Source organism: Leptopilina heterotoma, unplaced genomic scaffold (genome assembly GCF_015476425.1).
Source record: "Leptopilina heterotoma isolate Lh14 unplaced genomic scaffold, ASM1547642v1 Lhet_51, whole genome shotgun sequence".
NCBI classification, from domain to species: Eukaryota; Metazoa; Arthropoda; class Insecta; order Hymenoptera; family Figitidae; genus Leptopilina; species Leptopilina heterotoma.
In genome coordinates this window covers 1404730-1476818 of record NW_025111110.1, presented here as the reverse complement: position 1 = coordinate 1476818, position 72089 = coordinate 1404730, and the positions used below count along the sequence as shown (strand labels likewise).

The 72089-nt window shown below is 22.2% G+C and overlaps 1 protein-coding gene across 11 annotated transcripts; it reads right to left on the bottom strand.

Moving 5' to 3' along the window:
* Positions 1 to 24472: 24472 nt before the first annotated feature.
* LOC122507749 (echinoderm microtubule-associated protein-like 2) lies at positions 24473 to 69476 on the bottom strand. Of its 11 annotated transcripts, none has more exons than XM_043620617.1 (19): positions 69322 to 69465; positions 62292 to 62528; positions 57777 to 58007; positions 49158 to 49320; positions 48262 to 48375; positions 47240 to 47371; positions 42534 to 42602; positions 36487 to 36792; positions 36207 to 36276; positions 33874 to 34080; positions 33440 to 33677; positions 31898 to 32055; positions 30254 to 30511; positions 29661 to 29798; positions 28947 to 29063; positions 28777 to 28800; positions 27687 to 27774; positions 26893 to 27119; positions 24473 to 25685 (listed from the first exon to the last, which is right to left on the bottom strand). In XM_043620617.1, the coding sequence occupies exons 2-19, from the start codon at positions 62341 to 62343 to the stop codon at positions 25560 to 25562; spliced, it is 2718 nt and encodes a 905-aa protein (XP_043476552.1). In that variant the 5' UTR covers positions 62344 to 62528; positions 69322 to 69465; the 3' UTR covers positions 24473 to 25559. The 11 variants fall into 11 exon arrangements, with proteins under 11 accessions (XP_043476552.1, XP_043476554.1, XP_043476550.1 ...); XM_043620619.1 differs by having other exon boundaries at positions 48262 to 48372; positions 69288 to 69462; XM_043620615.1 differs by having other exon boundaries at positions 69288 to 69461.
* Between the last annotated feature and the right edge of the window lie 2613 nt (positions 69477 to 72089).

The window sequence follows — 72089 nt, the reverse complement described above, 5'->3', positions numbered from 1 at the left end:
CTCATAGAAATAATAATAATTGAAATATAAGAATTACTTTTTATAAAAGGGTTAAAAATCATTAAATCTTGGTCAAAAAAATGTGTTTTTATATATTCTATAAGATGATAATAATAGTTTAATAATTACACATAAATTAATAAACAAGAATGTTGAAAAAATGATATTTTCCACAATTCTTGATTTTTCAAATACCAATAATTTCATAATTTCGGCCCGAATCAGGTTAAAAAATAGGTCAAACGAAGCGTTTTTAATGCTCTTCAAGTTGGTAATAATTTTTTGAAGTTACTTTTACATAATTTAAAAAATTTTTTATAAAAGTCTTATTTTTCAAAATTTTAGATTTTTAAAAGTTTAATATCTCCGCTCAATATGGACGAAAAATGTTCAATTAGGGCTCAAAAGATGCGTCTGAAAAAACTCTACAAAACTAAATACAAAACAAAACTAAACTTCTACATTTTTCAACAAAATTTTCAAAAAAGTCTTATTTTCTAAAATTTTTGATTTTTTAAAGTTTAATATTTCCGGTTAATATGAACGAAAAATATTCAATTAGGGCTCAAAAGATGCGTGTGAAAAAACTCTACAAAACTAAAGAAAAACATTTATAAGTGTCCTAACATTTTTTTAAGTTACGTCCAAAAAACGTTTTTTTACAAAATGAAAAATGCAAAAAAAAAATAGTTAAACTTCATGAATCGGGCTGAAAATACTCTCATTTTATGTCCCCCGGGGAGACCTACAATTTAAAAAAAAATTGAGGCCTTTAGCTCTTTCTTATTCTGAGATATGGAGGCAAATGTAATGTTAGTACACACACACACACACACACATCGGGACAAATTTTTAAAATCCGTTTTTTGGACTTCAGTGTTCAAAATACGTCGAAATTTTTTTTTATTTATTTAGAACATTTATACGGCGAGTTCCTGTGCATATATAAAGTACTAAAGTATTAGGCATAATAAAAAAAAATTTATAAATATGTCAAAAAATGACAATCCAAAATTTTGCTAATACAAAGCTTCCTTTATGAGGAAGCAAAATAGAATTTTTTCAAAATGTGTTAAAATTTTGGATAAAAATTGAATTCTTTCAAGGAATTCAATTAAAATTGTTTTGAAAATCATTGAATTTTTGTAAAGAGTTTACTATTAAAAAAATAATTGAATTATTGAGAAGGATTTATTAAAATTTTAGAAAATAATTGAATTCTTTCATGAAATTTAAAAGAAAATTGTTGAAAATATGAATAGTAATAATTAATTTTGTACTTAATAAGTACATTTTTTTAAGTTTTGATTATGAAATTATTTAAAAAATTTATATTTGAAAACAAAAGTATAAACAAAAGACAACTTCAGAGTGTGAGGGACAGAAAAAGTGAATAAATGAATTAAAAAAAACATTCAAATTATTATAGTTAATTAATTTTCATGTTATTTTTTTTATTTCATTTATGACAAAAAATGGCAATTTTAGGTCTTATATTTTGAGTCCAAAAATATCAGTTATTTATGAACAGAAAGTGCTAAAAATAAAGTTAGGTTTAAGATTTTGTTTTTACGGTGATAAGTGTGAAGTACTTTTAATAAATTTTTGTAAACAATGTGATGTTTTTTAGCCCAGTTAAAACTGTACACAATGTTATCTTTGAGTAATTATTTTTTTATGAGTAATTCATTTATCTTTATCAATTTGAAAGCAAAAGTGAAAATAATTGCAAAGCATTCTGACACGATTTTTTATTGTACATTCGTTATTAATTTTTTCATTAATATCTTTCAATTCTCGTTGAGAAAATTTTTCAATTACTAAACTGTTAGGAATGTTTTTTATTTTTTTCTACTTTTCCCACGAATTATTAAAATACAATTTTTTACTATTTTCGAATCAAATTTTGTTCATGAGCTCTAAATATTTTTTTTCAATCGGAAGCAAAAGAACGTACAATCAGTTACATTTTTGATAAATTTTGATTAATGATTCAAAATGGAACAAGAATTATTTTTTTCTTCTAAAAAATGGTAGAATCGAAGTAGGAGAAACTAGATTTTTCTCAAATTCTCTATCTCAATAATACGATCTCTCTATACCTGTGTGTTCGTACAACTGGAAGCCTCGCAATAAATTGAACGTGACCTTCTCATAATCGAGAAATTTGACCTCTTATTAATGATGAAATGAAAAGGTCGATAAAATCGAATGCCAACGAATATATATAGTCTATTATTGCGTGGGTCTAATAGACTAGGCGCATTGCTCTCGTCCTTGATATATTACGGATTAAAGAAAACCGCAGGGGTCACTGAAGTCACCAAGGGTGGTTTAGGCAGCGCCCTCAGGTATCTCGGACACCTGAGAGGATCACACACTGGAAAGAGAAGGGTAAATCTTAAAACAGGAACAAAAAAAAGGAAAAAAGAAAAGAATAATAAAAAAAAGAAATGTCGAGGGAAAAAATTGGGCCCCAAACAAGGAGGAGAGAAGAAGACCGGTTCGTCTGGTCCTTGATTTGAAGTTCTTCCTTTTTTTAAAGTATTTTCTCTCTTTTTCTTTTTTCGCTCTTCTTCTCTCTCTCTCTCTCTCTTACTTTTTGTCTCTTTTTCTTTTTTCTCTGTCTCTCTTACTTTTTAACTCTTTTTCTATTTTCTCTATTTCTATTTTTTCCCTTCTTTTCTTTTTTCTCATCTATATTTTTATCTCTATCTCTTTTTTCCCTCTTTTTCTTTTTTCTTCTATCTTTCAATCTCTATATCGTTTTTTATTCAATTATTTAAAAAAAAAAATATTCGAAATTCAATTATTATCAAAAAAATATTCGAAATTCAATAATTTTCAAAAAAATATTCGAAAATCAATTATTTTCAAAAAAATATTTGAAATTCAATTTTTTTCAATATCTATACCTACTATTTTCATCAAATTTCGCAAAACAATTCAATTATTTTCATAAATAATACAATTTTTACAAAAAATTCATTTAATTTAGAACAGCATATTTAAAAAAATTTCTATACAATTCTTCACAATAATTCAATTATATACTTTCACTAATAATAACATTTTTCATAGAAATTCAATTTTTTGAAAAAAAATTTCTCATAAAATTCTAAGCAAGAATTAAATTATTTTCATAAATAATAAAACTAATCGAAGTATTTCAATTAATTTTTTATACTATTTTAAATTAATTAATAGAAAAATTCAGTTATTTTCACAAATAAAGTTTTCCACAAAAATTCAATTATTTAAAATAAAATTTTTATAAAATTTATTATATTTCAAAAAAATTAATAATTTTAACCTATGTTTATAAAATTCTTATGAAGAATTTAATTATTTTCAGTCAAAAATGAACAAAATTTTCACAAGAATTCTATTATTTTTAAACATTTTAAATTTTAATACAATTTTTCGCAATAATTCAATTATTTTCATAAAGAAAATCCTTCTTAGGAATTCAATTATTTTTGAAAATTTTAATAAAATTCATCGTAGGATTTGAATTATTCTTAATACAATTTTACAGGAATTGTTCAAAAAATGTAATTAATCTTAAGAATTTAGTTTCAATTCCTCAAAAAAATCAATTATTTAAAAAAATGTTTTTTTTTAATTCTTTGGAAGAATTCAAATATTTTAATAAAATTGTTCGAAAGAATTCAATTATTTACATAAATTATTCTTCGAAAGAATTCAATTATTAAAGATAAATAACAAAATTATACCCGAAAATTCAATTATTTGGAGGCATTTTAATAAAATTCTTTGCAAAATTCAATTATTTTTATAAATAACGATGTTCGTCACAAGAATTCATTTATTTTTAAAAAGTGATAAATTTTTTCTTGGAAATTCAATTATTTTAAAAAATTGTAATAAAATCGTTCGCAAGAATGTAATTATTGTTAAAAATTTTAATTGAGTTGTTTATAAAATTTAATTATCTTAAAAAAATTTTTCAAAATTCAATGATTATTAGGAAATTCTTCAATTATTTTCAAAATTCAATTATTTATAAAAATTCTCTCTTTAAGGCTTTTAATATTCAATTATTATCTAAAATTTTAACTGAAATTCATTTTTAAATAAATTTTTATTCAAAAATGCTATATGAGAATTCAATTATTTAAATAAGAATAGAAATAATTTATTGAGTAATTGAATGTTTCCCAAAGAATTGAATTTTATTAAAGAATTTTATTAAAAAATTTTAAAATATCAAATTCTTTTGACGAATTTTAATAAACTTTTTAAGAATAATTTCATTTTTCTAGAAATTCGATTAAAAAAAATATTGAATTTAAAATAACTGAATCCTGTACAAAATTGGAATGCCCCGTGTGGAAAATGAAAATTGGTCCTAGCCAGGTCCTACCTATTTTGCCCTGTTAATAGCTTGGTCCTAGGTTGGCAGTGTAGGTTGGACCAACAATGGCTGGTGATGCGATTCTAGCCTGGTCCTAACTTGGGAGCCTAGTTATGACCAGTTTATTTATATATTTTATTATAATTTTAATTAGTTTATAATATTTCCTAAAGAAATAACCTAAATTATTAATAATAAGTATTAGTTTTAATTAATTATTATTTTTTTCAATTAAATGATGACCAAAAGCGAATTCATAAATAATGTTAGTATATGTAGAGATTAATATATATTCCTCTAATATATATACATTAAAAATTATAAAAAAATTAGAAATTTGTTAATTAAATTATTTTACAGTATATATAATCATTAAATTGCATACTTATACGAATACAATGCAGAAAAATCGGAATAAACGCAAACCTAAGAAGTAAATAAAATCTAACGCACGCGGGAATCGAACCTACGACCTACGGACTACGAGACTGACGCCCTAACCACTATGCTAATGAAACTAGTTGAGATCAAAATTTTTATTGTCAGTGACTTGTGGACTTGCTTTTGAGGATTCAATATAGTAATTATTGACACTAATACACGATAATAAATAAAAAAATAGTTTAACAACAATAATAATAAAATAATATCCAAATAAAAATTCAAAAATTAATATTTTTATATTATATCAAGAAAAAAAATATCTATACATTTTCGTTAAAAACAGGTTTTTCATTGTTCTCAATCATTTTAAGCATTAATTTTTTGTTGCAAAAAATTTTTTAGACTTGGACTTAGAAATTTTTGCTAATGAAACTAGGAAGCCCAGGTAGGTCCTGGGTTGGACCTGGGTGGGTCAGCCCACATTCGAATTGCAATATCTCTTAGTGTTTAGCACCAACTTAAACGAAACTTAAAATCAGCGAACGAAATTAGAAATATATTTTACTAATGATAATTATATTGCAGTCTGTATCTGTTTAAATAAATAAATAAATTTTGCTGTTTTATTAACTTTTGTAACAAATTACTTAAAAATTTGCAGTTTTTTATCTAACTTCGCGATTATTACACTTGAGTAGTGAAATATGAAGAAAATTTATAATTTTAACAATTCAGCATTTGTTTAAACAAAAAATTGTTGTTATTTATTAACTCTTGAGACAATAAAGCACCTAGACACTTGTAGTCTTTTAAAATTTTGCAATTAACTAATCTGAGTATTTACTTATTGCAAAATTAGAAAAAACTGCTAGTTTCTAGGTTGTTTGTTTAAAAAGTTAGTAAATAACAATTATTTGTTTAAACAATTGCTGAATTAATAAATTAATAAATTAACTTTATTTTATAGTATTTGTATAATTTTCTGATTTATGTCAAACAATAAATTGTTTAAACAAATATGATTATCAATTAATTGTATAAATATTAATTGAGAATATTTATCAATTTTTACATGTTTTTCATGTATCAATTTTGACACTTTATTTTCCTAAAAATTTTTCTAAGTCATAACTGGATCTCCTAGCTAGTACCAAGTTAGGACCAACCCAGGATATATAAAAAGGGGTTGCCAAGTTAGGTCCAAGCTAGGGCCAATAATCATTTTAGGCATAGCATGGTGATTTCTACACGGGTGTTTATAATAATTGAATTATTGCGAAGAAATTTATTAAAAAAAATTTATAAATAATAGAATTCCTGTAAAATATTTATTATTTATGAAAAGAATTAAATTTTTTTTAAATATTTGAATTGTTTTGTAAGACTTTATTAAAATAGTAAATATTGAAAAAAAACCATTGAATTGAGGAAAATTTTTGAAAATTATTGAATTCTTACAAAGAATTTTATTAATATTTGGGAAAATAATTGATTGTTTCAAAGAATTTTTAAAAAAAATTGAATTCTTTCTACGAATTTTAATATTAAGTTTTTACGAATAATTGCATTATTTTTCGAGAAATTCAATTAAAATTGTAGTAAAAATTATTGAAATTCTGCAATGAATTTTACTATTTATGAAAATAATTAAAATTTTGACAGGAATGTTATTAAAATTTTTGAAAATAATTGAATATTAGAGAAAAATTTCATTATTTCTAAAGATAATTGAAATTTTGACGATAAATTTTTAAAAAATTTTGATCATAATTGAATTTCTGCGAAGAATTTTATTCCTTTTGAAAATAATGATTGAACTCCTGCAATAATTTGTAACTTCTCTAAAATTTAATTCTTTTAAGTGTTTTAACGAACATTCTTTTATAAATCCATTATTTTTAATAATTAATTCATTCATTCATATATTAAAAAATTTAACTAATTTCAAAATAATTTGAATTATTAAAATTTTTTTAAAATCTAACAATAAATTCTTTAAAATTTCCAATTAAATTCATTTAAAATTTAAATGTTATAAAATTTCAAATTAAAACCTTTTGACTTTTCCCTCAATTCCATTACTTGTAAAAACCCTGTTTTTCTTTCTCGCTCTACTTCTTTTTTCTGTATTTCTTTTTTTCTTTTTGTCTCTTTTTCTTTTTTCTCCATTTCTTTTTCCTTCTTTTTCTTTTTCCCCTCTTCTTCTTTTTATCCCTTCCATCTTTCTATCTCTCTTTTTTCCTTCTCTCTGTTTAATTTTCCCTTTTCTTCTTTTTCTTTATTCTTTTTCTCCCGTTTTTCTCTTTTTCTACTTTTCTTTTTCTCTTTTATTCTTTCTTTTCTATCTTTATTTATTTTTTCTTTCTCTCTTTTTCTTTTTTCTCTTCTTCTTCTCCCCTCTCTTTTTTTCTCCCTTAACTCTCTTTTCCTTCTTCTCTCTTTTTCTCTTATTCTATTTCTCTTGTTTTCTTTTTCCCCGTTCTTCCCTAACTTATTTTTTATCTTTTCCTCCTTTGCTCTTTCTCTCTTTATCTTTTGCCCTCTTTCTTTTTTCTTCTTTCTTTTTTTTCTTAGTTTCTTATTTTCTTATTTTTCTTATTTTTCTTTTTCTCCTTCTTCTTCTTCTTCTCCCTTTTTCGATGATGCCATTTTCTCCCTCAAACCTCAACGCTATCTATACCACTCCTCAACTTGTATTTCGACGGACATTAAGGGCGTTGGCCATATCGCCACTGAAATCACGCTTCTTTGTTTACTAACAAATCTCAAGGTTCCTCGAGGCCCTAAAATGAAAGGTGATCACCCACCCCCCTTCTCCCTTTGAATACCTTCAATAATATTTTAGTTCTTTGTCAATAGTTTTATTTTAAATTCTAAAGAAGAAAAATGCATCTCATTTTTATGCATTTATATATCGCAGAGCAAAAGTGCAAATAAAATCATTCGACACTAATTATAAGGGGGAAAATGCAAATGAGGATTTCGTGAATAAGGGATTTTTTTCTCTTTTCTTTTGCTTTAAACGACAAGCATTTATGTAAAACGTCTTTAAGCAACTTCTTCAACAAGAATTATCAACACTTTAATTAAAAATCCCGCTTTTGATCTGCAATAAAAATAAAAATAAATAGAGGTAATTTTATTCTTTCTTTTATGCATTTAGATAAGCAATTATTTCGGTTCTTGTCTTTCTTTTCTGCAACTGATTCTGTGTTTTGATCTTACATTATACAGTAAAACCTGCAAAATGGAACTTGATTTTTTTTTATTATTATAGTGAAGAAAGATTATTATTATTATTTAACATTAAAATAAATTAAATAATTTTTTTTAATTTTTATACATAACAATAATTATAAAATTAATATAAATATAATTGAATTTTCTTAATTTTTTAACAACACACAAAAAATTTTATTTACTTTTTGTTGCAGCTCAAAAATGAACCAGAACATGACGCCAGCTATACGAGCTTTTTTCAGTGAGTAAACAAATTTTAATAATTTATTTATTTTCACAATATTCTAAAACTGAGTGGTAATAATTTTTGATAAATTTCAAAGAGATGCATTTTAACAATTTCTACTGTACATTTGATCTGCAAAACTGAATTTAGAATAAAATTTTTAGACAACTTTTTTTAATACTTACCGGAGATAATTTTTTAAAAAAATTTTTTTTAACACAGATAATTTTTTTTCAAAAAAACATATATTTACCCGTTTGGATATATAAATACATATATATATATATTTGAAAAAATTATTCTTTTCACCTTCGAGTGAAATGAAAGGCTCCGAGTTGAAGATGGTATTTATCGCGCCTTTGATGAAAAGATTGTTAAATGCGTCAGCGATTAAGGCTATGCATGAATCTAGGGCGCAGTTTACAGTGTGCTTACGTTATTGATAAAAAAAAATTAAATTCGAAGGATATTCAACATGGTAATTTCTGATATCACTACACTCAAATTGCCTGTCGATTATTATTCTTTTAATTGACCTCAAAGCACAGTGTGCTTCGCAAAAACAATAATTATATCTACACCAATGATATTACATGCAATCACAGTGTAGGAAAAACACATTTTTTTCGTGTCAATTTTTTACAATTTCTTTTTTCACAATTTTATACAAATTAATATAACATTTTTGCTATTCAATTAGAGTAGTGAATTATAGTAATTTTCACTACAATTATATTTTTTAAAGTCAATTACAGGGAATTAGCATTTCAATTTTAAATAATATTAATTAAATAATTAATTACTCTAAATTTAATAAAATTTAATTTTGATAACTTTAACTAAAACTTATTATAATAGTACCTTAATTTGAATTTAATTAATTTTATTGTCATATACATTAATTAATTTAATTAAAAGTTGGAGTTAATTGACACTGAAAGTTTACTTTTGAATTGAAAAATTTATTTTGTAATATTAAAATTAAAATTTATAATATAATTTTGAATTATAAAATATTGGAATTAATAAAATAATTACAAAAGTTTTAATGCAATTATCTTGATAAATAACAAAGTTCTTTACAAAAATTCAATTATTTTAAGGAATTTTAATAAAATTCTTTTTCAAAATTCAATTATTTGCATAAATAACAATATTCATCGCAAGAATTCAATTATTTTCAAAAGTAATAAAATTCTTTGAAGAAATTCAATTATTTTTAAAAATTTGAACGAATACCTATCTCGTCAAGAATTCAATTATCTTTATAAATATCAAAATTTTTCGCCAAGAATTCAATTATTTTCAAAAATTTTAATAAAATTCTTTGCAAAATTTCAATTATTTTCAAAAGTTTTTCGCAATTCAGTGATTTTCAAAATTTACTATTTTCATAAAATTTATCAAATAATTTAATTATTGAAACAATTTTTTGATACAATTCTACGTAAACATTCAATTATTTTCATTTAGGAATTCAATTATATTCATCGCAGAATTTCCAATATTTTTAATACAATTTTAAATAAATTTAAAATTTAAATAAATTCAAATTTAAGAAACATTCCATTATTCAATAAAATAATTAAATTCTTTGCAATAATTCAATTATTTTCATAAATAACTTTATATTCGTCACAGGAAATTAATTATTTTCAAAAATTAAAATAAAGTTCTTTGCGAAATTTCAATTATTTTCAAAAGTTTTCCGAAATTCAATGATTTTCAATATTTACTATTTTCATAAAATTTATCAAATAATTTAATTATTGAAAAAAAAATTTTGATACAATTCTACGTAAACATTCAATTATTTTCATAAACGATAAAAATTTTTACAGGAATTCAATTATTTTCATCGCAGAATTTACAACATTTTAAATTTTAAACAAATTTAAGATTTAAATAAATTAAAATTCAAGAAACATTCCATTATTCAATAAAGTAATAAAATTCGTTGCAATAATTCAATTATTTTCGTAAATAACTTTTTATTCGTCACAGGAAATTAATTATTTTCAAAAACTTTTAAGTAATTCTGCAAAAGAATTCAATTATCTTGATAAACAAAAAAGTTTTCCACATATAATTAATTATTTTTAGGAATTTTAATAAAATTCTTTTCCAAAATTCAATTATTTCGATAAATATAAAAATTCATCATAGGAATTAAATTCTTTTAAAAACTAATAAAATACTTTCCGAAAATTGAATTATTTTCAAAATTTTAATTATTTAAACGAAATTTAATCAAAATTCTTCGCATGAAGAATTAATTAATTTTATTTTATTATTATATCACTGTGTTATCTTTAATTATTATAAAAACATGAAGAAATCGATTACTCCGAGTCGAAGACTCGGAGTGATCGACTTCTTCATGTTTTATAATAATATTCTTATAAGTTATTGAATTACAAAAGATTTGAATTTGAAATTTTTTAAAATCTTTACTCTTGTGGAAAATTAACAATGATTAAATATTTATTTAAAAAAGAAGTTTTTGATGTTTTTGAATAATTTGACAATTAAAGAAATTTGTAAATGTAATAGAACATTTTTTTCAGTATCTAATAATTTTTAGAGTGAATCAGAATATTCTTTAGGGTCAGGCAAAAAAAAATGTTGTCTGGGAATCAGGGAAAAGTCTGGGAGAAACGAAATTAAATTTTTGTGGCAACTCTGAATTAATAATTAACACTCAATGTGTTAAGAAATTAAGAAAATGAATAAAAAATTTCATACCAATTTAAATACTGAACTCTTTTATAAATAATAAATTAATCATCTAATTAAAAGTCATCATCATATATATTAATATAAGAACCGGAAAATTTATGCGTGAAATGATCAAATAAAAAGACAGGATGAAAAATAAGGTCAGAAAGAGAGGTGAAAAAGAAAGATGTAAATTGGATAGTTTCTAAACAGACTATTATAATATATATAGATTGTGAGAGTTACATAATTCAAAATATATAAATGCATTGCATAATTATTAAAATCAGGTAAATTTTCTCGTCTGACCCATATTTTTCAAAAAAAAAAAAAAAAAATTTATGCTTCGAGCGTAAAATATAGAATATTTATTTTTTTCTCAAATTCTTGACAATTAATTTTAGAAAAGCGACTGACTTCTCGGTCTAAAAACTCGCGCGGTGAGTTTTCGTTTTCACTCTTCAAGTCAAGCAGCGTGAGTGTGTGTTTGGAAAGCAAAAGTATATCCAATAACACACGCGCAGACAGGGATGGTTAAAAACCGAAAACAAAATGTTGTGATGAGGAAAAGGGAAATGAGTAGTAAGATTAAGTAATTCGTGTTTGAATTAAACTTTTAAGAGCCAGTTTCACCAACTTCCGATTAAAAGTTAATCAATGATTAAAGACAGTTTAAAGGCTTCTGATTGGTTAATTGAGGATTTAATCATTGATTAACTTTTAATCGGTGTTGGTGAAATATGTTTGATTGTAAAGCAAATATATTTTAAGTTCGATTTAAACAAAATTTGTTTGGATCAAATAAATCGTTTTCTCAGTGATATAAAACGAAGTCCAAAAGAAATTACAAACCCAAAGTAGGTATTTAAACTACAGCTACACGGAGAGACCGAGATTACTAATTTTTGTATAAAATCACACTAGAATTTACTATTTTCACATTGCAACCACCGGAAATAAGGGGACTTTTTGTATTTTTTACTATTTTCTACACTAAGTCACTAATCCCGACAAATGTTCACCAAATTAGCAATGTTTCTTACTATTTCGTCCAATAGTTCCAAACAACTGTAGTAAACTCAGAAGTATTGTGTACGTAAAATTACTATAGTCGTTGTAAATGCAGAAAGAAAGAGTGAAAAGAAAAAATACGGATTTTTGTCGCCGGTTTCCCCGTCAATTCTTGACTAATGGAGACAAACTGGAAGGATTTTTACATACACAGACACACACACACTTATATATTTGTTGGATAAATATTTGAAGACACACACATGTTTATTTCACTTATATGTATAGACGCGGTTAACTAATACACTAATACACAACTGCACGCACGACAACGAATTTCACTGAAAGCATACATCTTTGTTTCCTTATATATTGAATGATGAAAATTTACAGCACTTACGAGAAAGCAGTTCACTTTTAACAACTTATTATAAGACATAGTTCTTGGGACAGGAATAAATGCAAAATTTATTAATTTTCAATGGTCAGTTTCTGAGATAACGAACGACCTACGTTTCACTTTATATTTAATTATTGTAGATAATATCCAAATTTATTTTACGTACGCGAAACATAGTCACTGTCAATGATCGGATGGCATCGGCTCATTTACGGAGATTGACGAGGTTAGTAACCAATAGAAATGCAGGCGCCATATGACTGCACTCGCTAGCCACACTTGCTCACCAAAAATTACTACAGTGGATCGTAGGTTTTAGTGGAAAATGTTTTCATTTGTCAGATTTTGTGTAACGAAATTAGAGAAAACTATAATCAATTTTCGCTACATTTACAACTCTTACACAAAATATTAAAACTTGCTATTTCAATGTAGCAAATTTATCTATTTCTTTTGTAAATTTATCTAATTCTGTAGTACATTATGCTAAAAGTCCCCTTATTTCCGGTCATTGCAACCGTTTTTAGTAATTTTTACGAATGTGGGTCTCTCCGTGTACATAAAATAAAAAAAGGGATGAATGCCCTCAAACCTCAAAAATGCATTTTACAAACTGAGTAAATGTAATTTTTTTGTCTACCCTCCTCTCGCCTTCGAATCTACTCAGAAAACGAGATTGAATTTTCTGATGTCGAAAACCATACGTATAATAATAAATCTCAATGTTTTGCGGTTATTTCCTCATTGCAAGAAATAAGAAGGGGAATTGGTATAGTTCTCGGTCAGCACAAATCGATCGATCTCCTTTCCTCTATATATCAGATGAGGTGGAGGAGGAGGAGGAGAGCAATCACTCGATTTGTCTATCGAATCGTCATTGATCGATCCGTGTTGGCCGCACAAGTATATATATATATATATATATATATATATATATATATATATACACTGAGAGAAGCGATTCATTCATGAAATCTTGCAACACGCTCTCCGAGTTACACGCTCGATTACATAAAGGATTCTTTAAGTTTGTCGCCGTGTTGGTAACTGGCACACAAGTAGGACACCACTTTCCCTCAAGTCGCTTACTTGAATATATATACACAACATTATAACGTGTACACTATATAATATGTGCAACTACATGTATAAATAAATAAATAATATATACATGCGTGCGTGTGTATTATGAATATTTCTCGTATGGATCAAATGTTCACAATTCACGTGGGGCCTTTATATATGTTTGTATTTGTAGTATATAAACATATATGGAAACACATTGATCTTCTTGCAAGAGAGTCGATCTCGGATCATGAGCTTTCTATACATGAATATATGTATGGATTTTTATTTTTATTTTTATTTTCATTTATATATATATCTATACAATATATTGTGTGTGCTCATATATTTCTATTGTTTTTATATTGCATTTTATTATGGAGATATTTTACATATATATGTTTCTTTCGAAACATAATGGCAAGGAATGTTGATCATGATCGATGTTTCATTAACGATCTAATGTATTGGAAATTTCCGTCTTTATTCCATTTCTACACTGGAACAGTTATTTTTCTTTATAATTATTATTTTTAATAGTACTATTATTTTTTTCAATCTTTTTTTTATTTTTTAAAAACTTGATTTTAATTTTTAAAAAATTATTATTATTGTTACTTTTGTGAATATTGTTAATGTTAAAAATATAATTATTGTACTAGCAACTTCCTACTAACTTCTTCCTGCCTTTTTAAAATAAAAATTATCAATTTTGAAAATAATAGAATTTAAAAATTTTCTAATTTAAATTTTTGTTGAAAACACTTAAAAAATTCAATTTCGGAGAAATTACAAATAATTAATAGGAGTTAAGATTTTCAAAAACTTTAAATTCAAATCTTTTGAAATTCAATAACTTATAAAAACATTATTATAAAACATGAAGAAGTCGATCGCTCCGAGTCTTCGACTCGGAGTAATCGATTTCTTCATGTTTTTATAATAATTAAAGATAATCCAGTGAATTAATAATAAAATAAAATTAATTCTACGCAGAATTATTAGTTAAAAGTACGAAAAATTCTGATTTTCAATAATTTAAATTCGAAACCTTTTTAAAATTCAATTATTTCTAATTATTCCCTCCTAATGCTTTTAATATTTAATTATTATCTAAAATTTTAACTAAAATTATTCATTTTTAAATCAATTTTTATTAGAAAATTCTACGAGAATCCAATTAATTAAATACAAAAATAAATAATTTATTCAATAATTGAATGTTTCTTAAAATTTAATTTTTACAAAGAATTTTATTAACAACTTTTGAAAATAATTAATTTCTTTTGAGGAATTTAATTAAAATTTTACTAAAATATATAAAATTAAAGAATTTTATAACAATTTTTGAAAATAATTGAAAACTTTTTGAAGAAATTTATTAAATTTTTTAAAAATAATTGTATTCTTTAGAAAAATTTAAATAATAATTTATGAAAATAATTGAATTCATGCCAAGAATTTTGATTAAATTTCGTTTAAATAATTGAAATTTTGTCAAGAATATTATTAAAATTTCTGACAATAATTTAATTCTTGAGAAGATTTTCGCTATCTATTTATAAAAAGGTAATTTAAATCTTAACGGGAATTTATAAAAAATTTTGAAAATAATTTAATTTTCGGAAAGTATTTTATTAATTTATAAAAGAATTGAATTTTTATGATGAATTTTGATATTTATAGAAATAATTTAATTTTGGAAAAGAATTTTATTAAAATTCCTTAAAATAATTGATTTTATGTAGAAAACTTTGTTGTTTATCAAGATAATTGAATTCTTTTGCAAAATTACTTAAAAATTTTTGAAAATAATTAATTTCCTGTGACGAATGAAAAGTTATTTATGAAAATAATTGAATCATTGCAACGAATTTTATTATTTTATTCAGTAATGGAATGTTTCTTAAATTTGAATTTATTTAAATATAAAATTTATTTAAAATTGTATTAAAAATATTGAAAATTCTGCGATGAAAATAATTGAATTCTTTTGACAAATTTTAGTAAAATTTTTAAGAATAATTACATTTTTCGATGATTTCAATTAAAATTGTATTAAAAATAATTGAATTTCTACAAAGAATTTTATTAATTATGAACTAAATTGAATCCCTATAAAAAATTGTATTATTTATGAAAATAATTGAATTACTGCAAAGAAATTTTTTAAAAATTTGTAAATAATTGAATTCCTGTAAAATTTTATTATTCAAAAAAAAATTCATGAAAATAATTAAATTTTTACAAAGAATTTTATTAATATTTGTGAAAATAATTGAATTGTTTCAAAAAATTTTAGTGAGATTTTTAAAAATAATTGAATTTTTTTAAGAATTCTATTATGAAATTGTATTGAAAGTAATTGAATTTTCGGAAAGAATTTTTTCATTTATGAAAATTATTAAATTCTTTGGAGGAATTCAATTATTTAAATTGAATATTGGAAATAATTTAATTCTCGTAAAGAATTTTATCAACAAATTTTTAAATAATTGAATTCTTTAGACGAATATTAATAACATTTTTCGAGAAATTCCATTAAACTTGTATTAAAATTTACAAATAATTGAAATTCTACAATGAGTTTTGTTATTTATGAAAATAATTGAATGCCTGTTAAAAATTTTATTATTTATGAAAATAATTGAATTATTGCGAAGAAATTTATAAAACATTTGTTAATAATTGAATTCCTGTGAAATTTTATTATTCATGAAAATAATAGAATTCTTACAAAGAATTTTATTAATATTTGCGAAAATAATTGAATTGTTTCAAATAATTTTAGTGACATTTTTTAAAATAATTGAATTCTTTCTAGAAATTCTATTGAAAATAACTGAATTCCAGCAAAGAATTTTGTTATTTATGAAAATAATTAAATTCTTTCGAGGAATTCAATTATTTAAATTGAATATTGGGAATTTTAATTCTCGTAAAGAATTGAAAATAATTTAATTTTGGAGAAGAATTTTATTATTCATAAAAATAATTGAAATTTGGAAGAAATTTAAAAAAATTTTTTAAACATAATTGAATTTCTGCGAAGAATTTCATTAGTTTTGAAAATAATTGAATTTTGCAATTATTTGTAACTTCTCAAAAATAAAAATTTTTTTTATTGTTTTTAACTAAAATTCTTCTATAAATCCATTATTTTTAATAATTAATTAAATAAATATATTAAAACTTTTAACTAATTTCAAAAGAAATTATTTCATTATTTCCAAATTTTTTAGTATTAGAATTAGTAAAGATGTTAACTAATCTGAATTAGTGACTGACTTTTTACTTTTGAATTAGTAAATTTTCGTAATTTTTTTTTATTTTTCATTTACTACTCTTCCGATAATCGATTTAAAAACATTAACAAATTACAACAACGGAAGAAAATAAACGATTATTACTATATTAGTAAATTTTCCTAATAAATTAGTAGAAATTACTATTCATTTGTCAAATTTACCAATAAATTAGTAGAAATTACTATTTATTAGTTGATTTTACTAATAAATCAGTAGAAGTTACTATTCAGTAGTAAAATTTAATTCAAAAACAAAAAGTCTAATAGTTAATTAGTAATTATTAATTAATCAAATAGTAATTTCTACTAATTTATTAGTAAAATTTACTAATTTAAAAGCAAAAAATAAGTTACTAGTTAAAATGAATAAACATTTTTATTTTCACTAATTCAAATTTAGTGAGTTCGTTTACATTCCTAATTAGTGAAATATTTAACCTTTAGTGCAAATATTCTTAATTCTGAATTAAATAATAAATCAATTGTCTATTAAGAACTCTAAATATTTTCAATATTGAAAGTATTGTGAAATTTTGATGAACTTTCTTGAAGCTGTCAATTACAAAATCTTTTTTTTTATTATTAACTTTCACTTTTTAGAAAATAATTGTCAGTTTTTTTTCTCATCTTGAAGAATAAAGTTATTAGATTTACAAGTATATATATCGTATTTTTTTTTCTTTTTTTTTTGTTTACGTAATGAGAGATTTCGTGTAAAAATTTTATTATACACGATTCATTAAGAATTTACAAGTTGTAAAAGTGTTGTAGAATTGTTGCATAAGCTTATACGTGTGAGTAATTAATAAATTTAAGAAAATATTTTGCTTGCATTGGAAAACAAAAGTTGGTTGTGGTTGTTGGAAATATATTTGATTTGTCAATAATAAATAAATATCGAAAAAAAAGCAGTAAAACTGCAAGAAAGTGATTCCACTTTCTATTTCAGCTTTCAAGTGTTTTTCTTTTAAAAAGTAAAAGTATTACCTCTACTTGTGTATACTATTCAGATTACTCACGTATGTAATCTTTAACATTCAGTGAACAGGTCATTAACATTTAATCGAACATAATTTCTTTTTAATTTTTATTTATATTTTTTTATTCATATTTCATACTTATATTTCGATTTTTTGTTATTTTTTAATTTTTATTCATGAATCATTTTCTCAATTTTCTAATTATTCAGTTATTTTCAATAATTTCGGAAATTTTTTTGCTTTTTCTTAATAATTATACTCACTTTCAGTAATTCAGTAAGTCATTCATTATTTTAAAGACAACTTTCAGTGCTCAGTTATTAAGAAATATTTTTTTAATTCAGTATTAAACTACTTACAGTTTCTAATACGTGTTTGCCAACCTATTACTCAAGGTATTGATTTTCTTCATTAATGGAATCGTAAATAAAATCGAATAAAAATAAATACAGTTTAATAACCTACAAAAAAAACTGACTGATATTTAATTCTCAATTTATTGGAAATTTAAAAAAAAAGGAAAATTGAGTGTCGATAAAAATATTTTAATATTTGTTAGGGAGATTGTAATAATTAAAATTCTGTTAATTTAAATACTAAATAATTAAATACTCCCGAGTTATAATAAATAATCAGTCGTGGTATTAAAAGAAAACTATTTTTAAAATTTACCTATTTATTTCTTTAATAGAAGCAACGGAGAGAAAAAATATCGGTAGAAATAAAAAAGTAAATTTAATAATCAATTTAATATAATCGATTTGATAATCGCTATTTTAAATTTGATGATGTGAATTTTAATTTAATATTTATGTTATACATACGTCTAGAGAATTTATATATATATATTGTGGAAAACATTTATTAATTGGAAGTAATTAAATTTTTTCAACCTATACCTAAATATAAAATACAAAGTATTTTTAAATTCACTCATTACATAACGCGCAGTAAAATTGTTCTATATTTGAAACAAGATAATTACTTTATTATCCTTTTCAATCGATGTTCATCGTGTTTCAAAAGTGTCAGATAAAATCTGAGCGCGTACATTACGTAAATGTTTAATATTATTTTGATAAAGTAACATTTTCATAAAAGTGGATTTTAATCAATTAAAAGATATATCAAAATGTCAATAGATAAATTTAAGAAAATGTCTCCAACTGAACAAAAATTATTATCATACATGTAAGCAGTAATTCATCATAACTTGAATTAATAACCTACATATTTTGAATTAAATCATTTTTTTAGTGTCTAATCATTTTTCAAATTATAGTTTGAATTTTATTTCTTATTTCTTTTTTAAGAATTATTTTCCTTTTATTATTCTCAATCATCTCAAAATGACAAAAAAAATATAATTTAATTTATAATCTTATGAAAAGAAAATTTATAGTTTATTTGACAAAAATAAAATATTATTAATAATATTGGTATTAATATGATAAATAAAAATTAGTAATTTGTAATTATTATAATAATTATTATAATTCTCACTACAATAAGCAAATTATTATTCAGAGTTGTCACAAAAATTTAATTTCGTTTTTCCCTGACTTTTCCCTGATTTCCAGACAAAACTTTAACTTTTTCCCTGACCAGAAAATAATATTCTGATTCACTCTAAAAATAATTAGATGCTGAGAAAAATGTTCTAATACCTTTATTTACAAATTTTTTTAATGGTAAAATTATTCAAAAAATGAAAAACTTTTTTTTTAAATAAATATTTATTTTCAAAGATTTGAATCGAAACCTTTTCAAAATTCAATTATTTCTAAATATTCCCCTCTAATGCTTTTAATATTTAATTATTATTTAAAATTTTAACTGCAATTATTAATTTTTAAATCAATTTTTATTAGAAAATTCTTTGAGAATTCAATTATTTAAATACAAAAAAAAAAAAAAAAATAATATATTCAATAATTGAATGTTTCTTAGGATTTAATTTTTACAAAGAATTTTATTAACAACTTTTGAAAATAATTAATTTCTTTTGAGGAATTTAACTAAAATTTTACTAAAATATATAAAATTAAAGAATTTTATAACAATTTTTGAAAATAATTGAAAACTGTTTGAATTTTATTTAAATTTTTTTAAATAATTGAATTCCTGAGAAGAATTTAAATAATAGTTTATGAAAATAATTGAATTCATGCGAAGAATTTTAATTAAATTTCGTTTAAATAATTGAAATTTCGCCAAGAATATTCTTTAAATTTCTGAAAATAATTTAATTCTTGAGAAGATTTTCGCTATGTATTTATAAAAAAGATAATTTAATTTTTAATGGGAATTTTTAAAAATTTTGAAAATAATGTAATTTTTGAAAAGTATTTTATTAGTTTTCAAAAGAAGTAAATTCTTATGATGAATTTTGATATTTATCGAAATAATTGAATTTTGGAAAAGAATTTTATTAAAGTTCCTTAAAATAATTGATTTTATATGGAAAACTTTGTTGTTTATCAAGATAATTGAATTCTTTGGCAGAATTACTTAACAATTTTTTAAAATAATTAATTTCCTGTGACGAATGAAAAGTTATTTATGACAATAATTAAATTATTGCAACGATTTTTTTAATTTTATTGAATAATGGAATGCTTATTAAATTTGAATTTAGGATTTAAATCTTAAATTTATTTTAAAATTGTATTAAAAATATTGTAAATTCTGCAATGAAAATAATTGAATTCCTAAATGAAATTGAATGTTTACGTAGAATTGTATCAAAATTTTTTTTCAATTATTAAATTATTTGATAAATTTTATGAAAATAGTAAATATGGAAAATCATTGAATTGTCAAAAACTTTTGAAAATAATTGAAATTTTGCAAAGAATTTTATTAAAATTTTTGAAAATAATTGAATTCTTGGCGAAAAATTTTGCTATTTATAAAGATAATTGAATTCTTGACGAGATATTCGTTTAAATTTTTAAAAATAATTGAATTTCTTCGAAGAATTTAATTACTTTTGAAAATAATTGAATTCTTGCGATGAATATTGTTAGTTATGAAAATAATCGAATTTTGTAAAGAATTTTTTTATTATTATGATTATTATATTAATTAGTAATGGTAATTATTAATAATAATATTAATTGCAACGCTTATATTTTAATGTAAATAAATAATTAATAATAAAAATTATATCTCCAAGGCAAATGAAAGTCAATGAATTAAATTCGAAATCCACCTTGAAAACTGATCCGACGCGACATGTTTTTTTAAAAAAGGAATGCTACAAATTACGTGATGAATTATTGAATGGAAATCGGGAATTATTAATGAAAAGACGAGACCATTTAAAATTGATATTTTTGCAAGATTCAATGGACCAAGAAAAAATTATGAGAGAACATGGCTACGCCTTCATTCCAACACAACCGTGACGACAAATAATTATTATTTCAAAACTCATTTCTCAGGCTTCTCATTATCTTCTGCACGATCTTGACCGATTTACTATTTATTTTAGCATTTGCAAAAAAAAAAAATAAAAAAAAAAAAAATAAAATAAAAAAATAAATCGTTAGAATTTACTCTGTATAGGTAAACTATTTCCATGTTGATACAATATATTTCGCTGAGAAGAAAATTCCATTTCATTTTATAATAATGAAAAAAAAAATATTTTTTTCGATTTTGAAGAATAAATTTATTCTGAGATAACTGTGAATGATAAAAATTTTAAAAAATACAATAATAATAAAACAGGGTTGTCACAAAAATTTGATTTTTTCTGTTTTCCAGACAGAACTTAGACTTTTTCTCTAATTCCTTTTTTAAAAGTAAAAACAAAACTTAAAAAGAATTCGATTATAATTCTTTAAAAATACGTTTATTTTAAAATCTCTCATAAAATTCTTTAAAAAAATTGAAATATTTTCAATTTAATTTCACAAAATTTTAATTAATTTGATATTTCTGAAATAAATTTTTTTTTTAATTCCACTATCTTTAAGCAATTGAATTAAAATTTCTCAGGAACCTAATTACAAAATAATTATATAATTATTCAAAATAAATTGAGTTGTTTACAGGAAATAGAAAAAAACAAAGTACAAAGTACAAAGACTCCAAAAAACATAAATTTTATAAAGAAATGAAATAAAGATACAAAATTTTGAAAAATGAAATTATGGAAAAAAGATAATAATAATAAAAATAATATTAACACTAATAAATAATATATAATAGTACGTTTTCAGGAAAATTCATATTTATTATACTTCGTAGAGCTTACAATTTTATCATTGATAGACATAAATAAAATATATATTTAGGTAGATATCTTACACGATCACGGAGAGAAGAAAATATATAGAAAAATTCTCGCGCGCATTTTATTAAGTATGACTTTGGTTCATTCCAAAAAAAAAACAGAATAGAGAAATTTTCTTCTCTTTGATTATTATTTTCTTTTCTTATCTTTTCTTTTTTTTTACTGAGAAAAAGGCCTCAATTATATATTTGTCTCGCGTTTCTCTCCTTTGAAAAACTTAACACGCAAAAAGGAAGGAATAATTGTTTTTTTAACTTCCTACTTCCTATTCAGTTTTTACCTATACAAAAAAATGACAATTTTTTTTTGTTTGCAAATTTTGCAAAAGCTTTTGTTTTCTGTTTAATTCTATAAATTAAAAATGATCGTATACAATCTAAAAACGACTTTTTTTAAAATTAAAATTAGAAAAATTTGCGACGGTTTCTAGAAATTCGAATTTTTAATTCGAATTGACTTTTTTTTGTTCTACTTTTGCAAATAAAAAATTCTATTTTTAGTTTTTTATTAGTTTTTTAGAACAATCACTAGAATTAGTGGTTCTTTTTAAGTTAGAATATTTTTTTTCTCTTTTAATTCTATTTACACAAAGGAAATTTATTTAAAATAATTCCTAGAGAAATTTCCACTCTTCTGAAATCTGAGTTGTTTTCAAAGGCCTCTGACTGGTTCTGCAAAATTTTCTTAGTTTTTTTTTTTATCTTTTTCGTTTTTTTTCTCACAATTTTAACCGTCGAATCACCTTGAATTTCCTTTATAACTTTATGGACGGCAATTGTCGCACATGAAGTTTATTAGTTTGTCGAAGACAAGAGACTAATAAAAATTTCGAAGGTTGTATTTCATTCTCGATCGTAAGTTAAATAAGTACTTTTCGTAAATTATAATTATTTAATAACACAATTATTGTGCGTTTATGAACATCTAGTTTATTTATTTATTTTTAATAAATTTCCTACTTGATTAAAATTATCTCTATACGTCCATAGACAATTTTGATTTTTATCAAACCGGTGAAGGAATATTTTTTAACAATTTCATTGTTTCTTAGATCTAATTATAATAGATTGTAATATAACTGTCATAATTATAATAATAATTATCATAATAAAATAATAATTATCAGAATAAGAATAATAATTAACATAATGATAATCATACTGACAATTATTATGATAATTATAATAATAAACATAATGATAATGATAATAATTATAATGATAATAATGATAATAAAAACGATTATAATAATAGTAATAATAGTAGAATTAATAATAATTTTTACAATCATAATTTTTATAATAATAATAATATTGCAATATATTATAATATTTACTAATTTAATATTGCAATATTCGTAATGATTTAATATTGATAATATTGATTTACTAATTTACTAAAAATAATTAAACAATATTATTAATGTATACTATTAATAGATTTAATATCTAGCAATAATATTATGCGGACATTTTTAATATCAAATAATAGTATTTGGCATGGCAACATGAACAAAAAATTTTGTGCGCAGAGTTTTTTTTTCTAAATTGAAACAAGTTTTACGCCTTAATATTTAAACTTATATTAATTATTAACATCATGAATAAAAAATCTCGTTGAAATAGACAATTCAAATAAATAATGCAATTACATTAATGTACAGTTTTCATTTCATAAAAAAAATTGTTTAATACTTTCATCATATAATTTACGTACCTAACATACAATTAAATCATTAAATGACAATTTTTTATAATAAATATTATAAAATGTATGTTTTCCATTTTTAATTTAATTAACATATATATTTTTATTCTTAATAACTCAATTACTTTCATTACTAAAAAAAGTAAAAATAATTTTTGAAAAAGTTTCTAAATATAATAATTAAAATCATTTTCATTCTGCTTGATAATTAAATTGTTTTCATTCCTTTTAATAAGTAGATTATTTTCATTCTTTTTATTAATTAAAATTTTATTTATTTTTTTTAATAATTAGACTATTTTCATTCATTTCTAATAATTGAATTATTTTTATTCTTTTAATAATTAAACTATTTTTAATCCTTTTAAAGGAATTTTTTTTATTCTTTTTAATATTTAAATGACTGTAATTTCTTTTAATAATTGAATTATTTTTACTCCCTTTCATAATTAAACTAATCCCTTCAAAGTGATTTTTATTCTTTTTAATAATTAAATATTATTTATATATTCTTTTCAACAACTGAATTAACTTATTTTTTTTTAATAATTAATTTTCATTTCCTCTAATAATTTAATTATTATTTATTATTTTTAATAATAAATATTATAAAAAATTGTTTCCTCGAGTCTCTTGTCTTCAATATTTATAGAAATCGAAGCTTTATTTCCGAATTAATAAAAATTTATTAATGTTAAGAAACTAGAATTTGGAACCTAAAATTGCTTGTCCAAATTTTTTTTTACAATTGTGTCAAGGCATAAATTTTTCTTTTTAATTTTTACAATTGATTCACAATTTGACAATTTTAGATGTAAATTTTTACAGTTGCTGAATTTTAATTATAAAATATCGACCAGAAATTTCTTTTAATCCTGCTTACTGCTTCCTTTGTGCATAAAAATTTGTCTAAAAATAGTATTTTCGTTCCTTGAGAGGTAATTATTTTTATTTAGTTTAAGTCTGAGTTATTATTTTTTTTCTTTAGTAGCAATCTTGTAGAAGTTTTCGTTGAATGACTAAGTCAAACTTTTTTCACTTTTTTTTATTCGAAATAATAAAAATTGAGAAAGAAAAAATAAAAACTAAATAAAAATTAAAAGACTATTTTGATAAATTCATTTGGAAAAAAAATCTAAGTGAAAATAATTTTTTTAAGTTCATTTATGAAAAAATTTATTTTTTTAAAAATTAACTTAACGAAAAGTTATTTTTACTATAAGTTTTAACCTATAGTGAAAATACTAATAATTTACCATTTTGGTAAATTAGTTTAGAAGAAAATAGAATCTAGTAAAAATTTGACTATTTAATTTGACAAATTCGTTTTTGAAAAAAATTAAAACGAAGTGAAAATACTATTTTACTAAAAATTCATTTTGAAACCGTTTTTTGTAAAACATTTTGTAAATAATTTTTTTCGTAGAAATTTTTTCGTTCCTTCAAACTTTGTTTGAATTACAAAAAAAAATTGAATAGAGAAATAAACAACTCAATATGTCTTACAAATATCGAGTTCGTTACTAAGTTTTCTAAACGTTATTGAACTGAAGTAAAAATTCTTTTTTTTTCTATTTACAATCGAACGTATATTATGCTTATTTGTAAAAAGCGAAATTGCATTCTTCATGAGGACAAATGACGGTTGAGAAACACTGTTCAAAACCGAAAGTCGTCGTCCTGTTGATGTTGAAAGAAAGTGATTTCGCGTTTCGCTTTCTCCATTTTTCATCTATCGATTAGTTTGGAGAAAAAAAAGAAGTGTTATCGTAAAGTTCCGGTGATGTCATTTCCGTCATTCTTCTTCTTCTTCTTCTTCCTCTTCTTTTTTTTAACGAATCTAATTTACAACCCACTGTAAAACGCTGGTATCACCACCTCCAATTGATGCAAGCCGGGTATCATCCTGCAGAAAGGCGACATTTGTCACGTGACTCGAGTGACCTCCATAAGAATGGTGGAGTGACTGAAAAAAAGAGTCCAAAAAATTATGCAAGTGACCTTTCCAAATTCGATTTTTAAATCAGAATTTTTTTTACGCTAATAAATTTTGCAAAGTTGTTTTAAATCTTTTGTAATTTTTTAGGCAAGTAGAAATTACTTAAAAAAAAATCAACTAACATTTTTGAAAAATTAAAAAAAAGTAGAAAGTAAAAAATTAGAAATATTTTTGTAAAATATCTCTAGCGCTATTTTCAGTAATTTATCATAAAAATTCAAAAGTACAAAAAATAGGATAGAATTAATTAACATAAATAGTAATTGTTATTAATTTTAATTCTTTACTTTTACTTTTTACTTTTTTACTTTACTTTTTTATAATTTGAAATATTTATAAAAAATTATTTTTAAATAGCCCTATTCTACACTGAAAAAGAATTTATTTGATGCAAATAACCTATTACTTGACTATTATCAATTAAATATTTAATTTAGTCAAATAACTTTTTATTTGAAGTAATTAAATGGTATTTGCTTCAAATACTATTTAATTGACTTAAATAAAAATTGCTTGATTCAAGTAAATATTTAATTGATAATTGTCAAGTAATCGGTTATTTGAATCATTAATTAATTAATTAATAACCAATTAATAAGAAGTTGATTAATGACGAAATTAATAATTAGATAGTTAATAATGAATAAATAATAAATTAATTATTAACAAATAATTGACGAATTAATTAATAACGATTTAATAACCAACAAATTAATAATGAATTAAAAATTTAAAAAGAAATTAATTTGATACGAAAATAATAATTAATTAATTAATACAGAGTTAATCAATGATGAATTAATAAGTAATTAATAATAAATTAGTTGACAACGAATCAATAATAAATTAATTAACAACGAATTTATTAATAATGAAGTAACTAATAAAGATTTAATAATTAATTAGTTAATAACGAATTAATAAGAAATTAATTAATAACGAATTAATAAGAAATTAATTAATGAGGAATTAATTAATAAGGAATCAGTAAATAATTAGTTAATAACGAATTAATAATAAATTAATTCATAACGAATTAATTAATATATTATTGACGAATTAATTAATTAATAATGCTTCAAAGTGATTAATAATGAAAATATTTTTAGTCAAAAAAGAACAGATTTTTTTTTTTTTTTTGAAAATTTGAAACAAAATATTGTTGAACTCTTACCTTTGGTTGGCAAACCGGATAAGAGAAGAGCTTGACTTTACCAAAATCATCACCAGTGGCAAGTAACTTGCCATCTCCGCTGCGTGAACAATTATTAACATCAGTGCCGTCTGCACCATCTGGCCAAATACCGATTGTTTCAAAAGAAATAACACAATTCTGTGTTGACCAATCGACATCCCTTAAAGTTGACGATTGAGGAATTTGTCGGCAAACTCCCGGATTCCCTAAAAAAAAAAATTTTTAATTTCTTTCTCTTCTTTACCACACTGTCAGTAAGAAAGATTTCCTTCGAGTAGGAATTTCTCTTCACAGCATAAGATAGTTTTTATTTTATATTTATCATTATTTATTATTTGTTTATTATTATTTTTTACTTGTTAGTTATTATTTATGATTTATTATTCAATTACAAATATTAGGTAGTTATTTTCATTCAATTATAGTTTTCGAAAATATTTCAACTTGAAAAATTGAATAGTTTTTGAAAAAGTAAACAATGAATAAAAAATAATTAATTAACAAATTAAATAAAATAAAAACATGAATTATGTTCGTCCAGTGGTTTAATAAGTAAATAAGTATAAATAAAGTAAATAAATAATAAAATATGAATAAAATATTTAAATAAATAAATAATAAAGTATAAATAAAGTAGATAAATTAAAAAATTAAAAAATAAATTAAATTAAAATAAATAAAATATAAATAGAATAAATAATAAGAAATAATAAGAAACAATAATGAAAAAAGTAGGAGATGATAAACTTTTTCAAATTGAAAATTATACTCACAGTAAAGTAATTCGTAATCCCCGCTATTACTTCGAAGATAATTTCCATCTGCCGACCAGTCTAAATGAGTTATAAAACTGGAATGTCCCTGGAAAAAATAAATAGTTTTTAGTTTTTAAGTAAATATTAACAGGATTCTATTTTTGAAAATAATTTCGTAACATATTTGCTAGTTTACATTATAAATTCATAATTCAGTACAGTAAACTCTCGATAATTGAACATAAAACTGTTTTCAAGAAATTACAGTAAATTTTCGATAACTAAACAATTATCTCTTTATTTTTTATTTTCTATTTTTTCTCTCCTTATTTATTTCTTTAAATATATTTATTTAGAATCGCAACTAAAATTTAGTATTAGAGACGGTGAATTTTTTTAATTAATTCATTTATTGTAATAAATTAATTATTAACAAAAATGCAAAAATTTTTTGAGAAATATTTAATAGAAATATTCGGCATAAATATTTAATACAAATATTTAGCATAAATATTTAATACAAATATTCAATAGGAATGTTCAATAATATAAATATTTAATAGTACAAATATTCAATATAGAAATTTTCAATATAAATAATCGAAAGTATATTATTTACTGAAACAAATATATTTTCATTCATTTATTCGCCAAAAAGTTAGTAATAAGTTTTACTTTCATTATCGAAATATTACTGCACAGTTTTTTCTTTAATCCCGAATTTCTCTCGAACATGCGATTTTGCTGCAAAAATAATAACGATGCGAGTATAATGAGATAAAAAGTAGAAAACAAATATGAAAAGCGTGCTTGTGATGAAGTAATGGCTTGTCTCTAAAAATTTTTTTCATACATATTTAAAAAGAACAAATCTACTTTCTATTTTCTCTATATAGAATTTAATGGTTTTCCAAAAGAGACATTTTAAAAAATTACGATAAACTAATTTTTCTAAATTTCTCAATTTCGAAATTTTCTTCTTGGAAATTTCTTGGAATTTCTTCGAAATTTTAAAATAATTTTTATGTTATATTTTAATATTTCTATATATTAAATAATATATCAACGAAAATGTCTATTTCGGAGATGAATCAATGACAAATCTTACTCCGCGTCTTCGAATCCGCTTTGGCTGGAAAGCGAGAAAAAAATTTATTATTTCAGTTATTATTTGATAAAAGAAGCCTTCGATTTTCTCGACAGTTTTTTTTTGTTTTATCATTTAATTATTATAAACTTTTTTTTTTGGGAAATTATTCAAAATAAATTTCAACCTACCATGCAACGTCCAACTCGACTGTATTTTATCGCATCCTCGCTCACTTGATAAATGTAAATATGATTATCCCGAGAACCAATAGCAAGTAATGAACCGTCAGGTGAAAATTTCATTATCTGAAAACAATTCATTTAATATTATTATATTCCAACTTTTATTCTTTTTCAGTTTTAATGTTTTATTTTTTCACTTTTAATGTTTAATTTTTTCGAACTATTATTTTTTTCACTTTTAATGTTTAATTTTTTCGAACTTTTATTTTTTTTTCTTTTCTTTGCTTTCATTCTAGAAGAAAACAGAATTTCTCAAAATAAAAATTCTCTATTCTGACAACAAATATTAAATATAGGAAAAAATTGAACAATTTTCGATTGGAAATAAATTGCAAAATTAATTATTAAATATTATAATTTTATAATTATTAATTTTACAAAGACAGGTAAAAATTCAAAAAAAAAAAAAAAAAAAAATTGTAACACAAAAAAAAGAAGAAGCTGAACAATAAAGTTTACAAAAATTTGCTTAATTTAATTTGGAGGATTTCCAAAAAGAAGTTTGCCAATTTTTTTCCGCCTATTTATCTTATATATGCGCTTGACGAAAGAATTAGGACACATTCATTATGGAAAGTACAATTGTTATTAATCAATTACATTGTATCTTGAAATGGTTCATTGTTTTCTATATATATATATTGCAAAATCGATTCTCACCTGAATTGGCTCAGAACCGTCTGAATGATGACTGTATAATTCTCTTGTCTCACTATCAATCACTAGCCATTTTCCATTCGTGCAACCGACAACCAATATATTTCCGTCTGGCGAAAAGCAAACGCTCTGCGCTTGTTCCTGAAAATAATTAGCATTTTCAATTAATTCGTTAAATCGATCCAGTAAAATTATTATCAACTATTTATTTATTTTTACTTTTCGAATTTATAAGCCAAATTTTTTATTTTAAAAAAAAAGTTGAATCCTCTTTTTGATGACTTTTAATTAAAATTATATTCTCGTGACAAGGAAATTTATTTAAAATTTGCAAACAAATTATCTTTTTTGCTTTCCTCAGTAAAAAAAAAATAAATTGAAACCTTTTATCGATGACTTTTAATTAAAATTCAAGAGACGAAAATAAATTCACCTCGTGCAGTGGTTGAATGAGGAGACATAAAATTTTTTTCATATTTTTTTTTTGTAAATAAAAATTCAACGAAAAGTGTCGTTAATTAGGGAAGGTCAAGAAGAAGAAAAAAAAATTGTCTCATTGGAAGATATTATATTGAAAGGTCGAGCTGAAAACTCACCCCGATGTCCTTGCTCCAAACGACAGTGTGACTGAGACTGTCCCACATTTGTAATAAGCGATCGTGAGCTGCAGTTGCAAATTGTGGTAAAGTTGGATGCGACGCCAAACCCCATACCTCGTCGGCGTGTCCCAAAACAGTTGGATGAAATTCCATTTCCATATCGCCGACCAAAATGCAATTTCTCGTAGTGCCCACTAAATATTGAGAACCCCTGCCCTCGTTCACTGTGCGAATTCCGCCAAAATGATCCTCGATCTGGCAAATTGTATAATGAGAGTTGAAATTACTCAATCTTCAATGCCTCGACCTCTTTTATAAAGACCTCATTGTAACTTTTGGACGAACGTCTCCAACATTCGTAAAATGAGATAATCGCAATCGTCCACTATTCTCCTTATTTTATTTTCAATTTTCAATAAATAAATATTTAAATAAATAAAATTTTTTTATATTGTAAAAATTTAATGTCCTTTTTATTAACTTTTTATTTCAAGTTCCAATTTATTTTATTTGATATACTAGCTAACTTCTTACTGGCCTTTTTTAAATAAAATTATTAATTTTAAAAAAAGAATTTAAAAATTAAATTTTTGTTAAAAACACTAAAAAAATTCAATTTTGGAGAAATTTCAAATAATTGCAGAAATTCAATTATTTTCAAAAAAAATAAAATTCTTCTTAAAAAATTCAACTATGTTCAAAATTTGAAAAAAATTCTCGTAAAAATCCCAATTATCTTTATAAATAACAAAATTCTTCTCCAAAGTTCAATTTATTTTCATAAATGTCAAAAAAAAATTCTTGTCCTAATTTCAATTATTTTCAAAAATAAAATGCATTTTTCTAATTTCAATGATTTTCAATATCTACGATTTTAATAAAATTTCCCAAAAAGAATTCAATTATTTAAAAAAATTTTTTTAAAAAATTGTATGCAAACATTTAATTATTTTCATAAAATAATAAAAATTTCACAGGAATTCAATTATTTTCATAAATAATAAAATTTTTTTAAGGAATTCAATTATTATTTTCATAAAAAATAATTTAAAATTGTAGAAAATAATAATTGAATTAAAATTTTGAAAATAATTTTGATAAAGTTACAGTTACAATATTTACTTGAATCAAGTAATTTTTATTTAAATAAAAAAAAAGTTGTTTGAAACTAAAATTTCTGTATTTGATCAAATACAGTTACATTGATTTAAATTATGAATTATTTTTTGCAAATAAATATTTACTCGATTCAAATAATCGACTATTTACAATGAAAGAAATATTTCCTTTATTCAAAATAATTACAAAAGAAAATAATTATAAAAAATACTTATAAAAAATAATTACAAAAAAATAATAATAAACATTAATTATAAAAAATAATAAGATAACCATTTCTATACTAAAGCAAATAATGTTTTATTAATTTCAAATAAAAACATTTTTTCTTAGAAAAAAATTTTTATTTGATTCAAACAATGGATTAGTTATTAAAGAAATATTTTTTCATATTACTTAACTTTTATTTGACATAATTATTTTTACTTATTATTAAATTAATATTTACTTGATAAGTATTTAATCGATTATTAAATTAAAATAAATTTTCATTTTTTAGTGTAAAAAAGTTTATTTTTGTACCTGTGCACTTTGTCCAGTTTTATTCAAGGACCCGTCCAAATGATAAAGCATTCCATCTTTGCCACCACCCGTGACAATATTTCCGTCCTTTAAAACGCACATGGAAAATATCGATCCCTCGTGAACATTTTTCACCAGCCTTGCAATTGTATTTGTTCCTTGAAAATAAAGAAAAAAGAAATTTTTCTTTTCGGAAAATAAAGGACAATTTTTTTTTCGAAAACAAAAAAAAAACAGTTTTTCTTCAAAAACGAAAAATAATTTTTTTTTCGACAGTAAAAATAATGTCTTTCTTGAAAGAAACTAATATGTTTTTTAATTACAATACAATGGAATTGAAATTGAATAAAATGTAATTGAATTCAATAAAATGGATTTGAATGGGATTGAATAGGATTGAATAATATTTAATTCAATTTCAGACAGTGGAATTGAATTGAATTTAATTAAATTGAATTGAATAAAATCTTAATTAATTTAATAAAATGGAATTGAATTAAATTGAAGAATATTTAATTGAATTTAATTGAATAAAATCTAATTGAATTTAATACAATGGAATTGAATTTAGTTTAATAATATTTGATTGGATTTAATTGAATAAAATAGATTGAATTAAATTGAATAATATCTAAATGAATTTAATAAAATGAAATTGAATTGATAATAAAATGGAATTTAATTGAAATACGTGTAATTGAATATAATGCAGTGGAATTGAATTGGATTAAGTAATATTTAATTCAATATAATACAATGCAATTTAATTGAATTTAATAATATTTAAATAGATTAATTGAATGGAATAAAATCTAAATCAATTTAATAAAATGGAATTGAATTAAATTGAAGAATATTTCATTGACTTTAATTAAATAAAATCTAATTGAATTTAATACAATGGAATGGAATTGAATTTAATAATATTTAATTGGATTTAATTGGATAAAATGGATTGAATTGAATTGGAAGAAATCTAAATGAATTTAATAAAGTAGAATTGAATTGAATTGAATAAATTCTATTTGAATATAATACAGTGGAATTGAATTAAATTTAATGACTTGAATTCAATTCAATAATATTTAATTGGATTAAATTAAATAGAATTGAATAAAATGTAAATAAATTTAGAAAAATGGAATTAAATTAAATTGAAGAATATTTAATTCAATTGAATTTGATAAAATCTAATTCAATTTAATACAATGCAATTGAATTGAATTTAATCAAATTGAATTGAATTTAATAATATTTAAATAGATTAATTGAATAAAATGGAATGAATTTAATTAAATAAAATGTACTGAATTTAATTGAATAAAATCTAAATGAATTTAATAAAATGGAATTGAATTGAGGAATATTTAATTGAATAAAATCTAAATGAATTTAATAAAGTAGAATAGAATTGAATAAAATCTAAATGAATTTAGTAATTTGGAATTTAATTGAATAAAGCCTAATTGAATTTATTAATATTTAATGGGATTGAATAAAATTGAATTCTAATTTAGTTGAATAAAATGGAATTCCATCTACCTCTCGCCCAAACAATAATGTTCCCATTACTGTCGCCAGTGAGGACATCACCATTTTGATTGAAGGCAACGCAAGTCACGTATCTTGGCTTCTCGCGACTCTCGAAAACACCCATTTTCTTGTAAAGCATACCGCCATTGTCCAAGGACCAAAACGAAACGTGTCCTTTGCCACACGAAACAATCTGATTTCGTTCCAGCGGATGCCATTCGGCGCACACCACCGTATCAACCGAACACTGTAATTGAAAATTGTCCTCTCCGTTTAATCACTTACTTCCGCTGGTATAAAATATTTATCAACAATAGCTAACGGACCAAAAAAAAAGAAACCAAGCAAAAAAAAGTAACAAATGTCATCCTGTTTATTTATAGATTGTTATTTGTTAAATGTACTGTATAATTATTTTCTTTAGCAAAAAAAGGGAGATTTACCTTCGTCTCGGTGACTTTGACACCACGTTCACCCTTCTGCCAGTCCCAGATGGAAATATTGTGATCCGCTGTCTCATCAATGGCGCACAAAAAATTCCCCCCGTCTGCTTTCGAGAATGAGAGACAGCAAATTGATCCATCGAATTCACCGCTTCCGATTACTGAGAGTGTTGTTAAACTCACTGAATTCCATATCCTAATGTGTGGCTGCAAAAGAGGGTGGAAATTTTTTTTAGGTTGATAGTAGTGGTAGGGGTTGATTTTAGTCAGGCGGAATCATTTAACAGTCAATAAGGCGCTAGGTTTTTGTAATTAGTAGAACAGGACATTTATGGTCAGACTAAGGATTTTTCAGTCTTCTTAATTTTTTGACTAGGGAAGAACAATGTTTTTATGGTGATTATAGTCGAACGTAATTAATTATTATTTCTGTGGAAGTCAATAAAACGTTCAGTTTTCTGTTGTAAGTAGCAAATGACATTTTTAGTCAGACTGGGAATTTTTGGTTTTTCTTAATTTTTTAACTAGGGGAAAAAATCTTTTTATGTTCATTACAGTCAAACATAATTTTTTTAAGCCAATAAAATGTTAAGTTTTTAGTAGTTAGTAGTAAAAGCCTTTGTTAGACAGACTGAAAATTTTTTTGTCTTTTCTTAATTTTTTGAATAGGGAAAAAAATGAAAAAGATTTCTGTCTGACTGCAATCAACAAGTTTTTGTTTTTGAGTATTAACTATAGTGGAATTTTGTCGTAAGTATTGGAGTTTTTGTAGTAAGTAGTAAAAGACATTTTTAGTCAGACTGTGAAATTTTTGTCTCTATTAATTCTTTGACTAGGGAAGAACAATGTCTTTATGGTGATTATATTCGAACGTAATTAATTATTTCTGTGGAAGTCAATTAAACGTTTAATTTTTTGTTGTAAGTAGCAAAGAACATTTTTAGTCAGACTGGGAAACTTTGGTTTATTATTATATGAATAGGCAAAAGAATCTTTTTATGTTAGTTACAATCAAACATAATTCTTTATTTCTTTGATACTCAACAATAAGTTTTTCTTCTTGAGTAGCAAATAGTTGAGTTTTTGTATTAAGTAGTAAAATCAATTTTTAGTCAGACTGGGAATTTTTTATTTTATTTTTCCTCAAGAAAAAAAAATTTTTTCTTGTCGATTTCAGTCAGATACAATTCTTTAAAATCCAACAAGACGTTGAGTATTCGTGATAAGTAGTTGAGTTTTTGTAGTAAGTAGTAAAAGACATTTTTAGTCAGACTGAAATTTTTGTCTTTCCATAATTTTTTCTCTAGGAGAAAAAATGTTTTCTCGTTCATTTCAGTCGGCAAAAATTCTTTTATAATTAATTAAGACTTTAAGAGACAATCAATTAAGACAATTTAGAGTTTTTTTTAATTAGTAGTAAAGGCCATTCTGAGTCAGACTGATAAATTTTGTTTTTTTCTATTATTTTATTAGGGAAGAGAAATGTGTTGTTGTTGATTTTAATCAAATACAATTATTCAGAATAACGTAAGATAATGTTTAAATTTTCATTATTTTTTTATAAAAGTAGTAAAAACTACTTTAACCGATTTTCAAAGTCAGACAAAATTTTGTTGCAGTAGCAGCAGATTATCAGCGCCAGACAAATTTTTTGTGCCAGTAGTGTCAGATTGTTAAAGTCAGACAAATTTTTCTCTCAGTTGTAACATGTTATCAAAGTCAGACAAAATTTTCTGTCAGTAGTAACAATTTATCAAAGTCAGACAAATTTTTTTGTCAGTAGTAACAATTTATCAAAGTCAGACAAATTTTTCTGTCAGTAGTAACAGTTTTTTAAAGTCAGACAATTTTTTTTCCTGAGTAGTAACAGATTGTTACAGTCAGACGAATCCACATAAAAAAAATTTAAGGGAATTACCGGTTGGAAAATCAGTTAGAATTAAAATTAAAATTTTTATTTTCCTAATTTGCGAATTTTAATAATTTTGACATCAGTAGTTATAGTATGCTTTAGTCAGACATATCCTTTTTCTAAGAATTCATTTTTTTATGTAACTTTTTTTAAATTTTCTTTTTATATTTTTTTTCTTCTTTCTTGACAAGTTATTTAGGTAAAAAATGTTTTCTTTGGTATTTTTTTTTAGATTTTCTTTTAGATTTTCTTTAGTAGTACAGGGGAATTAGACTCAGACTATTTATAACAATTTTTGAAGTTTAAATAAAAATATTCATTGACCCTCATTAGTAAATAATAGTTTCATTCATTCTGACTTGAAATGTTTTTCAAATATAGTTTTTATTAAATTTCAAATTTGACAAAAATAATTATTTACCATGGCGTTTCGATCGACACCAGCAACTTGACCAGTGGCGACAACTAATTTATTAGGGTGTATGGCCATGCTGTAAAAATAAAATCAACTTTTATTTACAAACATTTCATAATTAGTCTTATTATTTATAATAATCTTTTTTATAATTATTTTTTTATAATAATATTTATAATAATAATAATAATTATTATTATTATAGTAGTAAAATAATAAATAAATAAATAAAATAACAAATGAAAAATATAAAAAGTAAGAAAATAAAATGAAATTGACGACTTACCACTTGACATCGTCAGTGTGACCAATGTAATGTCTTTGACTGTGTACCTCCATATTGTAAAGAACAACAACGCCGGCGACAAAATAGACAATTTCTCCCGTTGGAAGGAGATGTAAATTATTTCTACAGTCTCTGCCTCTGTATCCGTAGACCCAGTCTAATTTCAATTTGCTCTGAGGTGGTGTATTAACCTTATGGGGATCGTAGGTATCCGCCAATGGAGTAGGCACATAAAGGACAATTGGCCGTCCTCGAAGGTATATTCGCACTGTACCTTCATCCTCGTTGTACTGCATGTCTCTAGTGCTGTCGAAACAACAAATTTTACAACTCCCATAAATCACATTTTTCTCTATAAAAATTATTTTTTCTTTTGTGGAAAAAAATTATATTTCTTTATTTCTCCTTTTTGTTAATTTTTTAATAAACAATTTTTAAATTCTGTTTATAGGAAAAAATTTTTATTTTTATTCATTTTATTATTATATACTTTTTTAAGTTTATCTTTGTAAATAGGTAAATAATATTTTATTTTATTATTTGCCCATTATTACTTCTTTTTTATTTTTTCTTATTAATTTAAATATACAGACAGGTGATAATAAATTTTATTATTATTCATTTTTCCCTATTATGTAATTTATTTTAATTTTTTTATTTTCTTTCGTTTAATTTTTATTTAACTATTATTTATTTACTTTTATTGTTTATTTATTTATATTTATTTATTATTTTATTTACTTACTTATTTTAAAATTTATATATAAATAAATAAAAGAAGGAAATTAAAAATAAATAAATTTTAAATAAACAAAGATATTTGTTTATTTAAAATTTATTTATTTTTAATTTCCTTCTTTTATTCATTTTCTTTATTTTTCATTTTATTTCTTGTATTTATTTATTTATTTTTTTAAATTTTCGTTTAATTTTTTAGTTGTTGCATAATTAGGTATTATTTTCATTGAATCGATTACAAAAGGTGGATTTAAATTTTTTCGCCTTTTTTGCAATTATTCTGTGTTGTGACTCACGGCTTTTGATCTAGGACGCGCGGCAAAGTGAATTTAAAAAGTGCAGCCTCTCCAGCTGGAAGCTGTTGCACCACTGGTGCGAGTTGAATTACGCTAGGATGAAATTATATTGGCAAAACGAGGGACATTTTTTTCATCCAAGTGGCTGACTCATTTTATTCTGAGGACTGCTAACGCACCTTCTCATCATGTTCACTCAAAAGTAACAAAGTTATGCTTCGCGAATTATTTTCACTTTTCTTTGTCTTTAAGCACGCGCGCTATTCCTTAGACAATAAAAATTAAGACGAAGAAGAATAAGAAGAAAAAATAAATATCTCAGGTTCAAAGCGTCTTTTGAATGTGAAATTTAAATTTGTAGTTTCTGATTTTATTTGTAAATTTTTTTTTTAACTCTATAGTAAAGTTTTTATTTTCCATAGAGTTTCCTATTATATAATAATTGTAATTTTTGTTATAAATTAAAATATTATTTTAATAACTACAATATTTTTAATTGGAAATATTCAATAATAATATATTAGTGATGGAAAATATTTAAAAATAGTATTTTTGTTGAAAATACTTAATAATAGTATTTTGGTTGAAAATATTTAATAATAATATTTAACTTGAAAATATTTAATAATAATATTTTTATTACTCCCTAATTTGAATTAGACGCTTTTAACTAATTTAACAACGATTTTTCAACAATTAAATTAATTAATAACAAACTAGTAACTAATTCGAACTAATTTAATTAATTGGTGACTTAACAGACTTACTTATACCAAAAACAATTTTTTTAGTTAAAATATACTAGTTAGTAAAAAAATACTAGTAAAAAATACTAGTTGGTAGTAAAAAATTACTAACTTGTAGTAAACTAAACTACTGATTCGTTTACTGAAATTACTATTTCTAATAGTAAACATTACTGACAAATTTGATTCAATTTTTGTCAAAATACAGTAAAAGTGGTCAAAAATAATTAATTGGTAATAAAAAGTTTTTTATTCCAAGTAGAAAATTACTAATTAGTAGTAAAATCTTAATTTTAATAGCAGAATTATTATTTTAATTAGTTAAAAAGAAATAAAAAAAACTAATTAGTAGCAAGAAATTTTCAATCCCTAGTAGAAAATTACCAATTAGTATTTAGTAGTAAAAAAGTATTAATTTCTTTAGTAAGATTACTATTTTAATCGGTAAATATCACTAAAAGTTTTTTTTGTCGAATCTTTGTCGAATTATAGTAAAAAATAATCAGAAATAGTTAATTGCTAGTAGGGAATTTTTCATTCCTAGTGGAAAATTACTAATTACTATTAAAAAAAATATTTTCTCTTTTATTTAAATTTTTATTTTAAGCAGTAAACTTTGTTAATAATTTTTTATTGGATTTTTATCAAAATATATTTTAAAAATAGTAAAATAGCAGATTGACACTAAGAAATTTTGAATCAGTAGTAAAATATTTAACTAGTAGTTAAAAACTATTAATTTCTGTAGACAGATTATTTTTTTTATCAGTAAACTTTCCTGATCTTATTGAATTAAAGTTTGTAAAAAAATATTTAAAAAACAATTTAAAAAAGCAAATTAGTAGTAGGAAATTTTCAATTCCCAGTAGAAAATTACTAATCAGTCATTAGTAGTAAAAAAAGTATTAATTTGTTTAGTAAGATTACTATTTTAATCGGTAAATATTGCTAACAGTTTTTTTTGTCAAATCTTTGTCGAATTTTAGTAAAAAAAAAATCAGAAATAACTTTGAACAGAAATAATTTTGAATTAGTAGTGGAATATTAAACTAGTAGTAAGTAACTATTAATTTTTGTAAATAGATTATTCTTTTTATCAGTAAACTTTCCTAATCATATTGGATTAAACTTTGTCAAAAAATATTTTAAAAATAATTAAAAAAAGCAAATTGGTAGTAAGGGAATTTTTAATTCCTAGTGGAAAATTACTAAATAGTAGTAAAAAATTATTAATTCCTTTAGTAAGAATACTAATTTTATCAGTAAACGTTGCTAACAATTTTGATTAAATCTTTGTCAAAAAAAAAATATTTAAAAAATAGTAAAAAAACAGACTGGTAGTAGGAAATTTTTTATTAGTAATATAAAATTACCATCTAGTAGTAAAAATTATTAATTCCTTTAGTAAGCTTACGAATTTAATCAGTAAACGTTGCTAATAATTTTGATTAAATCTTTTCCAAAATAGAGTAAAAATAGTAAAAAAAAAAAGTAAATAATACAAGAATTACTGATTAGTAGTAAGAAATTTTTTATCAGTAGTTGAAAATTACCAATTGATAGTAAGAAACTATACTGATACGTTAAGTAAAATTACTATTTCAATCAGTGAACTTTGCTAGAAATTTGTTACTTCTTTCTTTTACTTTGAATCTGAAACATTTACTAATTTTAAATTTTCTAATAGTAAATTTAATAATTAATTATTAATAATTATTTTTTATTACTACTTAGTAGTAAATTTTATTTAATAAATAGTAAATAGGAAACTTTACAAAAATTAATTCAAAAAATAGTTAAATAAAAAAAATATAAAAAATAAAAGAAAATAGAAAAGGTAAATACGCATATTTTAGTCATAATTGACTAATAATTAGTAAAATATCCGGTTACTAATTTAATTTAATGAATGAATCGTCCTGTTATGAATCAATTAATAATTTCTTTTTAGAGAGTAGAGAATAATAAAAACCAACTAATGAAATTTTAACGAGCATTGTGTTTCACTTTAGAGACGATAAACATTTTTTGCATTGCTTATTAGCTTATTTATCATTTTTTTACACTTTTTGTTTTTTGTTTAGCATACTTATTGAAATTACAAATTTGAAGACCCAGATTCGAAGGAAACGTGACTTCCGGTTTCGTTCAGAAATGACATTGAATTCGTTGAAGAACTCTCGTAAAAATAAATAGTATTGTTCATTTTTATTACACTCCTGTATAGATGAATTTATAACACAATTATTGAAATTGCATTCTTGTAATTTTTACTATTGCAAGAAAAAAAAGTTCAAGTATAAAAAACAGTGACCTTTAAATATTTTTTTGCTTTCACTTTATGTAATTTTCGCCTTAATTAAATTAATCAACTTTTATTTATTTTTTTACTAAATTTTTATTAACTACTTCAACTTAGTCTAAAAATAGTTTTCAAATAAATTTTTCAATTTTTACAAATGCAAATTTTGTCCTAATTAGTTAGTTATCTTTTATTAAATTAATTAATTAAAAACCTAAAAATTATTTTTAGTTAAATATTTCTTTCCAAATAAAAATTAGTAAATCGTAAAGATTCGATTGTCACTATGAACAATAACAAGAATAATAATAAATTTATTTTCTTCATTAAAAATAGAAATAAATGATAACAATAGTAATAACAATGCTAATAATTTTCATTTTTGCTCTTTTGGAGCAAATTAAATTTTTTTTAATTAAAAGCAGCTTTTCCTTTAATTTCTGTTCGCGACAGTGAAATGTAATGAGACGTATTTCAAGGGAAAATTAAAAATTGCTCTCTTCATTAACACCATTCGTGTGCTCACGAATTAAATGAACCGTTGTGAAAATGAGGAACACGAATGAAGTATCCAGGTTAGAATATCATCCAATTATCTGAAATACCGTTATTCACTTGAAAAAAAAGAATTATTTTACACAATCAAAATTTGCAATCAACCACGATTTCTTTTTATCGACTCTTCTCATTCTAATCTAAGAAAAAATAAAAAAAATAAAATAAAATCCTTTATTAAAGATCAATTTGTCTCGCTCTAAGAAATTTAAAAATTTTTTTGTTTCAAAAATTTATTGGGGCGAAAAAACTTGTTAATGATATTCAAGGAATGTTTGCATTTCGTTAAAGGTAATGCGAAACTCCCTCGCTTTTTTTTCTTTCTGTTATAAATATGGAAACTCGTTTTCTACTTGACGGAGAATTGAATTTAAATTTAGAATATATAAAGTTAAAGAAACTCTAGTAATATATGGAGTGGGAGGAGGATAATTTTTTTGCAATTCTGTTTTTATTCTTTTTTTTCTTTTTAATCGAATTAAGTCAAGACTATTCTTTTCCGAACATTGACTTGAATAAGAGGAGAAAAAAAAATGAACGGTATGTGTTCTTTAAGCCAGTTTATCAACTCGAGTATCTACTGAAATTATGCAAACCGCCTCTGCCCACCTTCTGTATATAATGAGAGTTCCTCAACCTCGGAAATATCTCAGATTGCGTACATTATGTGATTCACATAATTGATATTCGTTCCTTAAATCGAAAATCGGTAATACAAATATATTTCTGGCGTTGAGGAATTTTTCAATTATTTATAGCTGAAGAATTCCTTTTTTTAGAAGAGAAATTAATTCTTTTTATTTAATTCTTTTGTATTATGTATTGTTTTTCGTTTTTAATTAACTTGTGGTAATTAATCCATTTATTCAGTTATTTTCATTGTTAAATTTTTTTGAAGAAAGAATTTTTTGTTCTTTGAAATGTTTTCTATTGTATATTATTTTTAATTTTTAATTACCTTTGTGTAATTAATCTATCTATTCAATTATCTTTTCATTGTTAAATTTGGTTTTGTATTTTATTTATTATATATTATTTAATTTATTATTATTTTTTTTTTTGTTAGTTTTGTACTTATTTATTTGTTTACTTATTTACTTATTTATTTACTTACTTATTTACTTATTAACTCATTTACTTATTTATTTATTTACTTATTTTTTAATTTAAAAAAAATATTCGTATTGTTTATTAAATTTTTGAATATTTTTATTATTTTAACAAAAATTTTATTCCATGCAAAATTTGAAGAGAAAAAAATTAGAATTGTAAATGTAATAAAAATTTTACTATAGAAGAAAAAATGTTTCCTGAAGAATATAATTAAAAATTATAATTAGACATATTTAATGGAATTGGTGAATATGAAATGGAAATTAACTTTCCCTAATTACTTATTGATTTATTTACCCGTGTTTCACGCTGTTTGGCACCGGTGGCTTGAAGAGGTTGAACAATGATTTGGTGGAGGCAGACAATCTACAATTCATGGAAAATAGCAAAACAAAAAAACAAACCATGCGATAAAACAAAGGAAACAACACATGTCAATAATGCAATCAAAAAATTTTGTTCTCGTTGGAAAAATTTTCAAAAAAACCAAATGTATTGGATAATTTTTATTTTCTATACCTTAATAACTAAATTTATCAATTTTAATTTTTTTTTAAAAACAAAATTGATATAATAATAAATTTTAATTTTCTAATAACCAAATTTGCCAATTTTTACTTTTAGTTTTTTAAAAAACAAAATTGACAATTTTAATAATAATTTTTAATTTTTTCATATAACCAAATTTAAAAATTTTTAATTTTACTTTTTTAAAAAAATGGATACTTTTAATAATAAATTTTAATTTCAATTTTCTAATCAAACAAAATTGATAATTTTAATTTTAAATAATAACCAAAATTGATAAGTTCAATTATTTTTTCAATTTTAATTTTGTTTATAGCTAAAAATGATAATTTATCTTTTATTGTTTATAATAAGTAATAACCGAATAATATTTCTGAATATTCATTTAAAATTTAATTGAAATAACAAGCGAAAGCGACTAAATGAATAAAAGTAAAGACTCGTTTCTTTTGCAAATATTTACAAAATAATTTTGAAAAGAATCTTCGCCTCTTTTTATTATACTTTTAGAAATAAAATTTCACTCAATTCGTGGAACTTTATTATTATCATTGAAAATAACAAAAATGTTGTAAATTAATTGAAAATGAAATTAAACATTTCGAAAAAAAATAAGTCTATAGATACTAAAAACTGTAATAAAGAAATAAAAAAATAAATTAAAAACTAAAACAAATAAATAAAAATAGAAAAATTAAAAAAAAATTGTTCCTAATAAAATATTTATTGACTAATGACTAGGTACTTTATTTCGCGAATGCGATTAAAATAATTGTTTAAAAGTTTAAATTAACAATAATGGTTATGAAATAATAAAAACGGTAATAAAATATAAAAAAAGATAATTAATTAATTTATTTATAATGAAAATAATCCTAATTTCGTTCTTTTACGAAAATATATGCAATTTATTTTAATTAAATTCATAATTATTGTTTAAATTCAAAATAACAAATTAAAAATAATGGTTACTAAATTTTTCCAACGAAGACGTAAAGGGAAAGTGTCTAGGTACTTAAAATTAACAAAAAGCTATATTTATAACAAATCAACTTCAAAGTGCAAACATTATAAAACACAATAAAAACATGAAGAAAGCGGCAGATATAAATATTTAATTTAAAGAGTATATAACAATAATTGAGCAATAAAAGCAACAACGGGGGGAAATTTTTATATAAAAATAATATATATAACTCTTGGAATTGACTCGCGTTTCGTAATTTCGTAAACAAATTTCGTAATTACTTCGTCAGTGTATACAAAAATTTATCGGTTAAAAAGAAGAGAAACATTAAAAAATCGTTTATACATTTTTTTTCTTTCTTTTTGAGTATAATATTATTATAAGAAAAATATTTGAATTCTAATACATTTCCGATAATTTACTAAAGATAGATTGATATTGAAAAATAATTTAAATACTATCGATTTCAAAAAATTCTCTAACATTCACTGAATTTTATGAAATCGATAGTATTTAAATTTAAATCTTTATAAAAAACTCTTTCTGAAGTTGAATTAGTAAATACTTTAAATAATTTGAAACAATAGATAGTTGACTTTTTTCTTCGACGTACAAAAAATGAATTATATTTAAAGTCCTAAATTTAAAACAATTTTTACTATTTCTAGACTGCAACATAAAATGTTTGAAACATTTCTGTGCATTTCTGGTTCAAATAACCGATTTTTCGTTAATTACCAAATAAGTATTTATTTGAATCAAATAATTTTTATTGAAGTCAATTAAATTTTTTTTGAACCAATAATTTCAGTATTTGAAGAAAATACCATTTATTTGATTGAAATCAAATTATTTGATTCGAGTAAATATTTATTTTATACCTAATAGAAAAGTAATCGGGTATTTGAATTGAATAAATTTTTTTTAGTGCAAATAATATTAATAAATTGAAAAAATTATCTAATATTATTTATTAACAAATAGTATTACATTGACAAAACAATATATTTGAATCAAACATAATTATCTTTATTATACAGTCAAAAATTATATTTGAATTAAACAGAATATTATTGATTCAATAAATAATAAGTAAATAAATAAAAAGTAAATGAATAAAATTACGTTTAATTCAATTTATTATAAAATATGTTTAATTCAAACATATTTTTTTGGTTGGTAACATATTTTTTCAGGGTTGCCACAGGTCAGGGAAATCAGGGAAAAGTCAGGGATTTTTATTAAAAGTACTGGAAAAAATTAAATTTGTAGAATTCATAAAATAACTAATTTTTTTGTGTCTTTTTTCTTTTTTGTTTACTTCATAAACTATGAAACTTTCACGAATTCTAATACAAATCCTTCAAATTTTTTTTCTTATTCTGACCAGAATGAATTTTTTAATATTATTTAATTATTTCAAAAGTTTTAATGCAATTATCTTGATAAATAAAAAAATTGTTTACAAAAATTCAATTATTTTTAGGAATTTAAAAAAAATTCTTTTCAAAATTCGATTATTTTCATAAATAACAATATTCATCAGAAGAATTCAATTATTTTCAAAAGTAATAAAATTCTTCGAAGAAAATCAATTATTTTTTAAAATTTGAACGAATATCTCATCAAGAATTTAATTATCTTTATAAATAGCAAAATTTTTTGACAAAAATTCAATTATTTTTAATATTTACTATTTTCATAAAATTTATCAAATAATTTAATTTTAGAAAAACAATTTTGATACAATTTATCAATTATTTTCATAAATGATAAAATTTCATTTAGGAATTCAATTATTTTCATCGCAAAATTTTCAATATTTTTAATACAATTTTAAATATATCTTAAGATTTAAATAAATTCAAATTTAAGAAACATTCCATTATTCAATAAAATAATAAAATTCGTTACAATAATTTAATTATTTTCATAAATAACTTTTCATTCGTCACGGGAAATGAATTATTTTCAAAAATTTTTTAATAATTCCGCAAAAGAATTCAATTATCTTGATAAACAACAAAGTTATTTGTTTAATTATTTCGATAAATATCAAAATTCAACAGAAGAATTCAATTCTTTTAAAAACTAATAAAATACTGTCCGAAAATTAAATTATTTTCAAAATTTTTTAAAAATTCCCGTTAAGAATTAAATTACCTTTTTTTATAAATAGATTTAACGAAAATCTTCTTAAGAATTAAATTATTGTTAGAAATTTTAAGAATATTCTTAGCAAAATTTTAATTTTTTAAACGAAATTCAATCAAAATTCTTCGCATGAATACAATTATTTTCAAAAATTATTATTTAAATTCTTCTCAGGAATTCATTTATTTTAAAAAAATTTTAATAAAATTCTTCAAAAAGTCTTAAATTATTTTCAAAAATTGTTATAAAATTATTTAATTTGATAAATTTCAATAAAATTTTAATTAAATTCCTTAAAAGAAATTAATTATTTTCAAAAGTTGTTAATAAAATTCTTTGTAAAAATTAAATTTTAAGAAACATTGAATTATTGAATAAATTATTTATTTTCTAATAAAAATTGATTTAAAAGTGAATAATTTCAGATAAAATTTTAGATAATAATTAAATATTAAAAGCATTAGGGGGAAATATTTAGAAATAATTAAATTTTGAAAAGGTTTCGAATTCAAATCTTTGAAAATCAGAATTTTTTGTACTTTTAATTAATAATTCTGCGTAGAATTTACTTTATTTTATAATTAATTCACTGGGTTATTTTTAATTATTATAAAAACTCGGAGTGATCAACTTCTTCATGTTTTATAATAATATTCTTATAAGTTATTGAATTTGGAAAGATTTGAATTTGAAATTTTTAAAAATCTTAACTCCTACGGAAAAGTAACAATGATTAAATATTTATTTAAAAAAGAAGTTGTTGATGTTTTTGAATATTTTTACAATTAAAAAAATTCGTAAATAAATGTCATAGAAAATTGTTTTGAGTATCTAATAATTTTTAGATTGAATTAGAATATTATTTTCTGGTCAGGGAAAAATTTAAAGTTTTGTCTGGAAAACAAGGAAAAACGAAATTAAATTTTTGTGGCAAACCTGCTTTTGATTTAAAACAATTTTTCTCTCAGTGTAGTAAATTAAAAAAAATGTATCTAATTCAAAAGTAAAAGTCATTAATTGAAATTAAGAACACGGGTTCTAATTAAACTTCAGAGAGTGTTTACTTGTACAGCATTGAACATTTAACTTTCACATGTACAAATAACGTGGAATTTGTTTATAATGTGACAGATTACAAGTACCTATTTATATATGTATAGGTTAGATAAGCGGATATCTAATCTAAAATGGGCTTTTCTAGTAAAATAATTTTTGAATACCGCGAGGCGTGAACTGTTTCCTTTTTGCACTTAAAAGAGATCATTTCTCGGAGCTTTCTCTCTAAATAATTTAAAACAGATTGAGAGTGAACTCTCCCAATGTGAGAGGGGCAAAAAAGTGGATTTCGACTTACCTAGAACTGGCAAGTTGACTGTTATTTCCGGGACATTGAGGGGAGTGGGTAAAATCGCCCGTTGATGACCATCTCTTTGCTCTTCTTAAACTACTAGGCGGTGGTCCATTTGTTCTTGTTATTGGTGATCTGCTGAGGATTTTACATGATACTCGTTTCGATTTTTTATCATTGGCTCTTTTTTTCTTCTTTATTTTTCTTACTTTCTTACTTACTTTCCTTCTCTCTTTTTTCGTTCTTTTCTACTTTTTTTGTTCATTTGATTTTTTTCTTTATTTTATTATTTTTTATTATTATTTTATACTTTTTTCTTTATTCTCACTGGTTTTTTAAGATTCTCAAAAATTGAGACTATTATAGTATCAAAACGTTGCATCGAAAAATTTTGATACTCTTTTTGTCTCAATTTGATATCCTTAGAAAAACTATGTGAGCTCTCTAATTCTGAATGAGTTAAAATTTTAACTGCAATTCGAAGCAGTGGCTGACTTTTTGCTTTCAAATTAGTTTAAATTTACTAATTTATCAGTTGAAAATAAGATATTTTACTTTAAAAAAATTTAAAGTTAAAACAGTCGAAAGTTAATTTCAATTTATCTAATTTAAAAGTTATCTAATTTATACTTCAAAAATTTAAAATTCCAACTGATTAAGATTTAGAGATGAGAAAAAATTTCAGTCCCAGTAGCCAGAATTTGATTGGAACCGAATTTTTTTCTCACTGTGATTCTTTTTTTCCTTTACGATTACTTTAACCGCAATTTATTAAAATGAAACAATTTTATTTCGTATTTAAAAAAAACTTCGTCTTTAGCAAGATATCAAATGCGTATTACTTTTTTACTCATGCAAAGAAAGTATACAATAAATTGCAACAAACATTAAAAAAAAAATGCTAGTCTTTAAGGATGCGTTTTCTAGGCAGGCATTCAATCAACGACAAAAGAAGAAATTTTCTTTTTTCTTTTCGTATCATGCGAGAAGAGAAAAGGTTTTTTATTTTTCAAGTGTTAAATATTTACCTTGCTGCAGGAAGTGGCGTAGCCCTAGGACTGGGTGATGGCACCGGAGATACGCTACTACTGCTCGGACTGTCAGAGTGTAGAGAATTTGTTGATTGATAGTGGACGGATCTTCTAAAAAGAAAAAAATTCAAAACAATTGTATTCCCTGGTTTTTGGAATTTTATTCAACAAGAGTTCATTGACCCAGAAATTTAATTTTATTATAAAAAAATTAACAATTTTTAATATGAATCCAAACTTCTCGAAATCCATATCAAAAATAACTTAAAAATCAAGTCAAAGAGAAAAAATATCTTGTAAACTCCAAAAAATACGTTTTTCTGAGATTGTACCCCACTTTTTTCAAAAAACTGACATTCTAGACGATTTTGAGACCAGGGATCGTATTCAACGAACAAAAATACATTGGAAACGACTCCCATATCAAAATAGTTTAAACATCAAGTTAAAAAAAAAATTTTTTTTAAAACCCCCAAAAAAAAGTTTTTTGGACTTTTTTCACACTTTTTTCAAAATTTGAACGTTATTTGCGTTTTAGGAAACCGGGATCGTGCTCAGGAACATAAATCCATTAGAAACCACTCCCATATCAAAAATAACTTAAAAATCAAGTTATAGAAAAAAATATCTTGAAAACCCCGAAAAATTCGTTTTTTTGGGTCTTTACCCCCACTTTTCTCAAAATCCTAACGCGTTAAGCAATTTTTGTACCCGAAACCGTGTTCAGAATAAAAAAAGTACACTAGAAACCAATCCAATATCAAAAATAAAAAAGTCGAATATTGCAAATTTGTGTAATTATTTCTCTGGGGTGAAAAATTACATTTTTTTACCCCAATAACTGGAATTTTGTCTTTTCGACCTAAGATAAGAAAAAAAATAATATTTCTTACCTCTGAGGAAGTTGGGATGGTGAGGTATAATTTCCAGGTCGTCGAGGACTTGAATTTGCGTCTCTAACGTCGTGAGCAGATCCAGACGATGGTGAACTTCTCAAACCAAGTGAAGCCGTTTGTCGCAGTCTTATGTCCTTCAAAGGAACTGAATTTTGGTTACCTTTCAAAGAGAAAATTACATAAATTTAATATTACTTTTATTTCGTATGGGGGAAAAATCGATTTTTATATGCGTGCGTCTAAATAAATTGATTTTTATGAGTACACTATCGGCGGTAATTGTGCGACCCCTACTTTTTTGATGACTATTCAATATCTTTTAACTTTGAAAATATAATATAACTAAAAAGTTTTCTTTTTTATTTTCAATAAAGGTATAAAATTTTGAAAAAAATTACACCTTAATAACAAAAAATATTAATTTTTGAAAGATATTTAAAAAAACCCCCCATTTTCAATGATTCGACTAATTTTTTTATATCTTCCAAAGAAATTAACGTTTTTCAACGTTCATACACTGAAAAAAAATTTTATTTGATTCAAATAATCGATTAATTGATTATAATGAATTAAATAGTTAATTGAATCAAATAATATTTATTGGAGTCAATTAAATGGTTCAATTAATATTTGCTTCAAATACTGAAATTATTGGTTCAAATACCATTTAATTGACATCAATAAATTTTATTTGATTCAAGTAAATATTTAATTGATAGTCAATTAATCGGTTATTTGAATCAAATACATTTTTTTCAGTGTAGGCTCATTATAATCGTATTATTTTTGTAGAATTGAGATTTCTTACAAGATTTTATTAACATACATTTCTTTAGAAAATGCAAGAGCCGAAAGTTGAAAGAAAAAATTATGAAAATTTTAAAGGTACTTTTACAACTGAAAAATAATTTTTAAAAATCAAATATATACTTAATTCAAAACTTTATTCAAAGTTTAAACATTTTTTTTGTAAATAACAGATTTTACTAATTACCTTTTTAGCATCTTAACAGTAATTATAATTTTTCCAATTTTTTTTTACGCAAATCACTTGCATTTTCTAAAAAAAAATGTATGTAGAGAAAATCTTGTAAAAAATCTCAATTCTACAAAAATATACGATTAAAATGACCTATGAACGTTGAAAAAAAGGTTATTTCTTAGAAAGATACGTTTATTGAAAATAAAGAGGAAAAATTTTTATTTATTATATTTTCCAAGTTTTTAAAGGTTTATTGATGTTTTCCAAGTTAAAAGAAATTGAATAGTCATCAAAAAAAAGTAGGGGTCGCACAATTACCACCGGTAGTGTATGTATATATAGTTAACCCTGACCTAAAAACTACAAAAACTTTTTGTGTCTATACATATGTGTTTATAGTTAATACCCGAAAATCGTGTTTCATATTTGTAATGTCAGAATCAGTGTAATAAACAGATGTGCGAATCCAATTGTCTGAGAAATTGAATTTGCTCTTGTTTTGCACTAGCATGGTTTTAAAACTTCATCGCGTGCGCAAATTTCCAACCCCTTCAGCCAAGTTTCACGAGCACAAATGGATTTAACCTCGTGAGGTTTCCATTCGCAAGTCGTCAGGTACATTCCAAGTTTCATTCAAGGTAATTCGAACCTTCTAACATGCTTTCATTTCGAAAAGTTTTTTTTTTCATTTTTTGTTTTCTTTTAATGGATAATATTAAACTGATGTTGGATAATGATATTAAGTTTGATGATGAAGCGAAATATTATTTTCGTGTGGAGAAATAAATTAGGGTAGGGGAATTTCTATTTATGCTTCTCTTTTAGGGAATGAGTTGATATTTTTTATTATTCTTATTTTTCAATATTTGCTTGATCGAATTTAGAGAGTAAAACTGTCTTTTCTGACCCTAGTGAGAAAAATAATTTTCTAAACCTCTAGCAAGTAAAAAAATCACCATTTTTGACCCTAGTGAGTAAAATTACCACTTTTGGCCTAAGTAAAATAACTTTTTTGCTTCTCTAGTGAGTAAAATTATTTTTTACTATTCTACATAAGTAAATTACCATTTTTAACCCTTGTGAATAAGATTATCATTTTTCCCTAGTAAAATAATTTTCTAATACTCTAGGAAATAAATAAATCACTATTTTAGACTCTAGTGAGTGAAATTACCATTTTTTGCCTTAGTAACTTTCTGCTTCTAGTGAGTAAAATATCTTTTCTAACCCGAGTGCGTGAAATAACCTTCTAAAACTCTAGGAAATAAATAAATTTTAATTTTTGACACTAGTGAGTAAAATTATTTTAAAAAACTCTATCAAATAAATAAATTACCATTTTTGACCCTGGTGAGTAAAATTACCATTTACGGTCTGAGTAAAATAATTAATAGTAGTAATTTACCATTTTGAACCCTAGTGAGTAACATTACAACTTTTGGGTTCAGCAAAATAACTTTCTTATACTTTAGGAAAAAATAAATCACCATTACTGTCCCTAGTGAGTAAAATTACCATTTTTGGCCTTATAAAATATTTTTTCTGACCCTAGTTAGTAAAATAAGTTTCTAAAATTGTAGTAAATAAATTTATCACCATTTTTGACTCTAGTGAGTAAAATTACCATTTTTGGCCTTATAAAATATTTTTTCTGACCCTAGTGAATAAAATAACTTTCTAAAATTGTAGTAAATAAATCTATCACCATTTTTGACTCTAGTGAGTAAAATTACCATTTTTTGCCCTAGTAAAATAACTTTTTAACACTGCAGGAAATAAATAAATCACTATTAGTGACTCTAGTGAATAAAATTATCACTTTTAGCCTCTGTAAAATACCATTTCCGACCCTAGTTAATAAAATAACTGTCTAAAACTTTAGAAAATAAATAAATTACTATTTTTGACTCTAGTGTTTTTGGATTTAGTAAAATAATTTTCTACTACTATAAATAATAAGTAAATTACCATTATTGACCCTAGTGAGTAAAATTGCAAATTTTAACTCTAGTGTGTAATGTAACTTTTTTTCCCTAGTGAGTAAAATTACCATTTTTAGTCCTAGTGGGTAAAAAAAATTTTTAGTACTCTAGGAAGTAAAATTACCGTTTTCGCCCCCTAGTGAGTAATGTTATTTTCTACTAACCCAGTGAATAAAATTGTCGATTTTGCCCTAGCGAGTAAAATAAAATAACTTCTTACTAACTCTAGGGAGTAAAATTATCATTTTTAATCCTTGGTGGCAAAAAATAAACTTTCTCTCTAGTGAGTAAATTTTCCATTTTTTGCACTAGTGAGTAAAATAACTTTTCTCCACTCCAGGAATTAAAATGACCCTTTTCAACCCTAGTGAGTAATGTAACTTTTCAATACTTCAATGAGTAAATTCACCATTGTTAGTCCTAGTGAATAAAATAACTTATTAGTGAGTAAAATTAAATTTTAAATTGAAAATAAATTTTTTAATCTTAAACTGAAAATAGATTTTTTAAATTTTAATTTAAAGATAAAATTTCTTAAAAATAAAATTTCTTTCATAACGAAGAAAATTTTTTGTAATAAATATAATAAAAAGTATCTTCTTACCTTAGGGGAGAAAATAATTTATTTTTTACCCCAGTGATTAAAATTTAGAAAAAGAAATAGAAAAAAGTTGGAATAATTTTACAGAAAAGAAAATTTATTCATTAAAAATGTTTTTACTATACTTTGAAAATTAATTTCTATATATATGTATGCAAAGACCGTGAAAAATTTCCCTACGCAATAAATAAATCAAAGAGCGTGTGAATCATTTCCTTTTAAGACACCCTTTATGTGACTTTTCGCGATAGCGAATGTGGAGAATGTCAACTGACATAAATCGTGACCAAGTTTTAGAGGCGTTGTTCTACATGTATTTGATACATGACCTGAAAATTGAATATTTTACATTCCCTTTTCTTTATATCAAAATACGAAAAACCGGTATTCTCATCAAAAATTTTTTTTTCCTTTAGAGAAAAAATTCTACCTCATTATAAAAAATTATTAATTTTTTTTCCTGTATAATTAATTTAAGTCCACTATAACGAGTGACATTTGAATTTTTTTTCTTTCCTCCTGGCCTTTTACTTTTTTTCAGCTAAAAAAAAATTTTTTTTAACCCAAAGAAATCTCTGTAACCTTTTCAGAAGGTCTCATTTAATTATTGACATAAAAATTGATAAAAAATGGATATAACTTTTATTTGGTGGATTTTTTTTTGAAGGCAAAAATTTTAATTGAAATCTAAAAATAAAATCTTGGAGAAGTGTTTGTAAACTGTTTTGTAGGTGATGTGTAGCGAATAACTTATATTCTTTTTGCACATATGCATCTCTTGTATAGTTATGAGATAAACATAGGAATTATTTTTGGCGACTCGATAATAAGATGCACTTTGGACGACACACATAAAACAAGGATAAAAATTTTTGTTATTTTTTTTTATGTTTTGTAAACGTGAATGACGTTGACACGCATGCTTGTTGGAAAAGAGTTGACTTAGCTTCATTAGCATCGAAAATGTAAACAAATTTTTCTTTCCTTTTATTTATTCACGTCAATCGGGGGTCTTTTTTTTCCAAAAGGGTTAAAAAAAATTGGCGGACAATTATTTACATTTGAAAATTTAATTTTACTTTAATTTAAAAATTGTTTTAAATTAAGTCAAACTTGTGATATGCAATAAATATTATTAATTAATTAATTAATTAATTAATTAATTAATTAGCTGAATATTAAGAAATAAACAAATGTAAAAAATAAAAAAAGTAATAATAGAAGAAAATAAAAATAGTAAATAGTAAATATAAAAATATGAAATAGTAAATAAAGAACTAATAGAAAATAACAAACTAATAAATAACTTTTATAATAATTTAAAAGTAAATGACTGCATTTTTCATACAATGTAAAATGGAAATGCAGTAAAATGAAAATAGACTAAATGAGTAAAAGTTTTTGAGCAAAGAATATAAAAGATAAAAACTAATTTACAAAAGAAACTATGGCGGAAAACCTTCAACTTCTTTTTATTATGACCGCGAGAATAACAAAAGGATAATAAGTCATCTAAATACCTATTTCGCTTATTCATACAAATCATTTTTGCAAGAAGAGAAATAAAAAAAACACAACAGTTTCTTTCTTGTTTAAAAGTAATTTAAAATCTTGGACTAAAATCCTGTCATTTTGAAAATTGTGTGGGTGGATATTATGTATTATATTTTCTTATAATATATGACATTATAAAACCCTACAATTTATCTGTAAAATACGTTTTGTCTCATGTCCCGAAGGCGTGTGACATTTAGCAATTTTTTTATTTTTTGTTCTCAGGAAAATGAGAACGTATTTTTTTCATGCACTTTAATTAAATATTTTTTGTAAGTAGTTTTTTTTTTTTGGTGGAGTTTTTAAGTTGCCAATTTTAAACTTTGTTAATAGCTACAACTTTTTTTTTACTCCAACTTTTATGCAACTTTTTTTTCAAAGTTTAAAAAATATAATATGAAAAGTTTTCCTTTTTAGCACCACTTCCTCTGTATTATAAAAATGGGCTGGAAATAGTTTTATATGAAATTTGGTAATTACTTTTTTCTACTTTGCTAAGAGGTAATAGAAAATTTAAACCGTCATTTTTTTAAAGTTTAAATTTATGTTTGTTTTTTAGAAAATAAAATTTTTTTTGTACTATTTTTGAAATTTGTTGGAAAGTAATAAAATGAATGCATTTCGACAAGTGGTTTTTAATAAAATTTTGCTTTAATTTGGTCTAAAAAAATCTGTCTCCAATTTTTTCTGCTCAAAATCTAAATAATTTTTATAATTAGGTATAGATGTAACGAAATAATTTACGAAGTTTATCCAAAAATATTTTAATGAAGAACAAGAATTTAGCAATAGAATTTATAGAAAAAAAATAGTAAATTAAAAACAATGAATTTAGAATAAAAATATCAAAAAATACAAATTACAAAAAATTGAAACAAAAAAAAAATGATGAAAATAAAGTTAAATTGTTTTTAAATTGGTTTTTAACAAAAATTTGCTCTAATGTTTTTAAATAAAAACATTAAAAAACCACAAATTACTATAAATTAAGAACATAAAATATTTCATTAAAAACTTCAAACAAATCGAATTTTTAAAGTATTTTAATTTAATAATATTGAATTTTATAAAGAGTCACATTCTAATGTATTCATGTTTCTTTTTGCGAAGATTAATAATTAAAATATTTATTAGTTAATTTAAAAGAAGATGCACACTTAAAATTTTTTAATAAAATTGAATTTTTGCAAAGTTTTAATGAAAATTCTGAAAAATAAGATTTTTTCAATTATTTCTAGAAACTGTAAAAAAATTCTTCTCAAAAATTCAATTATTTCCATAAATAGCAAAATTCTTCAGATTTACTAAATTCTTTTGAATATTATTTTTAAAAACTATTCTTCACAAGAATTCAATTATATTCATAAATTTCCATAAAATTCTAAAAAATAATTCAATTATTTTCAACACAATTTTAATAAAATTTCTCGAAAGGATACAATTATCTTAAAAAATATTCAAATTCAATTATTTTCAAGAATTTTAATATAAATTCAATTATTTTCGACAATTTTGATGAAATTCTTTTTAAAAAATAGGTAATTATTTTCAAATTTTCCATATAAAATTCTTCGAAAGAATTCAATTATTTTTATGAATTGTAAAATCCTTCGCAAAAATTCAATTATTTTCATAAATAAGAAAATTCTTCGCAAGATTAAAATATTTTCATAAATAAGAAAATTTTCCAATAGAATTCAGTTATTTTTATTACAATTTTAATAAAATTTCTTGAAAGAATACAATTGTTTCAAAAAGTATTATTTAAATACAATTATTTTCAAGAGTTTTAATAAAAATTCAATTATTTTCAACAATTCTGATAAAATTCTTCAAAACAATTCAATTAGTTTTATAAATTGTCAAATTCTTGTCAAGAATTCAATTATTTAATTATTCTTGTGAATTTTTTTGTCAAATTGAAATTATGCAGATTTTTGTTCTCTACTTCTAAACAAAATTAGAAAATTGTTATAAAAAACTGTGATAAAGAAATAGAAAATTTATTTATTTTGCATTATTTTTGTTTATGAATCATAATTTTTTTAACAAAATTATTTATTTTGTTTTAGAAAAAGAAGAAAAATATTTGCACAATTTCTATTTTTAATCTTATTTTTGGAACAGGATTTTTCACAGGAATTAAAACATTCAAAAATTTCAAATTCAAAACTTTTTTAAATTACACAACTTATAAAAGTATTTTTTTAAAACATGAAGATATCGATTGCTCCGAGTCGAAGACTCGGAGTGATCGATTTCTTCATGTTTTCTAATAAATTAAAGATGACCGAGAAATAAAATCATTATTTTATATTATAAGAAAAAGAATATTGTTAATGTAACTTCATCAAAATTATTTTCATCATTTTAATTTAATTATTATTTTATAGAATTTAAATTCTTTTTTATGAAAATAATTCAATTCCTTAAAAAATTTTATTCTTTATAAAAATAATTGAATTCCTGTGAAATTTTTATTATTTATGAAAATAATTAAATGTTTGCATACAATTTTATTAAAATTTTTTTTAAATAATTGAATTCTTTTTGGGAAATTTTATTAAAATAGTAGATATTGAAAATAATTGAAATTAGAAAAATTTTTGAGAAAATAATTGAAATTAGAAAAATTTTTGAGAAAATAATTGAAATTAGGACAAGAATTTTTTTGACTTTTATGAAAATAATTAAACTTTGGAGAAGAATTTTGTTATTTTTAAAGATAATTGGTATTTTTACGAGATTTTTTTTTAAATTTTGAACATAGTTGAAATTTTTTTTGAAAATAATTGAATTTCTCCAATTATTTGTAATTTTTCCAAAATTTAATTTTTTTAGTGTTTTCAACAAAAATTTAAATTAGAAAATTTTTAAATTCTATTATTTTTAAAATTGCTAATTTTAGTTTTAAAAGGCAGTAAGAAGTTAGCCGCGCTAGTTTAATTTAATTATTTTTCAAAATTTTAATTAAAATTATTAAAAAAAACATTATTTTCAAAAAATTTAAAGAAACTTGTCAAAAGAATTTAATTATTCATAAAAACTGGAATAAAAAATTTAGAAGTCATTTGTAGATTTATTTATGTTCGAAATCAAATAAATTTAAATTTGATGAGAAAAAAAACCGGGAAAAAACCGAAAATTTGAAAAAAAAATTAAAAATTTCGATTTTATAGCGTAAAAAGTATAAAAGTATTTTTTTTACCCCATTTTACACGAATGACAAAAATAGAAAAATAATTTTTTTTTTTAGTAAATATTGTCTATTTTAGAGTAAGTTTCTTTAACATAAATTTCGATTTTATTTTGCATTCAGGTGGATGAAAATAAAGAATTTTCTTTCTTTGAGTGTATTGTGAAGAGTTTAGAGCTCGAAGTTTAGTAAAAATATTGAATAGACAGATTGTTAGTGGGTAGAGATATGGTTGATAATAATAATTGTTGTAGTGTATGCACGTCTCATTTTTGCACACAATGAATTTAATTTCACTCACTTCTAAATGGAACGTGTCCGTTCCTCAAGGGCGAAGAGAGACCTCTCTCGTTTCTCCTTTCATTTCTGTCATCCTCCCGCTTCTCACGACCCTCCAATTGAGCGATTCGCCTGAGAGCATCCGCCAAAGTCGCTCGAAGACAGACAATCTCGTCTCTTTGAGCCAAAGACTGCTTCTCCAAGTCGGCGACACGACCCAAAAGCGATCCCGCTTCACACTCCAACATCTCGTCTGTAAAAAGCATTTTTCCTTTTAAGTAATTTCAAATTTTTCATTGTCAAAAATATACCGATTTTTTTTTTTTTTCTTTTGAGACAATATCACAAAATAATGTTATTTATGTGTATTAATAAATTTTAATTCACACTCCAACATCTCATCTGTAAGAAGAATTTTTTTTAAGTAATTTCAAATTTTTCATTTTCAAAAATATACCGAAGTTTTTTTTTTTTTGAGAAAATTTTTACAAAATAATGTTATTTATATGTATTAGAAAATTTTAATTCACACTCCCACATTTCATCTGTAAAAAGCATTTTTCTTTTCAAGTAATTTCAAATTTTTCATTTTCAAAAATATACAGAATTTTTTTTTTTTTGAGACAATTTCTATTAATATAATAAATTTTATAAATTTATTTTTATTCATATAAATAAAATGTTATTTATATTAATAAATATATTGTTTATAATTTTATATTGATAAAAAAAGGCGCTTAAATCACAAAGGTTATTTGCTGAATCGTTTATTTAATCTTTTATAATATCCGAAGTGAGTTTCAATAAAAATTAGAAAATTTACTTCGAATTTGGTAAAATTTCGTTCAAAAATAGTAAAATTTACTATTAAAAATTATTATTGTCAGAATAAACTTTTGCTATTTTCGAAAAAAATTTCTTTATAAAAATTAGAAAAATTATAAAAGCACAGAAAATAGTAAATTTTGCTAATTAAAATCGTTATTTGCAGAGTAAATTTTATAATCTCCGTTAAATGTTTCATAAAATTATTTTTATAGTAATTTTTTGAGAGGAATTTAACAGTCAGAAAATAAAATCGATGATACAAAATTTTGCCCCTTTTTGAAATTTAATTTTTCTTAAAAATTGATTGGTTTTTTAATTCCATTTGTAATTTTGTAGAAAATGTGTTTTTGTATAAACGAAAAAATGTACAAATAAAAAAATTTATTTTTACTATTTTTGAAGCATTTTTTTGAAAAAAAAATTGTTTTAGGTTGAAAATGATGAAAAATATCATTGTTATTCGATTTTTTTATATGGAATTTCATTTGTTTATTTATCTATTATCTAACTAATTTCAAATCATAATTTTATAAGTTTTTTATATTTTTTATTTTTAAAAATGTTTTGTAATTCGCTAGAAAAATAAGCAAATGAATTTCCATATATAAAAGAAATTGAATAAACAGTGGTATTTTCTTAGTATTTTTAACCTAGAAACAATTTTTGTTTTTCAAAAAAATGATTGAAAAATAGTAAAAATCAATTTTTTCATTTGGCAATTTTTTTAGGGACACAAAAAAATTTTTTTTTTACAAAATTACGGATGGATTTTGAAATCTATTAATTTTTAAGAAAAATAAAAATTCAAGAAGCGTAAAAATATTTCCTGACCGTTTTTATATTATGACCATTGAATTCCTCTGAAAAAATTGAGAAATAAAAATTCAAAAAAGGTTTAAAATATTTTCTGACCTATTTTATATTCTGACCATTAAATACCTATAAAAAATTGAGAAATAAAAACTCAAAAGGTTTAAAATATTTTCTGAACTACTTTATATTCTGACTATTAAATACCTCCCGAAAAATTCAAAAAGAGTCAAAATATTTTGTGACCGATTTCCTATTGTGATTATTGAATATTATCCTTAAAAAATTACTATAAAAATAATTTTATGGAAGATTTAAATCATTTTCTTGATCTAGTTTAAAATTGTAGCCGAACTCATCGCAATGAATTTTATTTAACGGAATTTTTGTGTAACAATTTTTTATCTTATTGATTTTATCGAACAGAATTTCTATAAGTAACAGAATTTTTTTTTATAACAGCAATTTTTTCTGTAGCAAATTTCCCTTTCACTGAACTTTCATTATCAGGAAAGAAATTTTCTATATTTAATTCTCATTTTTTTTTTTTTAAAGGAAATTTTATTTTAAACGAATTTTTATTTAGCGTAATTTCAAACATTTATGATTTTTGATTCTCCTTTTTTTCCAATTATCTTTCCATTCTACATATATATTAAACGTTTTCCTTTAATTAATTCTCCAATAATTGAATTTTCCAATCATTTTCACCTGCTGACTTATTGTACAAAGGCAGAAAGAGACAGTGAGAGACAGAGAGGAAAGAAACAAAAAAAAGAACAACTTGTTTTGGCAAGTGAATCAATTTCAAACTATGATCACTGGACCGCTATCACTTTTGATCAAAAGTAAACACACTCGCACACAATGTTACGGTCTGTAGATTTTAGAATATCATCCCCTTTTATGGCAGACTGCACTTTTGATCGATTCTCTGACTATTCTCTCGTGACAACTCCTCAATTAACGGCAATTATAACGTTTCAATTTTAAAGGGGCCATGTCAAAGTTAACGAAACATATTTTTATTTCCAATATAAAAAAAATGAAGAGAAGAGAAGAGACGAGAAAAAAAAAACTCACGAGTCATTCGTATGAAAAATGTCTTTTAAAGACATTTATAAAGAGAGAAAAATTTTTTTCCATATATCTCCTGACAATATTGTGATCTTATCAAAAGAATCAGAAATATATTTGCAAGTAATCTACATGATCATAATTCTTGTCTTATCTTTGAAGAAACGCCCGCGGAGATAATAATAAATTTGATTTAAAGTTTTTCGAAACTATTTTTATTTTTGGGAAGAGAAATTTTCCTTTGTCTTTTTCTTGGGTTGAATGGGGAACCTAAAAAAGATGTCATTTTTTTATTTTTAACATTTTTTTTGTACTTTTTAGTTAATTTATTTTTAATCACAATATTTTTGTTTTGGAAAGAAAAATTTTTCTTTTCTCTTTTTTAGGGTTCTTTTTCAGTTGAAGCCTAAAATATCATTTTTTAATTTTTGAATATTTTTGAATACTTTTTACTATTTAATTTATTTTTCAAACTGTTTTTATTTTAAAAAGAAAAATTTTGCTTTTGTATTTTTTAAATTGATATATTTTCATTTTTAGGTTTTTTTGGGTTGAAGTGGAACCTAAAAAACTATCATTTTTTTATTTTTTGAATACTTTTGAATACTTTTTACTATTTAATTTATTTTTCAAACTATTTTTATTTTAAAAAAAAAAAATTTTCTTACTATGAATTTATTTCCAAAAATATTTTTATTTTGAAAGTGGGTTGAAATGGTTGAAGTGAATTTTTTTTAGAACTTTCTACTATTTAATTTATTTTTAAAACCTATTTTTATTTTAGAAAGAAAAATTTTTCTTTTGTATTTTTTAGGGGTTTTTTTGGGTTAAAGTGGAGCCTAAAAAGTGTCATTTTTTAATTTTTGAATATTTTTGAATATTTAATTTATTTTTCAAACTATTTTTATTTTGAAAAGAAAACTTTTTCTTTTGTATTTTTAAAATTTATGTATTTTCATTTTTAGGTTTTTTTTGGGTTGAAGTGGAGCCTAAAAAGTGTCATTTTTTAATTTTTGAATATTTTTGAATACTTTTTACTATTTAATTTATTTTTCAAACCTTTTTCATTTTAAAAAGAAAAATTTTTCTTTTGTATTTTTTAAATTGATATATTTTCATTTTTAGGTTTTTTTGGGTTGAAGTGGAACTGTCATTTTTTTTATTTTTTGAATATTTTTTTAATACTTTTTACTATTAATTTAATTTTAAAAATATTTTTATTTTGAAAAAAATATTTTCTTTTATATTTATGTATTTTTATTTTTATGTTTTTTTGGGTTGAAGTGGGACCTAAAAAACAAGACTTTTTTAAATTTTTTAAAATACTTTTTACTGTTTAATTAATTTTCAAAACTGTTTTTATTTTGGAAAGAAAAATAGAAATAGTCTAAAGCAGCAGCCTGCTCTTTTTTATTGTTTGAATATTTTTGAATGCTTTTTATTATTAGTTTACAATTTATTTTTTTAGGTTTTTTTTTACAAATATTCTTTAGTTTTTTAATAAGAATATATTTTTTAATTTGTTTAATAAAAATTCATTTTTTTATTTTAAAAAAATTTGTATTTGATTTCCAAAAAAATGATTTTTTTATTTAAAAACAATTTGTGTTTGATTTAAAAAAAAAGGTTTTTGAAATTAAATTTTTCTTTGGGGGATTTTTTGGATTTAATTTAAAAGAAAAATTTTTGAAAATTAATTTCTTTTGGGGGGATTGTTTGGAGTAGATTTAATTAAAGAGTTGATTTAATTTAAAGGGAATTTTTTTTGGAAATTATTTTTATTTATTTATTTTTTTTATTTTTTGGAGTAGATTTTACTTACGCCAAGCATTCTCAGCCTCGTCGATTGTGTTCATCATGTCTGGCGTAGACATCGCGATTAACCCCAAACGATGACCCCCTCGGACGTATTAATGCGTTATTCAATTGAACTGATTAACGGAACTTAAACAGAGCCAATGTACTTTCAGTCATCGTGTATATTTCATATATTTTTCATTTCCGTTATAATCACCGCACAGCACTTCGAAGTATGTAATCGCACATTTTCGTAAAATACCTTCACACAAAAATAATAATGCCAATAAACAAATCGTGGTCAACGGTAAAATTTATATTAATCGAAAATGATAAATTTATAAACTTTTCTGAATGTGAGAGCCATTAAATGAAAAATCAATCTTTAAATTTTTAAACTGCAACTAGTAAATAATTTCAATATTTAAATAAATGAATTTTAAATTTATAATGAAAATATTAATTTCTACTTATTAATAAATTAATTCGTTTTTGAAAAAAAAATTGATTGGATTCAAAATTTTAATTCATGCAAATTGATTGAAACTGTTTTAAGTTTTAATTGAAATATGTTTAAAATTTTTTTTTTCCAATTCTAAATATTACAGAACGGGATTTTTAATTAAATACAAAAAATATTGGGAGAAAATTTTCAAATTGAATTAGAAAAAATTCCAAAACAAAAGTTTCAAATTGAATAAAAAAATTATCAGCCAAAATTTTTAGTTGAATAAAAAATTAAAAAACAATTATAGAACAAAGTTTTCATTAGACAAAATTTAGATCACAGTTTTTAATTAAATATACAAATTTGCAAAGCGAAGATTTTAATTAAATACCGAAAAAATTACAGAAAATATTTTCAAATTGAATTAAAAAACAATTATAAAACAATTTTCAAATTAAATTGAAAAAGTAGAAAATTACAAGAACATTTTTAAATTAAATTTTTTTTTTTTAATTTCAATTAATACGCGCAGTTTATTAAATATTGGAAAATTAATAAAAAAAGAGATCGTCTGGTGTGCAAACACTTAAAAATTGAAATTCACACTGAACAAAATACATGAAAAATAATCAGATACGAGAGGCACTTTTAAATAAATAATCACGTGACTAATTAAAACGTGCTTTTTAATCGTATCAGAATATAAAAGCGACAATTGTATCATCGTCACAAATTTATTTTTTATATAGGTATATTCTGTACTGTCTTTTAGACAACAGTCGTTGAAAATAAACCGAAAATAAACTATACACTTTCAAACGTATTTATAATGCGCCGGAAATATTTTTTGTCAAGTAACCAAAAAAAAAGTGGGGGAAAAATATTTTTTTCATTTCAAGTCGTATAGTATTTAGACGTTAATTGATTTAAAAAAAAATATTCCCAGAAGAATATTTTTTAATATATTCTTTATTTTTCTTCAAAAAAGAGATATTTTTTGTCATAATTGAAAATATATTCAGAATTTTAATTATATTTTTAAGTATAATTAAAAATAATTTCAACTATATTGTTAATTTTAAATTAGAGAAATATATTATTTATAATATTTACATTTATTTATTTTTTAATAATTTGAATTATATAATTGAAAATATTTTCATTGTTTACACTATTTCTACTAATTATTATTCTTTATTAATAATAATTTCACTGTTAATGCTACTTTCACTAATCATTATTTTCTATTACCATTTTCTCTATAATTATTAGTTGGTAATTAAAAAAATTTTTGTTAATTATAAAATTTATATTCAAAAACCAATTTTTTTTGTGAATCGAGAAAAATTAATTTCTTAATTTACATTCTACTTTTGACAAAATAGAAAGATATGTTAAATTTAAAAAAAATCGTTTTTGTTATTATTGAGAAAATCAAAAAAAAAAAAAAAATGATTAGATGAAAAGTTTTCTCGTGTATAAGTGTGTTGAAATTGTATAATCAAATGAGCACACTGTGTCAATCTTTCTGAGCTGATTATATTGCACTGAAAGCAGATCTGAATAATGGCATGCTAAGGTACACATATGTCACATATGCCGGACGCGTGGCCTGTGTGTTGATGCCGGTCAATTATGTAATGTGTGTACACTCAACTCACATGATATTACAGAATTTACTTTACTATTTTTACGGAAAAACTCACTTTCTACATATGCCACGTACAAATAATGATAGTTTTCTATATCAATTTCTTCTCAATTTTTAATTAATAAAATTCATTTCAAAATAGTAATTATCAAATTAAAATAAATTAAATTAGATCGATTTAAATTGTACAAATATTAGTTAGAATTATTTCTATTTTTAAATGTTTTTTTTATTTATTAATAATAATTGGAATTATAAATCATTTCAGAATTTTCCCAAAATTATGACAAAAAAATTAAAATTGTTGGAAAAAATGAACTATTGTTTAAAAAAAATACATTATTATTACTTTTTAAAACAGTTTTAAACAACATGACTTGATTTTACTCCAAAAGCATTTTTTTAAATTATACAAAAAATACTAATTATATTATTATTAGGTATTATTAAATTTAAATTGAAACTTTATTTTAAAAAATAAATTATTACTAAAAAAATAATTGCTGGACGAAAATTATTAGTTTAGCAAACGGTTTAATTATTATAACAATTGTCAATAATAATTAGTGCAAATAGTACTGACAATGCAAAATAATAATTAGTGGAAATTTTTTTAAAAATAAAATGTAATATGTAATTAGTAATTACTAATTAGTGACAAAAGTAGCAATAAACAAATAATAATTAGAGAAATTATTATTAACCATAAAAAATAGTAAGTAGGAAAAATACTATTAATAAAAAGTAATAATTATGGAAAATAACATTAATGATTATAAAGTAATAGTGAAGATAATATTTACAACAAAAAATTAATAATTAAGGAAAAAAATATTAATAAAAAATAATAGTTAGTAAAAAATAACACTGAAAATTGTAATAACAATAAAAGATAGTAAATAGTGAAGATGATATTAACAACAAATAACTAATAATTAGGAAAATAGTATTAATAAAAATCGATTAAAAAATAATAGTTAGTAAAAAAAAATAGTGCAAGTACTATCAACAATAAAGAATAATTATGGGATAAAATAATAAAAAGAATAACAAATAATAATTAATGAAAATAAAAATACAAAGGAAAATTGTTTTCATTAAAAATAATATGTAGGGAAAATTGATATTAATAATAAATTTAGTAAAAATAGTAAAAGCGACAAAAAGTGATAATTAGTGTAAATAAAAAAAAACAAAAAATAATTATTAGTGACAATATTGGAACGGGAAAAATAATTAGTAAAAATACCATTAACAATACAAATATCTAATTGGTAAAATACTATTAAACTATAAAAAAATAATATTAATTAGTCAAAATAAAATTGGAAAATAAAATTGAAAATTAAAATTGGAAATTAAAATTAAAAATTAAAATTGAAAATTGGTAAACTACTTCTATTAAACAATAGAAAATAATAATCAGTGAAAATATTAATTTTTCTAATTGAAAATTATTATTGTTAATAATACTCTCAGTGAAAATGCTAATTGTTGCATTAAAATTGCTAAGTACTAGTAAAACTACAAGTCTCTATAGTATAAAAACAATAAAAACTGATTTTACACCATAATAATATTTATGCAAAAAAAATTTCCTTGAATTTATTGTAATACCATTTTCTCTATTAAAACTTAATAACTGCATTAAAAATTGTTTCCTAAAAGAATTCAAAAAAAAAAAAAAATTCCAAATATCAACCTCCTTTACATAATTTTTAATTCCAATTCGTTCACGTAATCTCAATACACGTTATTTAACAAAAATTTATGCTTTTTAGAGAAAAATTCTTCTTTGAATCAAATAGTTTCGTCTCTCTCATTCAGATGGCACCATAATCGATGGCGCAATATTCATAAAGTATCTCGATATTTTTTTTAAGACGAGCACAATTTCGTGTCATAGTAAAAAATATAGATTGTATGTATGTATTTAGTTTGCATAATTATTGAAATATTTTGAATGATTCTCATTTTTCTTTTGGTTATTGTCATTTTAATTTAGGTTCACAACTGTTTTTATACTTTTATTACACATTTTACATTCCTTTTTAGCCTTCAATTTCAAATTTTTCTCTATAGATATAAAAAAAAGTGTATATATATATATATATATAGAAATGACTATTATTACTATTATTTTTTATTGCCTTAACAGTCCGTTCATTTCTGTATTTTTAATGTAACAACTATTTTCATCCTCTGAATCCATAAAATATCCACTTGACGAGAATTTTTATACGCTTTGAATTGTAAAAAGAATTATTTTTCCCGCCATTACTGCGTCACTTTACTTTTACGTATTGTCCTCGTTTTCTGTAATTCATTCGCAATTCTTCTTCGGAAAATTTTTATATTTCCATTTTCTTTCTTTCTTTTAAACTTATGGCATTTCTCAAATTTATTAAAGTTTTATTGGAGTTAATGTAGAATTTTATTTTTATAAAAAATTTTTTTTATGAAAAAAATATTTTATTTTTTGTGTATAAAAATATGGAAGTATTGTTCTTTTGATAATATTTTTCATGATAGGTAATAGTAAATTTTTTCTTTTTTTTTTTATAAAATCAGTTTTGATAAATTTAAAAAATTTTTAAGTTACTAAAAGAATTGAAAAAAATGTTCTAAAACATAGGTAAACAAAATTTAAAAAATTAGAACAAAAAAATAAAAAAACGGAAATAAAAAATTAAAAATAAGGATAAAATGTAAGAAATTGGGGCAAAGTGCAAAAAATAGAGACGAAGAATAAAAAATACAGATAAAAAATGAAAAATGGAGACGAAAAATAAAAAATTTAGGAAAAAAACAAAAAAAAATTCAAAGGAAGAATAGAAAATACAGACAAAAAAAAAATGAAAAATGGAGACGAAAAATAAAAAAGAACAGGAACAGAAAAAAAAATTCTGACGAAGAATATAGAAAATAGGGTTAAAAATAAAAAAATGGTGACGAATAAAAAAAAATAGAAACAGAATAGAAAAAATGCAAACAAAAAATAAAAAATAACAAATAAAAAATAAACAAATTCCAAAGAATAATAGAAAATGAGGACAAAAATAAAAAATTCAGACAAATAATTTAAAATATAAACAAAAAATAAAAAAAAATACAAGCTAAGAATAAAAAATATAGACAAAAAATAAAAATAGGGGCAAAAAATAAAAAAAAATAAGAATAAAATAAAAAAATACGAATAAAAAAAAAGTAGGACAAAAAGTTAAAAATAAAGACGCAAAATAAAAAGTAAAAACGAAAAATAATAAATAGTGTCAGGGTTGCCACCAAAATTTAATTTTTTTTCCCTGACCTTTCCTTGATTTCCAGACAAAATTTTGACTTTTTCCCTGACCATAAATTTTTCTTTTGAATTATTATTTTCTAAAATTTAAAAACAAATTCTAATAATTTATGATAAAGTTCTTTTGAGAATTTTCAAATTCATTTGTTTACAATTAATTTCTTCGAAATTTTGATTATTCGCAAATTCTTCAATTAAATATACATTAGAAAATAAAAGCTTAAAATAATTTTAAAAAATTGCGATTAACCTTTTTGAAAAAAAAAATAGTTTCATAGAATTTTTAATTAAAAGTATGAAAAATTCAAATTTTCAAAGATTTTAATTTGAAACCTTTACAAAATTCAATTATTTCTTAAAAATTGCAATTATTAGTAACTTCTCCAAACTGAAATCTAAAACTTTATATGAAATTAATTTTTAAATCAATTTTTATTAGAAAATTCTAGGAGAATTTAATTATTTAAATACAAATGTAAATAATTATATAGAATTTGATCAACAAATTTTTAAATAATTGAACTTTTTCGACAAATTTTAATAAAAATTTTATTAATAATTACATTTTTTGAAGAATTTGATTAAAATTTTATTAAATTAAAAATAATTGAAATTTTGCAATGAGTTTTATTATTTATGAAAATAATTGAGTTATTGCGAAGAATTTTATAAAAAAAAAAGTTTACAAAATTAGTTTTTTTCGAAAAAATGTTTGCAAATTCTATTTTTAATAATTAAATTCCTGTGAAATTTTCATTATTTTAGAAGATAATTAAATATTCGTTTAGAACTTTGGCAAAAATTGTTTTTAAATAAATGAATTCTTTTGAGAAATTTTATTAAAATAGTAGAATATTAAAAATCATTGAATTAAGAAAAATTTTTGAAAAAATTGGAATTAGGACAAGAATTTTTGTTGACATTTTATAAAAATAATTAATAAATAGAAAAATGGAAAAATAAAAAAATGAAGACAAAAAGTAAAAAATATTAATTCAAAAAGTAAGAATAAATGGATACAAATAGAAAGAGTAAACAAATAAATAATAATGATAATAATGATAGTAATAATAATAATGATATTTAAAAAAAACAAAAGACAAAAATCACAAAATAAGAATGATAATAATGATGATAATAATAACAGTAAGAATAATAGTAATAAAAATACTAGTAATAATAATAGTAATAATAATAATAATAATAATAATAATAATAATAATAATAATAATAATAATAATAATAATAATAATAATAATAATAATAATAATAATAATAATAATAATAATAATAATAATAATAATAATAATAATAATAATAATAATAATAATAAATAATAAGTAAATATACTTAAAAAAATAAGTCACAAAGAAACAATTAAAACTCGTTACTTGTCAGAAAAACGTACAATAAATTTTTTCTACTATTACAAGCCAAAAATTAAAAAACTTACGACTGTTTTTGCTTTATTAGAATTTCAATGTTTATACTGTTCATAGGGAAAAAAATATTTCCAAAATCTCTTTCCCCCTCTCTCTCTCACTTTCTCTCTGTGATAATAATATTTTTTATGTTCAGAATAAATTTCATTTTAAGTGATAGCAATTTATATGGTGTGCACCTCTCTTTTTTTGATATTGAGGTTTGAAATATACATTTGTTTCCATTCTTCCCTCTCTCCGCGCTTTTATTTTCACGTCACTCTTGCTCGATCGAGGGAAACTTCCCCTAGGAGTTGTGTTGTTTCCATTCTCGCGAGCGTGTAACACGTGTGTTTTCCCCAAGACCGCCCCGACGCTACTGTCGGCCAACTCCAGCTGCTTTAAGCGCGATCAATACGTTTCAGATAGTTGAGATGAGAGGAAGTTGTTGTACATATATTTTCTAGATAATAAATCCATTCAATGGACATTTTTTATGTTAAAAAAAAAATATCAATGTTTATAATAAATCTATTGTGTAAAATTAGGTATAATTGTTATTTAATGGAATAGAGGTGATATTGGAAAAATAAATTGTGGACAATTTTCTCTGTTTCAAATAAGCTTGTTCGATTCCCTCTGTAAAATGCGATTGGCATATATGAATAGAGTGCGTACAATCGAATTGCGAGCCAAACCGGATATTTCCGATGCGCCGGCGCACCTTTCCGGGAGTTATTCAAATTTTGTTTTGTTTTTTTTTCTTTTTTTTTTTTTGTTGATAATGTGAGGAATGTTATTGCACTCTATCATGCGAGACATTTTAATTTCGGGGTGAATTTTTTTTTTATAGTTATTCGGAATTTGATGCTGAAAAAAATAGATTACTTTTCGAGAAGTTTAGGAAATAATTGGGAAAAGTGAAAAAAATATAAATAAGAAATGGAATAAACGAAAAAAAAATATAAATAAGAAATAGAAATATGAAAAATAGTATATAAAATACAAAAAAAAAATAGAAAGAAATTAAAAAATGTATAAATAAGAAAAAGAAATATAAAAAAGGTTAAGAAATAAAAAAATTAATAAATTAGAAACAGAAAACACAGAGGAAAGAAAATAAATAAGAAATGAAAAAATTGAAAAATAGAAGAAAGAAAGAAAATAAAAAAATTTTAATAAAAAATAGAAATAAGAATGAAAATAGAAATGAGAAACCTAGAAAAGAAAAAAAAAGAAAAGAATGTATTTAAGAAATAGAAAAACAAGAAAAAGACAAAAAATTGAAAAAATAGTAATAAGAAATAGAAATAAGAATAAAAATAGAATTGAGAAATAGAAAAGAAAGAGAAGAGAAAGAAATATTAATAAAAAGTAAAAAAGAGGGAAAAAAGAAAAGAACTTAAATATATATAAGAAATAGAAAAATCAGGAAGTCGATTACGTAATTTCATTTTGACTTTCTTTTTCACTTTCATTTTCACTTTCACTCTCGTAGATTTTTATTTTCATTTTCACTGTCACTTTGATAAATTTTCATTTTCACTTCAACAGATTTTAATTTTCTCACTTTGAAATTTTTCAATTCTATTATTTCAAGATAATTGAATTTTTTAATTTGAATTTTTGAATTTTTGAAAATTTTTGAAACAATTGAAATTTCTTTACATTCTATTAAAAATAATTAAATTCTTTTAAAGAATTTTATTTAAATTTTTCGAAAATAATCAAGGGAAGTTAGTTACCGTAATTATAATTTTATTTTTAAAAATTTCTTCGTAATATATTCAATTATTTTCATAAAGCTTTTAATATTTAATAAATATTAAAACTCATTGCAGAATTTCAATTATTTTTAATACAATTTTATTATACAATTAATACAATATTAATACAATTTTATTTTTATTTTTATTTTTATGAAAATAATTGAATTCCTTAAAAAATTTTATTATTTATAAAAATAATTAAATTCCTGTGAAATTTTTATTATTTATGAAAATAATTAAATGTTTGCATACAATTTTATTAAAAAAATTTTAAATAATTGAATTGGTTTTGGGAAATTTTATAAAAATAGTAGATATTGAAAATCATTGAAATTAGAAAAATGCATTTTATTTTTGAAAATAATTGAAATTAGGACAAGAAATTTTTTGACATTTAGTAAAATAATATTGAACTTTGAAGAAGAATTATGTTATTTATAAAGATAATTGGGATTTTTACGAGAATTTTTTTCAAATTTTGAACATAGTTGAATTTTATATTATTTTTTTAAATAATTGAATTTCTGCAATTATTTGTAATTTCTCCAAAATTGAATTTTTTTTAGTGTTTTTAACAAAAATTTTAATTAGAAAATTTTTAAATTCTATTATTTTTAAAATATTTGCTAATTTTATTTAAAAAAGGCAGTAAGAAGAATTGTTGCTAGTACATATTTAATATAATAATTAATATTTTATATTAATTTTAGTTTGTGAAGCTTCACTAATATATATTTAATGTTAATTTAAAATAGCGATTAAACAATAAACATAATTAATGATTAATATTTAATATTAATTTAAATTAGTGGTTAAATAATAAAATTAAAGATATTTTTATTAAAGCATAATCTTTTCAGGAAAAGAAAAATAGCAGAAATTTTCGGTACTTTATATACGTTTCATTCTCTTTTTCTTTTTTAAATTTTATTTTCACCTTATATGAGAGAAAATGTTTAAAATGTAAGACAATTATTGACTCTCTGTGTTATTCAAATAATGAAGAAAAAGTATAAAATGATAAAATGAATATTATGAAAATACCTTGAATGTTATTTTAAACAATTTTTGAAATGAATTCTTTGAAAATTTTTGTTTTATATAAAACCTTGGGGACATTTGAGAATTTTTATGGGAAATTCCAAACAAGATAGAGGATTAAAAAGTTATTCCTTTTTTCTTTTCTTACTAAAAGTCATGATGTCATGAGTGATGACCTTGCCACGATGATAC

Coding starts and splice junctions, on each gene's coding strand:
- LOC122507749 (XM_043620617.1), bottom strand. CDS start 62,343: ATGTCTACGCCAGACATGATGAACACAATCGACGAGGCTGAGAATGCT. Junction 48,376..49,157: donor CCATCCCAACTTCCTCAGAG/GTAAGAAATATT, acceptor TTTTCTTTTTAG/AAGATCCGTCCACTATCAAT. Junction 29,064..29,660: donor ACGGTTCTGAGCCAATTCAG/GTGAGAATCGAT, acceptor AATTGTTTTCAG/ATAATGAAATTTTCACCTGA.